Source organism: Ursus maritimus, unplaced genomic scaffold, assembly GCF_017311325.1.
Source record: "Ursus maritimus isolate PB19 unplaced genomic scaffold, ASM1731132v1 scaffold_13, whole genome shotgun sequence".
Taxonomy (NCBI): Eukaryota; Metazoa; Chordata; class Mammalia; order Carnivora; family Ursidae; genus Ursus; species Ursus maritimus.
This window is the reverse complement of record NW_024423675.1, coordinates 14,928,856-15,000,944: the sequence shown is the minus strand read 5'-3', so window position 1 is coordinate 15,000,944 and position 72,089 is coordinate 14,928,856.

Here is a 72,089-nt window from a genome sequence, read left to right as displayed (position 1 = left end):
CTGGAGAGTGACCAAAGAATTCAGGTGAAAACTTTAATGAACTGCCAAAGACTAAATAAGAAAATATGGATTTGTTGGAAGACCCAGACACAAAGGGCTGTTAGCACCCACTCACAGACTTTTTTCCATGGACCTAATGTGTACTCATATAAAAATTGGGGCAAGTGAGAGCCCTGAGAAACATCCCTGGTCGTCCAGTCCTGAGGACAGGGGACAACAGCCACAGCACGAAAGTCAAGGAGCCCTGCCTGCATCCTTTTTCCTGTTTCTCTAACAGAATTAAAACCTTAAATCACTAGGAAAAGGCAACAAAGCCCTTGGACACTTGTGAAAACACAGCATCGCAGGGAGAAAGAATAGAAAAATTCCTCTATTTTTAGGAATGGAGAAGGAATATGTCCTAGGTATGGACCTCCAGCCAAGGATAGGGCAGAATGGCTGGGGAGATCCCTAAGACACAGAGACTGAGAGTGAGGCTTAATTAAAACAACAGAAAAAAGGAGAAAAAATAAAACAAATAAAGCAAAACATTCAAGAACTGTGAGATAATACACAAGGGTTTTTTAAAAGTTTGTATTTAAATTAGTTAACATAGAGTGTAATATTAGTTTCAGATATACAATATAGTGATTCGACACTTCCATACAATACCCGATGCTCATCACAAGTGCGCTCCTGATTCCCCATCACCTGTTTAACTCATTCCCCCCCCACCCCTGTGTAATTTAGAATGCCAAAATGAGAAGAGACAGAGAACGGGGTAGAGAAATATTTGATGAAATAATGGCCATATTTTTTCTCAAAATTAGTGACAAACCCTTATGGATTTAAGAAACTCAAAGAATGGGATGCCTGGTTGGCTCAGTTGGTTAAGTGTATGTCTTTGGCTCAGGTCATGATCCCAGGACCCTGGATCAAGTCCCACATTGGACTCCTTGCTCAGTGGGGAGTCTGCTTCTTCATCTGCCTGCCACACCCCCTGCTTGTGTGCTCTCTCTTTGACATATAAATAAAGAAAATCTTAAAAAAAAAAAGAATCTCGAAGAATAACAAATAGGATAAATATCAAACATACACACATACAGAATCATATTATATTAAAACTACTTTAAAGGAAAGACTAAGAGAAAGACTTCATTGCAGCCAAAACAAACAAAACTCATTTTGTAAGGGGAACATAGGGAAGTATTAAAACAGACTTCTTATCAGAAACTATACAAGCCAGAATACAATGGAATGACATTTTTTACGTGCTTAAAGAATAAACAAAACCAAACTTTGAAAACAGTATTCTAAACCCAACGCAAATATATGTCAAAACTGAAAGGACAAATACTTTTTCACATAACCAAATATTGGGAGAATTGATTGATAGTGTACCTGTAGTTCAATAAATGTTAACAAGAGCCTTTAGGCAGAAGGAATGTGATACTAGAGAAAGACAAGAATCTATTTCTTTCTATACAAAAAAAAAAAAAAAAAGCAAACAAAAAACAGTGCTAGAAATGAAATGAAGGTATAGGTCAAATTCATTTTTTTCTGCTCTTTAGTAACACTAAGTGGCAACTGTCTAAAGCAGAGATAGCAGCAATATATTTTGTGTTTAAACATATGTAAATATTAGATGTATGACAAAGAAATGGAAAGAGGAAATGGGAGTCGGCTGCTGTAAGCTCCCTAGCCAACAGAAAAGCACAAGAATTAATAATTGAGATTGGTAAGGGTGTAGAATAAAAATCAATATGTAAAAATCAATTTGATATCTATGCATTAGCAATGAAAAATTGGGTATTGAATTTTTTAAAATACCACTTACAATAGCACTAAAAAGGAGTGGGAGGTGTGGAGGGTTCTCGTATTGATTTTGTCTCCGTACAATTCCGAAAATGCAGGTACAGTCAAGCCCAACTTGCTCCTGGGAATATGTTTATTTTGCTTTTAACATCAGGTAAGGAATGGCTTTTTCCGAGCTTTTGCTTAAGGATGTAGAAAATTAAATTTTAACTGCTGAAAATAGAATAATCACACATTAGGGAATTAGGGATGTAAGTGTTTCGGGTGTTTCAGGAAAGCCTTAATCTGAAGTTTCACATACTTATTTGTATAGCACACAAGTTCTGAGACTTCTGAGGTTCACTTATTCTGCACACTGAACTCTAAAAGCAGCATGTGCATTTCTTGAGATATCAAATGTATAATCTTGGAACGGTATTTGAAGTACAAAATGCATTTAATGAACTAAAATGATTCAAGAAGAACATATTGCACTTACAACACATACTCTATACTATGGGCTTCTAAGAGAGGTGGGTATGATGCTGTGAAGAAAAGCAATTGCATTCTCAGTAGGTTATCACAGTGTATTTTCAGAAGTTTCTAATTGAAGGCATGCTTCATTTGCCTTGGCTATAAAAAAACCTACATTTGCTCATGATTATGTCTGTAAATGCCCTCGTAAAATGTACTCTAGCAAACACACCCGCACACTTGCATATGTGCACACGCATGCACATAGACACAAACATTTCACAATTTACCAAGAAATCTTTTCATGCAGATTACTTGTTCCTTTTATGATTTTTCTGAGATCTTTAAACATATAGAAAAGTTAGGGGTGCCTGGGTGGCTCAGTCTTTGGACGTCTGCCTTCGGCTGGGGTCATGATCCCAGCGTTCTGGGATGGAGCCCCCCATCGGGCTCCCTGCTCAGCGGGAAGCCTGCTTCTCCCTCTCCCACTCTCCCTGCTTGTGTTCCCTTTCTCGCTGCCTCTCGCTCTGTCAAATAAATAATTAAATAAAATCTTTTAAAAAAAGAATATAGAAAAGTTAGATATTAATATAAATTAATTTAAATGTATTAAAACATATTAAATAGCCCTGCATTTGATTTATTAAATTAATTTTTCATTTTTTTAAAGATTTTATTTTATTTATTTGACAGAGACAGCCAGCGAGAGAGGGAACACAAGCAGGGGGAGTGGGAGAGGAAGAAGCAGGCTCATAGTGGAGGAGCCTGATGTGGGGCTCGATCCCAGAACGCCGGGATCACGCCCTGAGCCGAAGGCAGACGCTTAACGCCTGCGCCACGCAGGTGCCCCCTAATTTTTCATTTTTTAAAGATTTATTCATTTTAGAGAGAGAGAGAAAGAGCAGAGTGCACAAGCAAGGTGGGGGCAGAAGGAGAGGGAGAGAAGCAGCTCCCCACTGAGTGCAGAGCCCAACCCAAGATTGGATCCCAGTACCCTGAAATCATGACCCACGCTATGACCCAAGGTGACCCAAGAGTTAAATGCTTTAACCGATTGAACCACCCAGGCACCCCATTTCAATTTAAAATGGGAAAATGTCAGGAAGGGTTTCCTAAATTAGGTATCCATACCTTGATCTTTTTTTAACCAATAATTTAATGTTTTCCTTTAAAGCATTTTGTTTTGTTTAAATTTCCTTTAAAACATTAATACACAGACACACATGTATACAGAAACAGATAATATATGTGTACTATCAGTATTTCGCTTTGTCTTGTCACTTCTAGTTCCTTGTTCAGTTCTTACTGAGGAAATGCGATGCTTCACAATATGCTCACCATATAGTTTCAAGATAGCTACATGGGATTATAATTATTATTATAGAAAAATAAGGACTGAATTGGGAATTGAATATTAGTAGTGCCTTCTGGAAGAAAGCTCATGTCAATCACTGATAGTATTTAGGTTCGTCTCTCCTGCTCTCTAGCCAGAAGAGATTAGAGATCACTGGACACCAAAATAATCTCCATTCTGAATCTTACTGTGATTTACATGATAGGTTATTTTAATTCCTGAGAATCTCTACCTAACAAATTCTACTTTTAGAAATCCTACCCACTTTAAGACGTGACAACTTATTTCAGAATTTAGAAAGTATCTCAGGCTTACTGACAAGGAGACATATGCCAAAACCTTGGATCTGCCACTTAAAAAGCTTGTGACTTTGAACAAATTACCTAATCTGGGAGATTCTGATCCTTCAGAGGTAAAACTATAAAGCCTGATTCATAAACTGAAAGGGACTAGCAAAACACTAAAAGTAGCATTGTTGGTCCATAGTAAGACCTCATCATTGATACATATTGTGATTATTATTAGAGTGGAAATAGTATATTATTGGAAAGAGAGAATGAAAGACCTCTGTCAGAACATAGGTTTTATTTTGTGCTGCAAAAAATTACAGTTTACAGATTATTACTAATATATTCAAAATATGGTGATATACAAAATCAAGTCCAAGAAAGTCTTCAGTCCTTAATAACCACAGGCAATGAGAATAACCACATTCTAGACATTCTATATTATCATAATATGCCTGCCAAGAGAGAGATGGAGCATTCACAACTGCAACACATTCAATTAATAATAGTTATAGAGCTTTAGTGCCAAATACTCATATTTCTCTCACCTGAGCCTAACTTTGCCAATAGAGCTAGATAGGGCGAAGTTCTATCCTCCTCAAGATCATTGAAACCTACCCAGGTTTGAGGAGGAGGAAGATGCACATCATACAGGAAGAAATGCCAAGAGATTTCAAATTGAAATCCAAGACAATGATGGTGTCCATCAACCCCTAAATTAGTCACTTATTTACTTCTTTATTCAATAACTAATTATTGAATATGTACCTTGTTACAGGCATCGTGCTTGACAGACTTCAGGGATACTGTGCTGAGCAAGACAGAAGCCTCTGCTTTTATGAAATAAGCCATCTATTGGCAGAAATAAATTACTTTGTTGAAATTATTTATTTAGTGACTACTGCTCTAAGCTATAAAGAGCTAAACATAATTTCAGAAGATTACAAAGGTTATGAAGAAAATGAAGCAGGGAGATATCTTGGGTGATCAAGATCAACTTTGGTCTGGATAGTTGGGGAAGCCCTCTGTGAAGAGGAGACACTGGATCTAAGAACTTCATGGGGCAGAGTTGAACTTTCAATGATTTAAAGAAATAACCCTGAAGCTAGGATGCTTTCCCTTATTCTGAACCCCACGTTTATTCTATTAGAAATTCTAAAGATCATGGTGGGTTCAGGAGAGACCCTTGCAGATCAGCAATATCTCAGATCAGGTCCTAACCTACAGAGAATATCTGAACATGGTATAGGAAGCTAAAACTGGCTTAAAGAAATGAGATTACGAAAGATGCTGAAATGAACTAAAGGAAAGGGGGATCATAAACAAAAGAGACCCAACCAGATACTGAATATAAAGATCAGGGGAAAGTAGAATAGAAATCCCTGGATTTCTAAATCCAGCATCATTCTAAGTCTCATTTCCTTGAACCAATTGTAGCTTCCTATATCATGTTCAGATACAAAGATGCAGACATAGTGAAAAGAAGGGGCACATGAACTCCAATGTTCATAGCAGCAATGTCCACAATAGCCAAGCTGTGGAAGGAGCTGAAATGTCGTCAACAGATATATGGATAAAGAAGATGTAGTTCATGTATGCAATAGAATATTACTCAGAAAGGATGGATACTCAACATTTGTATCACTATGGATGGAACTGGAGGGGATTATGCTAAGTGAAATAAGCCAAGCAGAGAAAGACATTTATTATATGGTTTCATATATTACACTCATAGGTGTAATATAAGGAATAGTGCAGAGAATCATAAGGGAAGGGAGGGGAAAGTGAATGGGAAGAAATTAGAGAGGGAGACAAACCATGAGAGATTCTGGACTCTGGGAAACAAACTGAGGGTTACAGAAGGGAGGGGGTAGGGAGATGGTGTAACCGGGTGATGGGTGTTAAGGAGGGCACATGCTGTGATGAGCACTGGGTGTTATACATAACTAATGAATCATTGAACACTATATCATATATGTTGGCTAATTGAACATAATAAAAAAAGGAAGATACAAGAAAGAAAGAAAGAAAGAAAGAAAGAAAGAAAGAAAGAAAGAAAGAAAGAAAAAGAAAGAAAGAAAGAAATCCCAATACCTGAAGCCTGTGGATCATGTATTAATACATGTATTCATTCATGTATGAATATTTTCCTTCCTTCATTTAATTAGCATGTGGGCATTTGTGGCAATAGCAAATCAAGAAAAAGAAGACAAAACTCTCTATATAGCTTTAGACCTGCACAATCCAATAAAGTAGTTACTAGCAACATGTGACCACTAAAATCAAAATTAAATAAAATTTAAAATTCTGGGGACCCCCGGGTGGCTCAGTTGGTTAAGCATCTGCCTTTGGCTCAGGTCATGATCCCAGGGTCCTGGGATCGAGTTCCGCGTCAGGCTTCTTGCTCAGCAGGGAGCCTGCTTCTCCCTCTGCCTCCTGCTCCCCCTGCTGGTGCTCTCTCACTCTCTTTCTCTCTCTCTCTGACAAGTAAATAAATAAAATCTTCTTAATTCTGTTTCTCAGTGTTACTAGCCACATTTTAAGTGCTCAATGTCCAGTGTGGCTAGTGGGTGCCATCCTGAACAACACAAACACAGAATGTTCCTGTCTCCACAGCAAATACTACAGACAGTGCTGCTTCATAGCTTTAAGTGTCAACAAGATTTTCCAGTGATAATTTCTTTAACTGTTCTAAAACTTAGAAGACAGGTTATGACTACTGATGAATTAATGTAAAATAATAATTATGATAAAATACATAGGGGCGCCTGGGTGGTGCAGTCATTAAGCATCTGCCTTTGGCTCAGGGTGTGATCCCGGCGTTCTGGGATCGAGCCCCACATCAGGCTCCTCCGGTAGGAGCCTGCTTCTTCCTCTCCCAGTCCCCCTGCTTGTGTTCCCTCTCTCGCTGCCTGTCTCTCTCTGTCAAATTAATAAATAAAAAAAATCTTTAAAAAAAAGACCCATAAAAAGAGAGTATTGAACATAAGGCAGGCAAGTTAAGAACAAACTCTACAGATTATTCAATGCAGTAGGACAAGCCAGAAATCCCTATGGAGATAGGAAAAAGCAGATAAGAGAAACATTGAAATCATCTTTTGTCATAGAAAGCAAAGGGGAAAAATAGTTTCCTAAAGGATTAGGTAATCTAAAAAAAAAAACAAACAAACCAACAACTAAAAAAAAAAACAAAACACAAACCGTAACAGTTATTGAAGACTCTTCAAGTCTTTAAGAAAAGATGACTAAATATGTGAATGAATAGCTCTAATATATTTATGTGTGCATTTGTAATATTTTTCTTAAATTAGAAGAGCTGGAGATGAGAAGAGCTTGGAGGGGACTCAAGTATGGATTTTAATAACATATTTTAAATTATTTTGGTTCACAGTTTGTAATGGGAAATGAAATAGTTTTGACATACATGATGGAGTATGGTTCACATAATATATCTAGTGGGAGATTAAAATATCATGCCAAAGCAGAGGTTAATTGTAACTTTAATATACCTATATATATCATACACAAATACACACACACACACACACACACACACACACACACACGTTTGAAGTGTAAATGGGGAACTTAGATGTCTTAGAGCCCCTAATGCTGCTCTAGGATATGAGTAAGGAATAATAAAATGTCACCATATATAGTCTTAAAGTACCTTTGTTCAAGATGCATTATGCAAAAGGAAGTTCACCATCAGTACAAAGACCGTATCGTATAAAACAGCAGGGAAAATGCCAGTTTTGAGATTATTTAGAAATTCTTGGGACGGGGGGCACCTGGCTGGCTCAGTAGGCTGAGCGTGCAACTCATGATCTCAGGGTTATGGGTTTGGGCCTCATGTTGACTGTAGAGATGACTTAAAATAGTAAAATCTTTAAAAAAAATTATTGGGAAGGGATAATTATTATTTAAGCTATAATTTAGCAAGAACGTGGTGCTGCTACAGCAACTAACAAACAAGACTTTCCCCCAAGGATTATCACCATTTATCGCAGAGTGGCTATGCCCAGACTACGTGGCTGTGTCATCATAGAGGTTTGTGACTGAAGGAACCAATCATGATTAGTAGGCAAGGTTGGCGTAAATACTGTAAAATTAGTTGAATAAAACCTGGCTTGACAGGACTATTTTTTCTAACCTTCTCACTAAACTCCCTTAGATTACACTAAGGGACTAAGCGAGTTTACCTTACCCTCTCCTCTTGTCACTGATAGTGTTAGTGATGGTCTTCTAACAATGACCCCTGGAGAAAAGGAAGAGGAACATGTTATCTTCAGCGCCATTATTCTAGTGCTCATAAAGACAGTCTGTTCCTAGAAGATCCTGTCTTACTAGCCTCTATCAGACCGTACCAATATAACTATGATTATGAGGATGCTTGATGTTCTTTGGCTGGAAGACTGTGTAGATCTCAAATGTGTAGTACCATGTGAGAGGAAGAGAGATCGTAACTTCCTTTAGAGAACACCTTGTATCATGTAAAGCAGACATCACTAGATTACAAGCATCTGGTTGAAGATGGAAGGAGCTCTCTGGAAGCCAACTACCTCTTAAGATGTCTCGGCTTTGTCCAGAACTTCAGCTTTTCTTTCCTTCTGCCCATGCTCCATTCTTAATATTTTCAGTCAGCTGCATTCACTTCTATCCTCTAGATACTATATTTCTCCAGAATGAAAATATATATTTTGTCTCTTGGTTCTTTTAGCATCATGACCTGGAACGGAACTTTAACCTTAAGTTAATGAGGTTTGCCTTGGTTCCAACTGGCAGACTTCATCAGGGGAAGGTAGGGTCCAGTCCAATGAAGGTGCAAATGGATGGTTCAACTTTAGTTCAATCTACCCTCCAGAGACATCATGCCTGTTTTCTTTGTAAGTCACATTAAAAAAGCAAACAAAACACAGTTCTCCAAGACAAGTTTTTTCCCCCTTGTCATTGTAGTAAGCCTTTTCCTAAATGTTAAGAGATACTGACACAGTTTTCATTTTCTTTCTTATAAGAAAAAAGAAAACTTTTTAACTACAAGTGCCTTTTTCTTTGGTATCCAAGGTGATACCAGTGCCATAGATTATTTAAAATATCCTTTCCCTCTAACACAAACAACATTGTTTGCTTGTAGCAACATTGGTGATAGAGCTTATGTAAAATTTGATATTAAACATAAGCAAATACCCATGGCACACTGCATGGATAACCAATAAAAGACATCGGAGTGGGGCGCCTGGGTGGCTCAGTTGGTTAAGTGTCTGCCTTCAGCTTGGGTGATGATGCCGGAGTCCTGAGATCAAGCCCCATATTGGGCTCTGTGCTCAGCAGGGAGTCTGCTTCTGCCTCTGCCCCTCACCCAGATCTCGTGCCCTCTCTCATTCTTTCTCTCTCTCTCAAATAAATAAATAAAAATCTAAAAAAAAGACATCAAAATGTTGAATAATCACATAACAAATTTATATATATATATAAACCATTGTGTGTGTGTGTGTGTATATATATATATATATATATATATATATGACTACTTACTTCACAAAGCCATGTGAGGGTTCAATATAATATAAAATAAAAATCTATTAATATTGTGCCAGGCATCAAGATCTTATTTAAATCTGTCAATGATGATGATGATGATGATGATGATGATAATGATGGAAATGCTGAGTAAACAGGATAATTCTACATTTGAAATGTATCACACATGCTTAAAGTCATATATTAATCTATTTATATATTTACTCCATGTTAACTTCAAAACAAAATAAAAAATGGGTACCTCGGTCCTGTGTGCCAAAATGTCTCTAAAGGTAAGTCCTATACTAAGGAAAATTCTGGGAGAAGTGACGGGTTGTACAATAAATTATAAGCTAGCCTCAGTGAGATGAGTGCTTCCGAGAAATTATTTTTACTACACATTCCTGCACAACCCCATATTAAAATCTAGTGTGTCAGGACAATTCTAGTATGTTGGTATAATTTAGAAAAACCAGGGGTGCCTCGGTGGCTCAGTTGGTTGGGCGTCTGCCTTCGGCTCAGGTCATGATCCTAGGATCCCTGGACTGAGTCCTACATCAGGCTTCCTGCTCAGCAGGGAGTCTGAATCTCCCTCTCCCTCTGCCCCTCCCCCTGCTCATGTTCTCTCTCTCTCTCAAATAAATCAATAAAATCTTTAAAAAAAAAAAAGAAAAAACAGGCTTTGTAGATTTTTCCCCCTAGAATTTGACTGTACACATAGGAAATTGTTTGTAAGAAATAACCTATTACCTGGAACTTATATAACAACTGGCATGTACACATGATCCATTTCTATATTTTATAATAAAACTAATTATATATATAATTAATAATATATATAAAGCTAGTTTTATATATATATATATAACTAATTGATTTGAAAACAGTTTACTACATTAGTAATATCTGGAGATTTATTTCATATTTGACTCTAAGGAAAATTAAGTTTGTCAGGTCATGGAGTTTATGAGCACTTTGACTAATCCCAGGCAATCATGGCTACCAACAGTACAACATATGCAACGTAATGATGCAATTTGCCAAAAATGACAAAAAATGGAATCCCTGCTGAACACTTTTAAGTGGGGTACCTATCTTCAGATGCTTTTAGTTTGCATAATGGCTTCTCAGATGAAATAACATAGCAAGAAGCAGAAAAGACTCACTAGTGATGCTTGACTTACTCCAATTGCTTGTGAATTAAAAGCAGCTGTGGACAGTAGGAGGTTGGTCTCTCCTTAAATACCATGTTAGTAACATGGATAAAGAGAATATCTTTTGCTTTGACACAGAATGTTAAGAATCATGAAAAAAAGAGCAAAAGGCTTATAAATGTTATCAAACGTTTTCAGTGAGGTAGTTATATTTTAGAGATATTTAAAATATTTTTAATCATTTATTTTCATCCTATTTATTAGTAACATTTTTCAAACCACTTTTACATCATTGCAAATTGGAGCTTTTTTTTTCACTTTCAAAAGATTTGAACTGTGATAAAATAGATGACATTATATAATTGTGTAACAATAGGGGACATTTGTACTACTCATCTTATAAGGTCAATATTTTCAGAAGTCAGATCTTAAAAAATATGTTTTATCATTTCAAAAAGTAATACATAACACAATTGTCTGTATTATGATTGTATTCATTACTAACATTTTGAATATCTGTTTCTTTTTTGGCAGGTGTGTGCATACAGATATTATAAATAACATTCACAGTTCAAGGAAACTGTAACATTGCTTACAAATCAAATGTTGCTCTGTTTCTGGAATAACACAGAAATAGAGGATAGCATTTTGCAAACTGAAACAAAAGAATATTTTTAAGGGATTAATAGTAGTAGCAAGTTTTATGATTTAATAATGTGTGTTCATAAACAAAAAGTGCCATTTCGGGTCTGTTACATTTTTTTCCTCCTGAGTTGTTAAACATACTCATGAAAAATGTAACTTATCTCCTAGAACTTTTTTTTCTGATGTAGAATATATGTGCTATGAAAATTTAGTACTCCTGGAAAGGAAAGGTAACAGTGTAATCAATAAAGAGCCTTGTGGCTGTTCACTGCCTTTAGGTTCAGTTTAGAAGAGGAAGAATCGTAGGGACTGAATTAAACTAGAGTTAGATACCTTAGCTATGGTTAATTACGTGTTACTAACCAGATTACAGACGTTGGAAAATCTCTTTAAAATTCCATTTCCTCAATGAAAGTTTGACATCAGAACCTGGAATTTAAGAATTTTAAGAGTCTATAATCTAACTTCAATTCTTCAAAACATCTACTTTAAAAAAAAGATTACCCATCAGAAAGCTATATCAACAACTAAAACAAAGAATCTTTGCATTTGGTGAGGGGTGGATTATGTCAATTCATCTTAGCATTTCTGTAGTTATTTAAAGTTTAATTGACAATATATGTATACACCTACAGACACACATATACATATGTGTGTATGTGTATGCATGCATATATACTATGATATTGTGAATATATGTATGTATATACTAAATACTAAGCATAAAAAATACAATATTTTTGTATTTTTATGCATCATAATGTCACTACCTGGAATTCATGGGTCAGAAAATGGAAGGCAGGGGCACCTGGGGTGGCTCAGTCATTAAGCATCTGCCTTCGACTCAGGGTGTGATCCCAGGGTCCTGGGATTGAGCCCCGCATCAGGTTCCCTGCTCCACTGGGAGCCTGCTTCTTCCTCTCCCACTCCCCCTGCTTGTGTTCCCTCTCTCGCTGGCTGTCTCGCTCTCTGTCAAATAAATAAACAAAATCTTGAAAGGAAGAAAGAAAGAAAGAAAGAAAGAAAGAAAGAAAGAAAGAAAGAAAGAAAGAAAGAAAGAAAAAGAAAATGGAAGGCAGAGAAGAGATTTTTTTTTCAGATTTATGAAGGCCCTGAGAGCCAGAGAGCCCAGAAATTTAGTAACTACTACGTAATTGTCCCCATATTGATTGATACTCACTCTGCTTGGAAAGATTGGCTCCTCGGTCTAAGAACTGCAGAGAAAACTCTGAAAGGACTTCACAATTGAAAGTGAGATTCACAGTTTGAGGGTGACTGACAGGCGACCCCAGCGAGAGGTGAACTGGGCCATTTGACCAACCGAGAGCAACTTTTCCAGGACAAAGACTCACATCAATGAGAAACTGCTGAGAACAGGATTTAGTCGGTCAAGGAAAGAGAACATTCAGATATAAAGTGGGGAGAGCTACAGAAAAAGTAAACCTCAGAAAATATAAAGTCAGATTTTTTAACACTTCCTGATAACAAGAGGGAGTCCTAATTCTCTGTCTGAGCTAAATAACACTACTCTTGAAAATGAAACATGCCAGAAAGACAAGCCTACATAAAGCAGGTGAACACCTTTGCCTCACAGTTCCATATGAAATAAAATGAAATTAGGAAAATGATAGAACCATGAAAGAACAGAATAAGAGTTACTGAACTGTGGTCTCTCAGCTTCACAGCCACCCTCCTGCATTCTGCTTTAGGATGCTAGAGCAGGGAGTCTACCTGTTTTCTTTTACAATCTCCTCCTTGTTATGTTGGATCAATAGAAAGTTCTGTCCTACCAGGGTTCTGGGAGGCTGGAGGAGAGAGAGGAGGTATGTGTCTTGATGTTTAGCCCGCATTCCCAATTTTTCTTCCAGCCTCTGTCAGTATGACTCTACTAAAGTTTTCACCTTGACAGCTGAAGTTCATTCTAGTAGCAGCTGTTGATTCTAGTTTGCAGATTTTTCAGCCCTCGCAAAACGAGGTTTACTGCACCCCCTTAGAGATTTTAGCACCAGCCCATTGGTGCTCTTTTCTCAGAGGTCTGTGCCGCAGTCCCATGGGGTCCCTCATCTGAGCTCAGAGAAACTGACAGCAGCCAAATAGTGCAGCCCCCTCAGAGATCCGAGTTTCAGCTCTGCAGGGACCCTTCTTCAATCTTGAAATCTTCCGTAATTCCAATCTCTCCCTTCTGTTACCTGAGAGCTAGGGTTGTAACTGCTTTCTGCAATTGCTATCTCTATTATAATTCCACACTTTCTTTAAAAATATTAATTCTTGAATATCTAGTTAGTATGTTTGTATTAAATCGTTTTGTAGCAATAACTAGTGTGTTTCTATCTCCTACTGGACCCAGACAGATGCAAATTGAAGAAATCAGAATTAGAAACTCAAAAATTAAGACGATAAAATGAACAGAAGATGTGAATGAAATGCTGAGACAACTGAGAGAATTAGCAATAACGGAAAAAAAAATTCAAGACAAAACTAAAAGAAAAATACCAGCTAATTAAAATCATGGAAATGCCTTAATAAAAACAATGTGGATAGGAGGAAATTTGGGAAAAAAATACACAAGAAAGATGAGCTGGACTAGAAAGATGGAAAACTGAACATAAGTGGAACAGGAGTCTCTAAAAAATAAAATCCAAACAACAGAAGACATGAATATGCAAAATTATTAAACAAAAAATTTCTGAATATAAAAGAAAACTTGAAATTGCATGCTGAACGGGACACTATATTTTTGAAAAATTTGATAGACTGGCAATATAAAGGCATAATCTAGTAAAATTATTGAGGTTTATGAAAGGTAAACATTTCTATGATATGCAGAAAAATATAAATAATTTATTTAAAAAAAACAATCAGATTGACATAAGATGTTCAGCAAAGCCATATGTAGAATACAATGTAAAATTGTATTTTAAATACTAAACAAAAGACAACATGAGGCCAGGATTTTGTATCAAACCAAACTGACCCTCAAATTTAATTCTGGGGGAAAGTTCTTTCATCTGCAAGAATGTAAAGAATATTGTCCCCTTGAGCCCTTCCTGAGAAAACAAGTAGAATATGGGCTTCAGATAGACAAAAATCCTAGAATAGTCTGAACATATTTACTGGTAGTGCACAGTGAATACATATCTATATTTACCTGTAGAACTAATTATAAATGGTAGATGAAGGGGATTATAGATTATGTAATGCTTACAGACTCTGACAGTGTAATTATGAAAAATAATTTAAAATTTCAATAAAAAGGGAAAAGCAAATGAAAACAATAAGATCCTAGATTTTTTGCATAAATATTTTCTGAAAGTAGAAAAAGTATTACTTCAATTAGATGCTGATGGGAGCAAAGGGAAGAACAAGAAGGGGTTACTAACATTATTGTTTACAGTAGGGAATTAATAGCAAATACTAAAGCTAGACACACACACACACACACACACACACACACATGCTCTATACAAAGAGATTAAGAAAGGGAACAAACTATATATAAAATTACATATATTTAAATAAAATATAAAACAATATCTGAACTAAGTCCAAATTACTGTTCATATCAATAAAGGTAAGCTAGCTTTAATCGTATGAAATGCAGTGCTTAAATTAGTTAACAAAACAGAAGCCAAAGCTAGGCTTCAAGCAAGATAAAAACTTAAAGATATTCACAAAGTTTCAAAATAAAAGATGGAGACTTCCTATTTAAGCTCAGATATGTAAAGGTCTGGAAAGTTGCCACTCTTGTCCTTACAGCAAAAAGAAAATGGGTAAACTAAGAATCAAAACCTTTTCTCTGGACCTATCATAAAATGGTCATAGGACAAACTATCACCTTCAAATCTGGAGAGACAAGTAAATTCAGAGTCTCAGCCAAGATCTACTTACCTAGAACAGAAACCACTAGACCCCATAAATTGATAGGTACAATTAAATGGTAATTTTCATGAATGGCTAGAGGCTGAATTTAGACTAGTATGAGAGTGAATCACTGCTGGTAGCTGTAGGATTAGGGGACTTCCATCACTTTTGTGTACTTTTCATTATTATGGTGAAACCAAATAAATTATTATGGTGAGGACCTGAGAAAGATTTCCTCACAGCCTTGGCAGGGGTAGCCATCATAAAACCCACCCAAACTCTTGTTGCTAACAAAGATTCAGTATCTAGGGAAAAAGACACGACCAGAAAGTAATTCTGAGACATTATCCCAGTTAGGGAAGATCATTCCTACCATTGCAGCCCACACCTGCCTTCCAGTCTCACCCTAAGTAGGAAAAATACATAGTTAACAAGAAACAAGGCTTGGAAAAAAATAAATTGAAAATGCAATTGTCAGGGAAAGAAGTAGAGGGCAGAGCAAAGGAGAGAAGCCCTGGAAAAGGAAAGTAAGGGATTGTGAAGGCCACACCCTGAAAGAAAGTCTCCCTAGTGGATTAAGAATTATCAGACTTTAGAAGGATGCACCTCCCATACAACGTGTCAGCACTGCAGCGATAATACTACACGGTAAAAGTGGACTAAAGCCTGTGAGAGTTGCAAGACACAGACCATCTCTAAGACTACAAAAGGGACCCCAAAGCCAAGTAAGGAGACAAAAGCAAGGACACTAAAGGAATCTGAATTCTCTGGCACCTACAACTACAAGCAGCATTAAATATAGTCCTGCTCCTAGCCAGGTTAATACATATCTTTTAGTAAAGTCCTGTTTAGTTTAATATTAATTATCTGATACAACATGTCCAAAAGCTACAAGATAGCCCAAGAAGCAGGAAAAAAATAAAGAATTTCTCAGAAAACAAAAGGGGAATTCATTGCTAGCAGATATATTCTACAAAAAAAGTGGAAAAAGTTCTTCAGGTAAAAGGAAAGTGATATAGTCAAAAATTTAGATCTGCATAAAGGAAGGAAGAGTGTCAGAGAAAGAATAAATGAAACCAAAATAAAATCTTTTTGTTGTTGTTCTTAATTGATCTAAAAGATGCATGTTTATTTAAAGCAACAATGGTATGGGTGAATAGATATAGGCATAGACATATTTGTTTAGCTAAAATGATTGCCAGCAAAGTCACAAGGAACAAGAAAAAGGAAATGGGAATACTCTATCCTGTTCCTGTTCTACACATAAAGTGCTATGTTGTTAAAGTGGACTGAGATTATTTTAAAATGTATATTGTAAACCCTAGAGCACCAACAAAAAAGGAAAACGACATCATTAAAAGTTAAATTAAAAACAGAGAAGAGGAGTTCCTGGGTGGCTCAGTCAGTTAAGCATCCGACTCTTGATTTCTGCTCAGGTCTGATCTCAGTGTTGTGAGACTGAACCCCCCCTTGGGCTCCATGCTGGGTGGGGAGCCTGCTTAAGATTCTCTTGCTCCCTCTCTCTCTCTGCCCCTCCCCACCAGCCCATCTCTCACATGCTCTCTCTCTCTCTAAAAATAAATGAAAGCAGAGAAGTCATAAAGATGGGGGCAGGGGCATAGGGAAAGAATCAAAGAATAAATGCACAATGAAACCAGTTACAAAGAGGAGATTTTAACCCAGTATGTCAATGAGCACTTTGCTGTGAATGATCTAAACCAACTTCTTGCAAGACATAGAATGTCAGATTAAATTTAAAAGCAAGAACTCTAATTATATGATGTCTGCAGAACCAACTTTATAAAGACTCAAATAAATTAAAGGTAGAGGAATGGAGAAAGATATGTCATTAATAAAAAGGGGGCTCCGGTGTATATTAATTTCAGGCAAAGCAGAACTTCAGATAAGGAAAATTATCAGTGATAAAGAGGGATATTACCTAATTAAACAAAAGTCAATTTTCCAAAATCCATAACAATTTTAAATTTGCATCTAACAAGATGTGACTAGTGACAAAATACATGAAGCAAAAACTGACAGAACTGAAGAGAAATAAGCAAATCCACTACTACAGTTGGAGACTATAATATCCCTCTATCCATAATTGATAGATCAGATTGGTAGAAAATCAGTAAGAATGTGGTTGAACTGAACATCACAATCAGCTTTTCTGACTGATATGTATAGAATACTCCATCTAACAGTGGCAACATTCAGTTCTTCAGACGGGCACAGCAAACATTTGCGATGATAAATCATATCCTCAACCATGAAACAGACCTTATTTGAATTTACGGTTTCAGAAATCATACAAACTATTGTCCCAAATGCAGCAGGATTAAGCTAGAAACCAATAAATTGAAGGTAACTGAAAAAGTCCTGTATGTGGACATTCAACAACACATTATTAAATAACCCATCACTCAAGGAAGAGACCTCAAGAGAAACTGATTGCATTAAATACATGGATTAGAAAGAAAAAGATCTCAAATCAATAACCTAAGCCCCTACCTTAGAAAGCTAGAGAAAGAAGAGCTAAATAAGAAAAAGAACACATGTAGCATATAAATAGATATTCGACTATCACAAATTAAGCCAAAAATTTTAAGAAACATCATCATATGTGTAGGTGAAGATGTGAAGTGAGAGGAACTCACATATACTACTAGTTGTACAGTCAGCTGGTGCAACCATATTTGAAAAGCTAACATGCATATACTCTACAAGACAGAAATGATACTATGAACTTAACCTACAGAGATTCTTGTGCTTTATACCAGGAGGCATGTGTAAGGCTACTCACAGATTTGCTCATAAATCTTTTTAAAAAATGAAAAAAAAGTGTAAATGTTCTACGACCATAGAGTGGATAAATAGAAATTAATTGTAATAATACAAATGAGTGTTATTTGCTTTGAAAATTATTGAACTACAACTAGACTTATCAAAATGGATGAGGTTCAAAGCAAATATCGAGCAAAAAATGGCACAGAAATGTAAAAATTGTCTTTTAAAGATATTTAAAACATGGAAAAATAAATATTGGTACTTACGCCTACATATATATATGCATATGGCAAATCTATTAAAAGAACGTAAGGAATATTTCACACAATGGGGAAGGAAGTGGTTGAATCAACACTTGGGTGCTGATAACACTGTTAATGTTTTCTTTTAAGTTAGAAAGCATGCATACAAGCTTTGTTTTATTTCTCTTTAAACTGCATATCTCCATTATATGCAGCATTTAAGCATTTGTTATAGTTCTCAATAAAAATGATTTAAAAACTGTTTTTAGCTAAGATTTCTGTAATCAAGCACATCTAAGGTGTTATTAATTTGACAACCTAATGGATAAGCCAGAGTGGGAAGTTGGAGAGTCTGTAGCTTCCAGAATAGATAGAAAAACAGTGAGCAAGAATTAAGTCTGTAGATTACCCATTTAGGTTTATAAATAACATTATCAAAATGGCTTTTCCTTTTCTTTCACATTCCTTGATACGGTTTAGTTTTACCCTTTCATTTGATTGGGAAATAAAAATGCCTGGCAGACGATTAATTGGAAAGTTCAACTCTTATTCCGTTGAGTCCAAATTCTTTTAGTATTTATGTATTTTAATGCATTTCCTGTAATTTTATAAATGTCTGAAGAACTTTATAAAGCTCAATTAGTGTCATAGTTATAAAATCATTGTTAACTACTAAAACCATTATTTGATGTGTTCTTTGATAAATTTTCTTCAAAGTTATATCCATTTAAACTTTCAGCTAATCATATGTAAATGAAGTGAAGCTTAGCCTTAACTGGGAATGCTGTGTAAAATTAGAGTTTGAAAAAGAAATTGCTCTTTTATTACTTTTTACAATGCATTGTCAGTGTTGTGAGAGAAGTTACTGAAAGTGCTGTATAATTCAGACCAGAGATGTTTCTTCTTGGTTTGTTCAATTTTTAAAAAACCCTTAATTCAGATTAGCTTTATATGTATAGGAGTTTGAAGATTCTAACATATAAATAGGACACATTCTGAAACCTCACCAAAATATTTCCAGAAATTCAAGTATTTTGCCCTTAGTAAAAATTCTCTGGAAAGGGCCATATAGTGAGTAGTTTATGTTTTACATGTCTCTTGGTCTTTGTCTCAACCACTCAACGCTGCCCTTGTATCAAAAGCAGACTTAGACAACAGATAAACCAAGGCCTGTGGCTGCTTTCCAATAAAACTTTATTTACAAGAACAAGTGGCCAACTTGCAGGCTTTAGTTTGCCAAACTCTACTCTAGACTTTAATTAGCAGATTCAGACTTTCACAAAATTATAAAGAGGATAAAGTTTACTTATGTGTTCTCAATAGCCCTTCTTTCCTTCACTCATATTTTCAGATTTCTCCCTCAAAATCATTTTCCCCCTTTTCCATAAACTCTTCCACTTTAGGTCATATTAAGTCTCACCTTGATTTCTTACCCCATTAACTTCAATTCACTGTCCCTGATTTCAGGTCTATGCCTCTTCTATTCATTCTCCTTATTTCAGTTAGAGAAATATTCTCAAAACACAAGGTTCATTATGTCTTTCTATACTTTAATTTACTTTAATGGTATCCCATTGCTTTTATAACAATGTCTTATGTTTAAAATAATAATTATTATTATCAAATGCAATACTCATGTCATACCTTAATATTAATATAAAACTTAATTATTTTAATTTTCTTCGTAAGAGATTTAAAATAAAGACCTACTGAATTATAAACACTTAATGAATAAAATTTTAATATCTAATAATTAAATTACATATTACATAAACTATTTCATTTGTTAGCAAAGTAGCTATCTTTTTTCCATAAAACAAACACAGCAGTCTTGTCTCTAAAATATTCCCTCTATTAACTCTGTCCTCGGCATAATACATATTTTGGGATCACTCCATGTTCCTAGCATTGATGACTTATGATATCATAAGAATATGATAATTAACTCAAGATATTTTTAGGGAGAGTAGAGATTAAAGAGAATTTTTAACTATCCCTATTCCATAATTTTCATATAGTTCTTTCATCCTATTAGAATGAGGAAATAAACGGTGACATATCACAAATAAATAATAATTCTACCACTCTTCCCCTGTCTTTTTCCGTCATGTCTGGGAAATAGGAGCTTTATGAATGAAACACAACAGAAAATGTCCAAGAGTTACATATTAATGTAAAGCTTATAATGAAAATATAATTTGTTTTTCATGTAGGGAGTAAAAAGTTTTCACCACTTCAGATATTTCGGTGTACTCACAAGATTCCACAGGGCATATTCATGCAAGGCTTTTACTTAAAAGCAAAGACACAGTGAAGCAAGAGAAACAGAGTGCAGGCGAGTAGTCAGTGTCCGAGAGATTATTCACACATGGCCTCCCTTATTTCCAAATTGAATCACTAAGGTCTAGTGAGGAATCTTGCTTCAGGAGAGTTCAAGGCAGAATTTCCCAGCGAGTGTGTTTTTGGCCCTAGGAATCATCAGGAGAGGTTTGGAATTTAAAGTATACACCATAAATTCCATCGCTCTTATCTTACCCAGTCAAAGAGGGTTCCAAGAGCTAACAATAGAGTTTTGTCAGTATGGCTGTCTATGAACTATATCCTACACTGTGATATAAAATTCACATAAACATTTTATTATTTTATTTCATTATTTGGTTATTAAGATCTGTGTCGGCTTCCCTACTAATGAATAATTTATTAAAAGCAAGGTTCCCTAACACCAGTGGAGACTGAGTTTTGCAAAAAAGATTTTGCAAAAAAGATGGTGGTTTTTTGTTTTTTGGGGTTTTTTTTTTTTTTTGGTTTGATTTGGTTTGGTTAGGTTTGGTTTGGTTTCCTTTGGTTTGGTTTGGTTTTTATCTCCAAAATAAGAGTGCCTCGGTTTTAACTGATTAGCATGATATAAAGTCACTTTAGTGACTTGGCCCCTGCTTATCTTTACTTTTTCCCTTCTTTTCTCCAAGCTTCCAGTGTCTAATCCATCATATGCAAACTCCTCCAATCCTTTTACTGATTTATCCTGTACCTGCAGCACTTGACTTTCACTTCGATGGTCAACTAATCCTGCTTTCCCAGGACTTGCCCAGTTTTAGCTCCGAAAATTCTATGGTCTGGGAATCCCATCTACTCTGGAAAACTCCACTCTATCATCCTTCCTTTCACTGCATATTTCTTACACTTTCAATTCTTGAGTGAAACCTGTACTCCTCCTCAAGCACTGTAAGGGCTAATTCCAACCTAAGCTAGCTACCTGGGCAGGAACAATATCCTCCTTTCACACAGAAGACAGACCCAGCTCATTACATGTTTTTCCTCTTGCCAATAACCTTGCTCCTTTGTGGTTCTTGCTATTCGTTTGTACCAACTACCTGCATTCAACAACCCAGGCATTTCCAAATATTTTATTTAGTTTATAAAGTGAACATAAGTCTTAATTTGCTAGGAAAAACTATTATTTATATCAGTTAACTTCAAATAATTGTTATTTTCATTCTCAAAAGTATTGAGTAATTTTATTGAAGACTTTGGCATGTTTCAGGTTTTATTTCTTTTTACTATTTTTGCCTAGCTCCTGCATTTATTCTGTATTTTGTTAATTTGCATGCAGACTACCCATTAACCACTTCAGAATATCACTTTTCTTCTCATTTTAATGGATGTGTGCCTTCACTTTACTTTAGTCACTCTTTTCCACTGTCATACAGAAAATTATGTCTTACTATGTGACCACAATTTCATATCCTTTTAAAGCATTTACTCATCATAACCCTAATTGTGGTTTAATCTTAACAGCTTTGATCTTTAAAAAAAAAAATTGCTTGTCATCCGTGTCACTTCTTTATTTCCTTTTCAAGGTGGTTTATAAAATAGTTTTTAAATTCACCGCCCTCCTGCCAATATCTCAGGTTTTGTAGCTCCATTGTATTTCTTCATTATACAGTTAGGGCACTATGACTAGGAGTACTCCTGTTTCCCTCACTAGAATACGAACACCAGTGCATCTCTAGTATATTCCCATGCATGCATAACGTGCCTGGAACATACCAATCACATGATAAATAGTTCCTGAGTGATAGAATGAAGTATTTCTATATGTGATCTTTAGACCCTTTCTAATTAAATGTTATTCTTTTCATTGCATTTAAAGATGGGTGCTATTTCTATGTCTACAAAATCAGCTGAATTTATTGCTTTTCCAGGTAACCAAACTCTTCAGAAAAAAGAATCTTCCTTAGTAGTTCTTCAAAATTGCCTTCAGAATTTGCAATCTTTTTCTCTGTAAAAAAGAATATGACAAAAACTTTTTCTATCAAATATGTAATAATGTGATTGTTTAGTAATTGTTATATGCTTTCCTTTGATTATTATTCCAGTATTACTGCATATTACCTGATTATGTATATTCATGAATTATACAAAAGCATTTGTGATTATTTCTAAAGATGTATGGATGAAAATTGTGCTTCCAAATTTTGTTTTATGAATACATGATTGAATATGTATAGTGTGTATGCGTTTTGTAATTTGCCACAGTCTCAATATGTAAAGAAGAACAAATAAATAATATAAGTCAAAACATGATTTTTTTCCTTTAGGTGCCAGTAAGACAGCAAAGTCTCGATGGGGTGGGGACTTCCAAAGCACCTTCATTTATTCCATTGCCATTCAGGTAGAATCTGAGTCATTGCAAAGGGAATCGATATGCTCGCATATCATGAATATTTTGAAATAGACCCTATCAAAATACTTTATAAAGTTCTTATTTTTATGGAGAAAAATAGAATTCATCTCCTATAACCAATTAAAAAATTATTCCTAGAAAGGTCACATGATTTTCTTTAGAATTTGTAAATAAATACCCATCCAGAAATAGATACCCAGTTGAAGCACTTATCAAAATACTATGTTTTCCTTTCCAATTTTATCCTCATATTTAAGAAGATGTGGTATATACATACAGTTGAATATTCAATCTTTAACAAGAAGGAAGTCCTGCCATTTGCAGCAGCATGGGTGAACCTGAAGAACATTATACTAAGTGAAATAAGTCAGATGCGAATGACAATTCTACATGATACCACTTACCTGAGGAATCGAAAATAGTCAAAGTCATAGAGGCAGAGAGTAGAATGGTGGTTTTGGGGGGCAGGGGAGTGAGAAATGGAGGAGTATTAGTCGATGTATACAAAGTTATGGTGATCCAAGATGACTAAGTCCTAGAGGTCTACTATACAGCATAGTACCTGTAGTTAAACAATATTGTGTTGTATATTTAACATTTTGCTAAACAGGCAGATCATATATTAAGTGTTCCTAAGACACACAAAGATAATAATTAAAACGTGGAAGGAAACTTTTGGAGGGGATGAATATGTTTATGGCATAGATTGTAGTGATGGTTTCACAGGTGTATATTCATTAGGTTCTATACATTAAATATGCACAGCTTTTTATATGTCAATTATACCCCAGTAAAGGGTTTTTAAAAATGTAAAATATGTTTTGTTTCAAACTGAAGGATTTTAATTATTGATCAATGATGCATACAAGACAGATATTTATATTTTAAAAATAAGGAGAAGGAGAGGAGGAGGAAGAGGAAGGAAAAGAGAAAGAGGAAGAAGAGGACAAGAAGAAGGAGGAGAAGAAGAAAAAGAGAAAGAAGAGAAAGACTTGACCTTCACTTGATGAAAATATGTCAGGGGTCGTTTAATTTTAGAACAAATTGAGTTTGCCAGAGAAAAATATATTGCTTCATGTGACAAACTGAAGTTTAACTCTGATGATCCCACAAGTAATTTTGAAATGATCTTGTCACAATATTGCATTAATTTGAAAGTGTAATGTACGTTGGATGCTAGAGACTGCTTAGAAAGCAGAGCAATGTGTTGCTAGTTAATAAGATATGGATTCCATTTTTTTATTGAAAGAGTATTTGGTCTGAGTATCATTTTTAGAATCTCTATTGAGAAATGCAATAATATTCTACCACTAACCATTATATCAAGGATATAACTGTAAGGTACTCCACTTAGATTTTTCCCCAAAAAATCTTTTATAAGTTCAACTTGGGGTGAATACTGTAAAGATTTTGTTTATTTATTTGAGACAGAGAGAGAGTATACAAGCAGGGGGAATGGCAGGCAGAGGGAGAGGGAGAAGCAGGCACCCTGTGGAGCAGGGAGCCCCATGTGGGGCTCCATCCCAGGACCCTGCATCATGACCTGAGCTGAAGGCAGATGCTTAACCGACTGAGCCACCCAGGTGCCCCAAGGGGGTGAAGACTTTAGAGCCAAATTGAGGAATGTAAAATATATAGAAATGTCCTTTATAGTCACAATAAATATTCACAATGAATATTTTGATAATACTCTTTACACATTTCTTTAACTTTTTGAAGACTTTATTAATTTTAATTTATAGATCTATTTCTACTAAATCTATAATACTAAATTAAATTGGGAAAAATAATTATTCACTATTTTATAACTAGTAGTTAATATCTATTTTCTATAGATAACAAGGTAAGCTAATTCACTTTATTTATAATTATGTTAATAAATATTTTATTTAATTTGTATATCTATGCACACACATATATATGCAGATCATGAGTTTAATGATTTATGAATTAGCACAAAGTGAACATCACTATTTTACCAGCAATAACCTCAAGATAAATCCTTTCCAACAATCCTAATCCCCTGTGCATGTCCCTTTCCAAGTTACTACCAACCTCTTTCTCCTAAATAAAACTACTGTTTTACCTTTTATGACATAGATTTGCTTTTTGTGTGTTTTTAAATTTGATATAAATGTAACATATAGTATATGTTCTTTGGTGACTGGCTACTTTTGTATAGTGTTATATTTGTTACACTCATGTTCCTCGGGAGTCTGATCATCTTGATTGCTATATATTAATCTATTATTAAAATATACCAAAGTTTATTAACCAACATTACTATTGCTGGAGATGAAGTTTTCTCCACATTGGGGCTTTTACAATTATAGTTGCCAAAATATCTTAGTGCATGTTTTTAATGTTTATATATGGCGATATCTATTGGAAAAATGCACAATAGTGAAATTATTAAGAGCAGAATATACATATCCTCTGCTTATTATTGAAAAAGTTCCCCCAGTAATTGTACCAACTGCCTCAGAAGAGCGTGAGCATCTGGGAGCTCCACATACTTGCCAATACTTGGTACTGTCAGTCTTTCCACCTCTGAGCATGTGGTTGTATGTCACGATGCTTTCAATTGGTACTTCTCTGATGAATAATGAAGCTTGAGTATCTTTCTCAGTGTCTATTGAGCATTTCAATATTTTTGCTGTGGTATGCTAGTTCAAGTCTTTGGATCATTTTCTATTAGTATGAATTTTTTAATGCTTTTTGAGAATCCTTTATATTTTCAGGACACAGCCATTATATGTATTGCATATATCTCTCCCATTCAACGGCTTACCTTTTAATATCTTGAGGGTGTTTTTGGATAAAGAAAGCTTTTGATGTTTAATGTAGTCAACTTTATCAGTATTTTTCAATTATTTCTATTATTTAAATTATGTTAGATATCCTCACTTGTTATAAAGAAAATCAGTATAGTCGATTTCACTTTATTACATTTCTTCTTTTTTTAAAATACAAAGTACACATTTCTGAATTTTTTAAGACATAATATTATTACTGAAAGATACAGAAGAAACAAATTTATGACTATTTGGGATCTATAGATTAGATACTTTGAAGATATTTACACAAATTTTAAACTTGGGTTTTTACTTTTTTACATATGTGATTTTTAAATGACCATATCTTTTATAACAAGTCTTTAAAAATACACCAAAATTGAAGTGAGCTTCAGTAGCTCAAATTACTATGAGATAACTATGATTTGATGTCAAATTTGTGAACAATTTGTTGAAATTGCTTTGAAGAATTCTAAGTAATAAATTCTTAGTATTGATTTGGTTTTGTTATTTCAAGCATTTACTGTGTCTCTAAAGCCTAATGGAAGTCCTAAAGTGCCCTTATGTTACACTAATCAGGTCTTAAAAAAAATCTAAATTTTGAATAACATATAAAAAGTATAGAGTGGAGAATAATTGAGCTAGTAAATATCTTTCCAGAGAAATATATTTAAGCAGTCCTTTCCTCCTTTCATTCCTGGAAATGACTATAACATTGTTTATTACCTTTATTGTCTTGAATTGATCAATTCCAATGAATACCTGAAGGCCTAACTATAGTTTGGTTATTATTACTTGCTTTTTGACATTTTCATTTACATTCAATAATAAGGAATTTGAAGTTCTATTTATTTGTTTTCTATTTCTGCGTATTGGAGAGTTGCCTATCCAGAAAGAGGGAAACATGTTTACATTGGAAAATAAATTGTTCCTTTGACATAACTAGTATTTAGAGGATTTGAGTGTACTCTTCAGAAGAGGATCTTAGTCCACTCTTGTTCCTCAAAGTAGGAATAATAGTTTGTAGCAGTAAGCACTCTCTGAATTCTCATGGAATTAAATAAATTGAATATATCTGAATCCTTTTCTTCAGGTGAGTCTGTATTATATTCTTACATTGTAAAGGATATTACAATACGAAAATCTCTGGAGAAATTCATCCAGTTCTTATTTTTTTCAGAAAGAAGTGATGCTTCTTTCAGGTAAATTAAGATGAGTAGTTGCTCCTGGGAAATAATTTAATGCAGCTGTGCCGTGGGTTACAGTATGAAAATAAAAATGCTTTTACTCTCATTAAATGGAAACTCATTAACTGAGTTTCACGTAAGAGATATACAATACTAGAAAATATTATTGCATCTAATCGAACAACTACTTATCACGTGTTTCTTATGTGTTAGAATATTAGAAAAGCAGTATAGGGGCACCTGGGTGGTTCAGTCGGTGAAGCATCTGTCTTCGGCTCAGGTCGAGTCCTGCATCAGGCTCCCTGCTCAGCGGGGAGCCTGCTTCTCCCTCTCCTCCCCTCTCTCTCTCTCTAATAAATAAATAAAATATTAAAAAAAAAAAGAAAAGAAAAGAAAGGCAGTATATTTGAGGTTACTATTACATACACATATCTTTTAACCAACCACTTACATTGATAGTATTTGTGTTATAATCATTAAAATATATAATGCATTGTCTCTGCCCTAAAGAAGTAGTGATTTATTAATTTGTATTTAGAATATTTAGGCTTTTACATATTAAAAAGGCCCCTGTATTAAGCAACCACTACATACAACTACCAAAACTAATATACACACACACACACACACACACACACACACATACACATACGTACACACATATACACATACATATATATACATATATACACACACACTAATTCCTGATCCACAGAATAGACATAAGAGCTGAAACAAACAGTGCATATTGAGAAGAGGATATGAGACCTGGGATGAATCCATGGTTAAAGAGCTTAGAAAAAAAATATGTGAGGTATGTTTCAAAAAGAGGAAGACTCTGGTAGCAGGAGAGACAGATGTTTTACTTAAGATACAACACGAAGTAATGGTGTTAGATTCAAGTTGGTACTTCAGATCCTTCTGTACTTTTGAAACACATTCCTTCTCTCTGTTTTTGTTGTTGTTGTTAATGATTTCTCCCAGAAGAGTGAAATTATCTTAACCTAATTTGACATCTTTTTACAATTATCTGTTTTAATTACATGCAAAATGCATTCTTTGCAAGACACAATGGAATCTGTTTATTTCTGTTTTCTGAAGTTATAAACAATCAGCAAAGCTAAATGACTCAATTATTATTTTAATTTTAATTATTATTTAGCCTATTTTAAGAATCCAAAATAGTCAGTCCCATGTGCATTTCTTCTACATAAATATAAAAGAGCAATGCTCTGCAAGTGCCAGGTAGCTGTAGAGCAGGTCTGTCTAAACAGCACTCTTCAGAGGCACAGAGGCTTTAATGATGGCGAGGAGGAAGCTAATGATAAATGATGAAACAAGGGAACACCGATAACAGCCTTTTCTTTCTTTCATTTTTTAATAGCCCTGTTTTTAAAGATTTTTTAAAAATGTATTCATTTGAGAGAGAAAGAGCATGAGTGAGACGAGAGCATGAGGGACAGGGAGAAGCAGACCCCCTTCTGAGCAGGGAGCCTGGCCTCAATGTGGGGCTTGATATGGGGCTCAATCCCAGCATGATCCTCTGGGATCATGACCTGAGCCCAAGGCAGATGCTTAACCAACAGAGTCATCCAGACGCCCCTTTAATAGCCGTTTCTTTGGAGTTTTGCTCTCTTGCATAAATTTCTCTCAAGTAATCTAGTGCTCTTGATGAATTTTTCCATTTTATTTATTTATTATTTTTTTGTTTGTTTGTTATGGTAAAAACACTTAATTTGAAATCTACCCTTTTAATGAATTTTTAAGTGCACAATGCAGTCTAATTAACAGGTACTATGTTGTATAGCAGATCTTTAAAATTTACTCATTTTGCATTAACTGAAACTTTATATCCATTGAACAGCAACCCCCCTCAAAAGCAACGTTGTCAAGGAAATTGTGGTACCTGGTGCTATTGCAGGATTAATAGTGCAAAATTTATTCAGATCAAAAGTAAATAATTTACCTTCAAATTTCTGTTCAGTAAAATTTTACTTCTGTCCAATATATCATCTATACTATAAAATAAATATGTTTCTAAATCATCTATCCTGTCATGCTGGCTCTGAAAAACAGTTTGAATTTACCCGTGCTTCTCATTTGAATTTGTTAAAGATTTGCAGATACTAAAAATTTGAGGCTGCTTTAATGATATAGTATTGTAGATAAAATGGATTGTTACACATGCAATCACTACAAAAGAGTTAAAGATTTTTTTCAATGAAAATATCTTTTAAAAAAACTGAATTAAGTAACTAACATAAGATAAATATTTGACTCCATTATATGAATACATATTAACCACATAAGAAAACATCTCAAATTATATAAAAATCAGATACTTCTAAGTAAATCTGATATGTATTGAGGTCTTATAATCTGAAACATATTATCTATTGTTTTTTAAATGTACCTACAACATAATATCAAAATAATTACATTTTATAGAGTTTGTCTTAGTCAGCTAGGGCTGCTATAACAAAAAACCCTGAACTGGGTGACTTAAACAATAAACATTTATTTCTTCAAACTTCTGGAGGCTGGAAGTCAGAGACCAAGATGCCTGCAGGTTTGGTTTCAGGTGAAGACCCAATTCCTCATTTGCAGAAAGCTGCTCTCTTGCTGTCTCCTCACATGGCAGAGAGACAGTGAGCTCTGGTGTCCTCCTCATCTTCTGAGGTCACTAATTTGATGGTTATGAGGGCTACACTTACATATGTCCCAAAGCCCTCATTTCCTAATACCATTACACTGGGAGTTAGAGTTCCGATATATAAAATTGGGGGGTACAGGAACATGTTTTTTTTCCTCTATGAAGATCATTTTCTTGAGGATTACTATTTATATTCTAAGTAGATAAGTAAAAAATACCACAGTCTGGCAGGTGGGCGAAATGGAGAAATGCTACTCAAAGAGTACAAACACCCAGTAATGAAGGATGAACAAGTTCTGGAAGTCAACTATCAAGCAGGGTGACTATAGTTAATAATACTCTATTGTATACTTCAAATTTGGTAAGACAGTTGATCTTCAAAGTTCTTACCTCAAAAAAAGCATATAACTATGTAAGGTAATGGATAATGTATATCAGTTTGATTTTGTAATCATTTTACAATGTATTACTTGTATCAAAACAATACATTGTACACCTTAAATATATGCAATTTTTATTTTATATAATTAAGCTGAAAAAATTCATAAATCCATAAATAAATAAATAAATAAATAAATAAATAAATAAATATTATAGACTCTTCTGTTTTAGGCCAACCTGTAACAAACCAAATTTTACGATGACAGATAAGCTGGATTTCTTAGTCTTTCCTATTGGCAGGTACTTGTAATTCAGAGCATATCAATCTCAAAGAGATGATGTACAAAATATATGCAGTTACATATGAAGTTAAATATATGAAGTTATTATAAATGAGGATTTCTACCCAAAACCCAAAAACTTACATGCAAAAATAAATCTTATTTCAAGAAAAAAACTATCCTTTTTAAATTTTTTCCTCTTCAGGCTCTCCTTTAAAATTCTCAGGAATAAACTGCTATCTACAATTTCTTTGAAACAAAAATTTCTTGAAAGGAGAATGTGTAAAGGAAATCAGCCTATTTTGTAGAGTAAAAAAACATGCTAATAGCTAATAATATTTTCTACTTGCACATGTGCAGTTATTCTTTTTGTAAGTATTTTAAACCATTATGGGAGAGCTGAACAGAAAATATGTTTTCTAACTCAGATTTCATATTTTTTAAATCTATTTACCTCACATGTTTATCACTTAATTTGTACACATTTGAGTTAGCTTGCAATGCTTCTGTTTTCTCATAGCACCTATATTATCAAATAGATTTGTTTATTATAAGCCCAGAATTTTTTTATGTTAATATATTGAAACAAAAGCAATGCCACATCTCCAAGAAGGGGAAACCATCTCTCTCAGTGCATCCCAGGGGATCCTCAGATCGCACCATCTGCCCGGCCCTGGGGTAACTGCCTACCTTCTCCACAGAAGCACTGCAGCGCCCTCAGGGCTGCACAGCAACCGCATTGTGGATGTCTAAAACTCCAGTCTTTGAGCCCCACTGGTATAAACACTCACAAAAATCAGCCCCTCTACTTTTCCAAATCAGTGGTTTTGGGGAAGTGTTTTCCTTGTGTACTTCTCTCTCTCTCTCTCTCTCACTCACCTCTCTCCCTGTCTCTGTCTCTCATCTCTCCATGACCATGGCTCACTCCCCTCTGTAGCAGCCGCAATCCGTTTCTCCCACAAACTATGTCTCCACATCTCCCACCTTCTATGTTGTGGCCTCTTCTCTCCCTGATTGTGCAGTTTGTTCTGTCAGTGCTCAGACTGATTTCTTGGGTATTCAGAATGATTTGATATTTATCTAGCTGTGTTCCAGGGATGAGGCAAACCTAGGGTCTTCTCCGTACTCCACCATCTTAGTTCCATATCTGGAGAGATCTTAAATTCATAGTCTGTTATATGAATGTTTAACAAAAGGAATTATGTGTTTTTGCAATAAAATCTATGAAGCAAATAAAATATATACATAGCTATATTTATATGTTTGTATGTCAAACCATACTATAAAAATAGGAGTTATCATTCATTACGTTTGGAAAGAGAATAATGAGACCCAGGGGAAATATTCAAAGTTTGGGTATGGACAGAGTCAGTAGCAGCAGCCAATAAGGCATCCTAAAAGAGTTATGCAATATAAAATTCCATGAGCTGTAAACTCCAGAAAAAAAAATCCAAAATGAATATTATCTTGAAAATCAGACTATAATATGTTATTAAAGATAAGGCTATAGATGAGATTGCCCATGAAGTCTGTTTAGATTAATGATTAAATTCTAGGGCAGATTCTTGGAAAATGCATAATTATAAGGAACATGTATAGAAAGGAAATTTTCAAGAGAGCCTGGAAGTGGTATCCTAAAGTTGAGAGACGATCTATATTCAAGAATAAAAATGTGTTCAATGGTATCAAATAGACCTGAGAGTTTAAATAGCATAGAAATACCCGTTTGATTTAGTCAAAAGGAAGACAGTGGTAATCTCGATGAGATATATTCCTCTGGAAAGTGTTCAAATGACAGAGGGTTGAGGTGAGAACATGGACAAGAATTATGGACATCAAGGATTGAAAGTTAAGTCTTTCAGAAAGTAATGGAGACAATGTACTTTCAGAAAGTTATCTGTGCATGTAGGAAGGAAGTAATGGAGGCAATGTGCTGCTAGCAGAGGCCAGATGGTCAAGTGAAAATTTCTTTGTTAGTGAGAGAGATTTAAATTTGTATAAATGATCAGAACCAGTGAATAGACAGAGTTTAAAAATAAGTGGAATGCGATGATCACTTAATCGTGGTGCCTTACTATAACAAGACAGGCTGAGGAAGGAATGAACTCACAGTCAACATTTTTAGCTTTAGTATCAAGGCATTGAGTAACGCATCTGATCTATGTGCTGTATGTAAGGAAGAAACGCAATCTTTTCAAAACAAAGGGAAATTGGTATGAATAGGATTGAGACGAATGGAGAAGTTTGAAATAGCCATTGTGTAAGATAGAGGGCTGATGTAGGAAAACAGAAGAATGGCTGCTTTGAGACCTGAATGTCAAGATATGAGATAATGTTATTTTCTCTAATAATGTTTTGCAACCAGAGTGCAAGTACAGAGAAGGAAGAGGATATGAGCTGATTTTTGATTGGATTGTAGTAGTTGTGCGTGACTGAATTACGGTCTTTTTTCCTTTTTAAATTACATTGTTATAAACACTTTTTTGGGGGGATGCATATATTCGAAGGTACCAGCAGTGTTTTCTGTACTCAGTTCAGTTCTATGAGATATTGCTGCATTCGCACTTGTTGAAGGACAAGCCCTAACTGATTCCTTAAAGATTTCTCTTGGGTGCAACTTTACTAAGAACAGTTAATCTATAATAGTGGAGTAGATGTTTATATTGTATAGAGGAAAACTTTGTCTAAACAGGCTAATGGGCTTAGCTGTGCCAATCATATTCTTTCTCCCCTGAAAATCTGAACTGGTGATGTGTTATAAAGATGGTTATTTTGTTCACAGTAGTAGCAGAACAATGTATATTCAAGGACAGGGGTAAGCCAAATTTATATATTCTTTTCTTTTCTAATAAGCAAGGAAATGGACTGAACAGAAACAAAAAGATTTAGCCAATAGAATATGAGTTTGGGGGCAGGTAGTTATAGGACAGGTAAAAACAGACACAGTTGGAAGTGGAATCAGGTAATGTTGCCTGATCAATAAATTCTTGCTGCTAGGATTCCAAAAAGAAAAACCTCTCCCTAAAGTCACTTGAAATCATTCGCAATCTCCTGTGACCAATATCTATGAGATGCTTTCTTTCTGTGAGGCCTGATTTTATATTCTGAATTTTGGCCTGAGATGCTTGAGATCTCTATTCACTTTATTCCCAGGTCTTTATAATAAAATCCTTTACTAGGGCAAACTGAATGAGACTCTGTTTTTTCAAACTAAAAAAACAAGCAGCTTTCCTTCCCTTTTTCCTCAACTAATTGAATGCAAAAGCCAACAGAGTACTTCCTATTTCTACTAGGGGTGGGCCTGGGGTATGGATTTTAAAGAAAAATGCTCCCAATATTACAAGAAAAGTCAGACAAATAGTAATTTCATGATGTTTCTTGTTCCCATCTGGATATTGAGGTCATAGGACCACTGGCCAAAAGCCTATGAAAAGCAATTGCCTGTAAGGAATGACAAGCCATGAGCCCTGGGTTTGTTGGGGAAATAAAAGTAAAATCTTCTCCAAACCCAGAAAATTTCTCCACAAAGGTAGAAAGAAAGAAAACAATTTTATCACTGCATAGACTTTAAACCAGAATGTGATGTGCATAACAGGCAATCCACTAAGATTTGCAAAAACAGAGAGAAATCTCTGTTTTATAAAGCCAGGCAGACACGCATAACCCATTATATAGATGTGCTCAAGATAAACAATAACTGACCTGTCCTCAAATAAGAGGACGTGAAGCACTATTTGTTATACATAGTTCATCCTAAATTTATCTGGTAGTTGGGGTGACCATCTGTCCTATCCAAAGGAAAAATAAACTCCTACCTTTATGATACAAAGTAGTTTTGAACCTTAGATGAGGCACCCTCTGAGGTTAGGATCCAACACTCCCACAGAAACTGGGGGATAGGCGTGCTGTCTTCCTTGATGGTAACATTACCAAAAGAGTGTTCTCAAGTCCTTGATAAAGACATTTCTGGGTCTCAAAGGTGGAAAGAGTCTTATTTAGCTTTTAAAAAGATTTGTATGCATTTCAAAGAGATAAAGAACTTGAAAGTTCCTAAGAAAAAGGAATGGGATCATTTTCCTTCTTTGCAACAGGCAGAATTAAACTCTTGTTTTAAATTTGTTTTGCTTTTACACCTTCCTGGTCAAGACACAGCTGGATTTAGCTACAGTTGGTGGTGAACCTGTAGAGGTCAAGTATTCATTGGCAAGAGAAGATAAACATCTGCGTTTTTCAAATATAGGGGATGTCTTCATCTTCATCCAGGCTCTTCTTTCTTGAACCTCACTGGTCACTCACAGATAAGTTCAATGAGTTTTGACGATGCCTCTGTCATGGTGAAGTCCAGGAGGAAAGAGAGAGCTACTATAGGATGGGTACAAAACTTCCCTGGGATCTCCTCCCCTTTGGAACAAAACCCTCAATCTGTGGGCAGAATGACAACAGACACTGTTGGCCTCCTATTGGGATGATGCTTAAAGCGCATTACAGCTAGGGAAAGGAACAGAAAAATAAAAGAAAACCCTCTCCTCATGGGGAAGAAGCCAAAAGTCAAAGGCTCAGAATTTCAGCTGAGAGGGATAGGAAAATTAAGAAGGCCACAATCAAGATCCGAGAACATGGTACATGCTTAAAACTTAGATTTAATTAGAATAAGAGAGTGTCCACCCTTACAGTGGTACTAAAAGTCTCCAAGTAATGTGAAATGCTAGAGTGAGATCCCTTCATGTCTTAACACAAAGGGAAGATCTAAAGCTGAGGACAGAGTAGACAATGGGAAAAAAGAAAAAAAAAATTTTTTTTAATCAGCCTCTACCTTAAACAGAAGGAATCACTGCAAGAATTTAAGCCTAAAATATGCTGAAGATAACTATAGCAATATCGTATCTCAAACTCAATCCAACTACTAACTAGGTTAACTCAAGTCCTGCAGTTAAATCCTCCCTAAAAGAAAGACATGTATTTTGAGGCATAAAATATATTTACCACGATCTCTACTGCCCTACACAACATGCCTGACTTTCAATTAAAAAAAAAAAAAAAAGCAGTCATATATAAAGGACCAGTAAAAGGACACATTCCTAAAAGACAGCTAAATCATCAAAACTAACTCAGATATGAAACAGATACTGGTATTATCAGATAGGAAATTTAAAACAGCTATTATTTATATGTTAGAGCCTCTAATAGGAAAGGTGACCACATGCAAAATCAATTAGGTGATTTCAGGAGAGTTATGGAAAGTATAATAATGAGTCTAAAGGAAATGATAGGAAAGAAAAGCTCAGTAACAGAGAGAAAACTAATGCCTTCAAGGACTCATCAGTAGAATGACACAGCTGAGGAAGAATCAGTGAACATGAAATGATAGGTCAACACAAATTACCCAGACTGAAAAACAGAGAGATGAAACCGTAAGTAAGTAAAACAGACTATCCGAAAGCAGTGGGACAGTGAAGAAATATTTGTAGAAGCAACAACTGAAAATGTCTCCAAATTCATGACAGACAGCAGACCCAGGAAGTTCAGACAATATCGAGCAGGGCAAATACCAAAAAATAAACAAACAAACAAACTGGTAGCTGGCTAGATAACATCCATACCTACGTACATCATATTCAAAAAGCTAAAGAGACAAACTATGGGATTATTACCAATTTTTTTCTCTTGATCTTTCCTTTGCTCTTTAAACTTATACTTCCTTTTAGAGATGATGGAAGTATGAATGCTAAATACTGTGAAGAAAGTTAGCTACTGATGTTCTTTCCTGAAAATAATTATGCTAATTTTGGAAATGCTTACTGAAGTATTTTTAACAGAATCTCAAATCACGTACTTCATATTTAGTTTTGAATAATCTGAGGGTAAAAGAGGTTAAATGGCAGTACAATAGGAATCTATATAGAACTTTGGGAAAAACTATGACGAGACAAGACTAGTCAGCAGTTCTGAGCTCAATTCTGGTTTCCTGTCTAAGGGTGACTCCTAGATTGGCAGTTCTCTTCTCCATGCAATGGAATAAACAGAGGAAGCAATCAGCAATCTAGTGAGGGAAAATATTAATTGGTGAGTTGTAATTAGCAACAGAAATAGTTGCCATTTTGATCATCTTTTGACTAGATTTGATGGGATTAAGTAATAGTTACTCTTTTTTTACTACTTATTTATAATGTAAGCCAAACTGTATTTGGAGGCTAAATTATATCCAAAAGTCTTAATTAAATATTAGAAACTTATATACAATCTATATTCTTTTTTGAAACCACCGTTAAAATGTTCCCTTGAGGAAATCCTTAGGCTCTCATGAACAAATATGGAAGATTTGTATCTGTTAAAAAATCCATTATTATAAATATCAGATACCTAAGTTGTTCTTTGTGGCATGTGCTCTATAACCATGCACTAATAAAATACAAATATTTGTCATGCTGTTGTTACTGGTTGAGGAATTGTTTGTTCTGTAAAAGAGGAGAATCTAAGCTAAAGATACATTTTACGCTTAAATAGCAACAATTGCTCATCTACTTATCGTTCTTTCCTCATTGAAATTTAAAATTCAATTTCAAATTGATTGAAAGAAACCACTGATCATCTATTTCAATTCTTTCATTATACAGAACAGGAAACAGAGCTGGAGGGAATAAATAACTGGTCTATGGACAGGCTGGTAGTCAACAACTAGCAATAACGGCTGTGTGTGTGTGTGTGTGTGTGTGCGTGTGTGTGCGTGTGTGCGTGTGTGTGCGCGTGTGTGCGTGCATGCGTGTGTGTGTGTGTGCACACACACCCACATGCACAAAACAAACCTGTGGTTAAAAAAATAAATAAATAAAAACTGAGTCCATATTTATTGTTTCTGTGTCCTGGTAATGTGACTTAAACTTTTTGATCTTTGTTTATTTTTATTTAGCTATAAAATATAGGGTATTAGTAACAGTAGAGGTAGAAATAAAGACAGAGTATAAAGCAAAAACACTACTTGTATATTTTCAGCCTGATGTACATGGCGCTAAACCTTCAAACATGCCACACACAAAAGCAAAATAATGACTTTAAGTTCCTACCTTACTTGGAAAAAACCCAGTCTATCATTTCACAAATAGGTCAGTTAGGCCATTTGTCTTCAAAGTAGAGGATATATAGATGATAGATCGATAGATCAATTGATAGATAGATATAGACAGACGAAATAAATTTCAGGATTATAAAGGGCAGAAGTGAAAAGGTTATTTTTCTATGTGTGTATCACAGCATTATAATACGTAGTACTAAATCCGTTTTGAAATAAAATTTATAATCCAGGATAATTCATTTTTTTAATATATGGATTTGTATATGGATTGCCTTGGGCTTACATTCCATACTTGTAAACATCTTGACAGCAACATAGTTACAATTCATAGACCAAAGATGCAATCATGTCATTTGCTCAACTCCACTCTGACTTGCTCTAGGTATGGTCAGTGCCATCTCCAGGAATCTGTCCCCCTTTCAGTGCACCATTTTTTGATAATTGAGACTTCTTTTTTTTTTTTTTTAAAGATTTTAAAGATTTAAAGATTTTAAAGCCAGCGAGAGAGGGAACACAAGCAGGGGGAGTGGGAGAGGAAGAAGCAGGCTCCTACCGGAGGAGCCTGATGTGGGGCTCGATCCCATAACGCTGGGATCACGCCCTGAGCGGAAGTCAGACGCTTAATGACTGCGCCACCCAGGCGCCCCTTAGAGACTTCTAAGAAAGAAAAAAGTAACTGAAGCATTTTAGTTAAGTTAGTTAAACTGCTTTGCCTTTGATTTCTATAAGTTTTGGTGCCTCCTTATTCTTAAAATTCCTAAACTATTATTTTGAGATTGTCTGATTACATTAGGTTTTTTGAAGTTTCTTTTTTAACCGTCAATTGTTATCTAACGGACTTAGATAAAATAACCAACGTTTAAGAAATCTTCTTAATTACTAGCCCTCAAGGCTAGCCATGTTTTAAAATACATCACAGTCTATCTTTTGCAAAATCAAAGTATTTGGCATAATGCCACAAGACGATGTCACAGATAATTATTTCTTTCCTTTTTAAAAATTGTATTGAACAAAACAAAAGTAATATTTACCATTTAGTATAGGAAAACAGTATATTTTAGCTGTGTCATATGTTTTGTTTTTTATGTATTTAAATAGCTCGTATTTTTCTGACTGAAGAGTAACATGTGCTTATTATAAATGTTTCAAAATTACACAAGCTTTTACATTTTAACTGTCCTTTCAACTCCAAATTCAAATTACAAGAAAAATGTAAATATCCATAAATCAACATCCAGAAATGATTTTATGAACATTTTTGTGCATTTCTTCCCAATAATTGTGTACATTCATGCATATGTATATATATATACATATGTATTGTTTGTTAATTATGATATAGTATTCTATCATGGAAATAAAATATACTTTTTTTTGGCTAGTTGCACTATTTTGAGATATTTTTCTTATTGGGAAAATGTTTCTAAAATGTATAAAAACTCATACATTAAGAAGATTAGTATATACTATATCATATTATTTACATGTGTTTCATTTGCATCTTGGTTATATTAATGCTATTTCATATCCATACAACATTTAGTATTTTCATGTATTAAATATCCAGTACTCAGACATGCTATTTACTATGATTCAAAATCTTTCTTACTTCATATCAACGTCTCTCCTTCATGTGAATGATTAGGAATTTGGGGAGATTCTCTTTTATAGAACAGGTGTTGTTCCTTCCACTGAAGTCAGGAGCTGGGATCTTCTGTAATTAGCACACAAAAGCATTATCTACTTTATGCATCAGGATCTAAACAAAGAGAATGCATGATTCTTTAAACCCTGGAGTTCTTAGTCCCATAAAATCTGCCTTGTGCTTAGTAGTCTTCTTCGGCAGCATCCATGGGACGAAGCATCAGCCTCACTAAGAATTGTTTAAAGTTTCCCTTACTATACAAGAAATCTATTCTTCCATGATAAAAGTACAAGCTACCTCTGAAAAGCTATGGTGTTTTGCAATATGCTTAATTACATTTTCTTATTAAGCCATTAATTCTCAAATCCTACTTATCACCCTCTAGGCAAAAACTTGGTATGAAAAAAGACCACTGCTTGCAAGGCAGGAGACCACAGAGAGACAATCTGTGTAGTGGAAAAAGGAAGTTAAAATAGGACTATTTATTTGAAATGCTTGCTATTGCTTACCTTAATTACCTCAGTAATTTGTGGAGTTATTTGTGTCAATCTGGGGAAGAGATTATCCCTTATAACTCCCATGTCATGATTGATATAGTCCTTATTTCTCTCATGGTCCCTTTGAACATGAACTTGTATTTGTCTAATAGCACACTCCATGTGCTTTTTGTTTCAAGACACCGGAATGCTTCTTAAAGAGTGTAGCTTGGCACTTGAAAACCTGGAGCCAAGTCCTGACACATTTATATGTGTGAGGAGATTTATTCCAAGTTATTAGACCTCTCTGAGGCATAGGATCTTTGACTGTAACAAGTTTCTCAGCAATGATTATCCCTAGACATGGCACGAAATTGTTGGGAGTCTCGAGTTTAATAACATGGAGGTGTCCTGTAAACAACACATTGCTATACAGAAATAACATGTTATTACTACATGTGACCCTGGCTTAAACTTGTTACACATTGAACGAGTTTTATTTCACCAGTGCCTGACTTTTCGGCTGGGGAAAAAAAAAAAGGAGGTTTAGACTAAAGAATCCTTAATCCCTAAGGATCTGTCCAATGCCATATTTTAAAATATTGCCATTCATTCCAAAGACAATCAAAAGAGTAAGTGCCTATCATGTTTAGCACCCAACTCAATCGTATGTAAACCTTCTGGACTTACGCACATAGACTGAACTTTTTCTTCAAGTGGATCTGTACAATAATGTTTAGCTTAATTTATTTGTAAGCTCTTATTTTAACATTATGATGCATCTATGTTGAACAGTCTGTATTCTAAAAGAATACGTTTGCTTAGGCAGCCTATTTACAGCTACCTGTTGGCTTGCAACCTTGGGAGTCTCCCCTGGTGAAATCTGAAACTGGTCCCCATACGGAGGTCAAGGAGAGACTGAAGAAAGAGGCAGGCCACTCCTGATTGGTAGGTAGCAGGTTTAATAACAAGCGAACCTACACAGAAGGTTTGTCTTGGTGGCCACAAGATGAGAAGATCTCTGTACTCACCTACCAGTATCTTAAAAAGCCATTATATAATTGCCTTAACTAGATACTGTCACTATCGTCCAGATGGTTTCAACAACACATTATTCTCTGAAAGCTGGGTCCTTGAAAAGGGCTCCCTCTGTGGGAAGGTTGGGCAGAGCCTACATTTCAAGGACAGGGAGGGGATGCAGAGCCTTCCATTGCTGGGGTCTAGCTCTGGAATCAACCCGGGATCATGTCCTCCTGATGACCTCCTCTAGCACTATGATACACTGGTCAATATTTTCTGCAACTGCTAATATTTTATATATTATCAAATAGAATTTTATTCAATGGACATAGAAACTTGTAAAAATTTATATAGACGTGGAAGCTACATAGTTATTCGTTAGTTTGTAGAGGTCATGATGGATTTCTTCTATGTATGTGACTGTTTGGATGAACCTTTTGAAAAACATTTTATTAAAATGCAAGTGTCCTTTGGGGAACATACATAAATTAATGAGGAGTAGAAATATCTTTGAGGAAGTTTTAATAAACTTTAACAGCTGCTAACAGCAAAAAGTATCTTTCATATTCATTAAATATCCCCAGGAATAAGTTAATTTTCTCTTTATTCTCATGTATTCATCTTTGCATATCTATAAAATGGAGATCTTACTGAGATGCTGTGTGATCTGCAATGCTTGGATAGAGATGAACCAATATTCATGTCTGTTCTGAAATTACATTTTTAAAATGTTGCATTTTAATTCGAGTTTAGTTATACTCTACTTTGTGCAAAAGTTTTAAGTATACCCTGATTCCTTACTTATACTGCCCAAAATATACTTAAATACCCTAATTCAAGTTACTTATTTTAAAAGAACTATGGAAATAACCCTAAGAGTATAAGAAGAAATGTTTAAAGATAACAGCATGAAAAAAGTTTGTGTGCGTTTCCTGTTTTATGAAATAAGTTAACAGGTCACTCAACTAACAAAATACAAAATCATTGTGAAGTGTTACTAATTTTAAATCTTAATGGTTTTCAAGATAGTATTACCTATTAAATATTCCACATCTGTTTATATTATGTGATTTCTGATTTTTAATAGAAATATTAAATTTTAGGGCGGCTGGGTGGCTCAGTCAGTTAAATGTCTGCCTTCAGCTCGGGTCATGATCCCAGGGTCCTGGGGTGGAGCCCATCCTCCAGCAGAGGGCTCAGCAAACTTTTACACACCTCTTTGTTGTTACTGTTAGTTTGGCCCACAAGCTAAGCACATTTTTTACATTTCTAAAGGATTGTAAAAATAAATAAACAGAAGAAGAAAAAGGAAGAAGAGGAGCACAAAGAGAAAGAAGAGAAATGGAGGAAGTGGTGGAGGAGGAGGAGAAAGACCAGGCAGAGGACGAGCAACATTATTTGGCCCACAAAGCCTAAAATATTATCTGATGCTTACAGAAAAAGTTTGCTGAACTTGCTGTAGTTGATTTCTCAGAAAGAACATTCGTGTACAGTATTCATAAACATTCAAAAAGTTATTTCTAATGTTGTTACTTGAAGGACAATGTGGATAGACATAATATCCTTGGTTCACATTTTCTAAACATGATGAGTCATTTTCGCCTTGTTTTATTATTTATTTATTTATTTATTTATTTGAGAAAATGGATGTTAACCTAATTCTCTTGCTTTTGTAAGTATTTCATCTTTCTGCTGTGGGCTCTCAAGATTTCTTTTTTCTTATGCTTAAAATCTGATGATTTTTATAGTATATGTGTCAGTATTGATTGTTCTGGGTCAATTATTCCCGCTAGATGGTGAGCCTTTCAGTGTGGAAATCAAGCATCTTTTTTCCAGAACAGTTTCTTGGATATCAAAATCTTTCTCTCTAATCCTTTCTACTTGTTGCTCTATCTCACTGTTTTCACCATGATTGTTTTCCTGCTCTTTCTCAATATCTTTTTTTTTTTAAAGATTTTATTTTTTCTTAAGAGACAGAGAGAGAGAGAAGGAGGTAGAGACAGAGGGAGAAGCAGACTCCCCGCTGAGCAGGGAGCCCAATGCTGGACTGGATCCCAGGACTGTGGAATCGCTACCTGAGCCAAAGGCAGACTCTTAACCGACTGAGCCAATATCTTTTATTACGTTTTTATTTTAGTCTATTCTACATTGGTCATGTTGTAATTTAATCTTAATTTCTGATGCAGTTTTTTTTCACTTCAACTTCTTTTCTGATTTTCACTAATTCTTGTTTTAGTTCTTTTTAAATTTATATTTGTTCTTACTTTCTGCATTTGACTCAAAGTTTTTACTTTTCCTTTTTGTCCCTAGAATGTTGTGTTACAGGTTTCTTCAGCTTCACATTTATTTGATGAGAATACATCTGAAATGTACTTCCTGTTTTTGTAGTTTTGTATGAATGTGATCTGCTTTTTTCTATTTGTACTCATTTTTGGTATGGGGCTCCTGGTTTGAAAATTCCCTCTTCTGTCAGTCTGTCATTTTATGCAAATTTGTTTTGTTTTGTTTTGTTTGCATTTTAGTGTGTCAGTTATTGGAGGGAGAAGAGGATTGAGATGTCTTTCTCTTTTGTTTCTCCAGCATCCTTGATGTTCCTCTACTGCATTTTCCAGTGTTCAATGCCACTTTCATAAAAGAAATTCCCCCTATGTAGTCAGAAACAGTGCTGCTCTGAGGACTCAGCTTCCCGTCTCACTGGCTCCAAGCTCATTGCTATAGCCTGAGCTGTGGTTGATCAAATTCCATCAGTGTTTTGGCAAATCTCATTGCATTTTCTTTCCGGGAGTCATTTTTGACTGTGCTTTGTCCAAGCCTCCATGGCTTCCAAGCTCCATCATGGTTTCTTCAGCTTCCCTTCTCCTGCTCTCCCCATCCTGCTTAAAATGAGCAGGACTGGGAACTTGAATTAAAAACTCAATGGCAATTCAGGTTAGACTCAAATACACCTTTATCTTCAACCAATGAATTAAAAACTACTCTTATCAAGATCGCAAGTGATCTATTTGTTCATAAAATCAACAGACAAATTTCAACCCCATCTATTTGTCTTCTCTATCATTGTGGGTCTTCCCTCTTTCTTTAAAAGCTGTATTTCCTAAAGTTCTACTAATTCATGTTCTCCCCGTTTTTTCCCCTATATCTCAGGCAGCTACTCTCTGGTCTCCTGAATATGTTTGTTTTCAACTAAAAATAATTTAAATGTACATGTTCCCAGTGTTCTCTTGGGTTTTCTTCTCCTATTTCTCTTCTCGTTATTACAGGCAGACCTCATTTATTTTCATGGATTCAAAAGTCTGATTAATCCATGATTGGCAAATCCCTATCACTAGAAGATCTCTTTATGCTGAGCATCAGATTGGCTAATAAAACAATCCACTAGATACTATCAAGGCTAAACTCAACATCTCCCCTAATCTAACCAATCCTGTTTGTTTCTTGAATATCACCTTCATCATTCATCCTTCCACTTGCTCAACATAGAGGCCCGAGAAACCAGTATTACACCTTCCTCCTTCCCTAAAATGCAATTAAATCACCCTATCTCATAGATTTGATCTTCTATGTATTTATCATGTTTAACAATTTCTCCATTTTGCCAAACTCTCAAATCCTGCTCAGTTAGATGTGCTGGGTCCTACATGTGAAACATCCCCAGAACCCCAAGCTACAGAGTCCAGGATCCTGGGTTATATATGATAACGGGATATGTATCTGAGCAAGTGTGGGAATAAGACAGTATAAGAGAGTATAAATGACGGGAGATCAATGCTACTGGATGCCATTAGAAGCCTCTGAATTGGCTCACGTCTAACTCCCGGCCAGTCTCGCTATGTGACTCTAAACTATCCAGACGACACGGTATCATAAACATCTGGAAATTTACTTCCATTTAGTCAGAAAAAGGAAAGCCTGCTGGTCCCCCAAAAGAATGCAAAGATACAGCTGGAATAGCAAGGACCCCAGTCTTGTTTCCACCTGTATTGCCATAAACCTCTCTGATGTGCTAATCTAAAGTATCTTAGTTTTCTGAAGTTTCAAGCCTATTCCACCCCTGTTTTGCTTTGTCATGTTTCAATACTAATTTATTTATTCAACAAATGTGGAGGAACTGTTTTAGGAGCTGGGGGTACAGTAGGAAATAGAGGAAATGCCTACAATTATGGAGCTGATCCCTAGTGGGGAAGACAGAGAAAAAAAATAATAAATAATTAAAATATCTACCTTGTTAAAGGAGAATAAATGACAGGAAATAACATAAACCAAGAAAGGAAAATGTAAAAAGGGAGGGTGGAGATTTTAGATTGTCAGAAAAAACCCAATGAAAATGTGAACTTTCAGATAAAAATGTGAATAAGGTGAGGGGAATGACCATGTGGATATCTAAAAGATTAACATTCTAGGTAGATGGTACACCAGCAGTAAAAGAACATGAAGTGAGAACATGTGTGGCATTTTTAAGCATTAGCTGACTAATGCTGGAGGAAAGATAATCAGGGGTGAGTAGTATGGATGATGTCAGAGGAGTCATGGGGAACCAGATAAAAATGGGACCAGATAAAGTACCATTAATAATTTTTATTTTACTTCAAATAACATGGGAACCTATCGAGAAATTTTGAAGAAAGGGGAAAGCATGCTCTTACTTTTGGTTTAACAGGATCCCTCTGTCTGCTATGCTGATAGTAAACTGTAGGGGACAAGGGCAAAAACAGAGAGATGGGCTGGAAAGCTAGTGCAATTACGTGAGAGAAGACAGGAGCTTGGACTGGAGTTTCAGCCATGGAAATGATGTAAAAAGGTCAAATTCCGGAATAAACAACCCACATTTTTTTTTTTTTAAGAATTGGCTTTAATTTATGAGGTAAGAATGAAGTCAAGCTCAACACCACGATTATGAACACACAGGATGAATGGGGTTTCCAATAACTTACAAGAGAAAGAGCATAGCATAAGGTGTGGGAGAAGAGGATCAAGGGTTCAGTGTCGGACATGTTCCCCTGAGACGCCTACAATACTTCCAGTGTAGCTTTCAGACAGGAAGTTGGGAAAATAGCTCTGGAGTCTGGGTCAGAATTTCAGTGTGAAAATATAAGCATGGTAATTAAAGCCATGAAACAAGATGAGAAAACCCAGGCTGAGTGTAGACAGAAGACAGGAAGTCCAAAGTCAGAACTTTGTAGCACTGGGTCACATTTCAAAGCCAAATGTTGAGGAGTCCCAGCCAAAGAGGGTGTGAAGAAGTAGCCAAAAATATTAGAGTAAAACCAAGACAAGAAAAGCAGAAGCAAATGGAGGATCCAAAGAGTCTCTTTAGGAAGTTCCTGGCCAGGGTAATGGATTTGTTTCTCCTGTGGCTGCTTTTACACAGGCATGATAAAAAGGGGGTAGGATAACAAAAATTAATGTAAGTGTTCCTTTACTTACACATCTGATTAAAGGCTTTGCCTGTCTCTCTCTCTCTCTCTCTCTCTATATATATATATATTTATTATTTATTCGACAGAGATAGAGACAGCCAGCGAGACAGGGAACACAAGCAGGGGGAATGGGAGAGGAAGAAGCAGGCTCATAGCAGAGGAGCCTGATGTGGGCCTCGATCCCATAACGCCGGGATCACGCCCTGAGCCGAAGGCAGACGCTTAACCGCTGTGCCACCCAGGTGCCCCCTGCCTGTCTCTATTTTTGAGCTAAAATCTTTACTGCTTCAGGACTTTGGAGTTTTAATCCCTGTAATGGAGAATTTATTTCATACTGGTACTTTGCCGTTCTCTCTCAGCTCCATACTTAACCTTCCCCAACCTGTATGGCGAGGGATGGTGGTCTGCACACGCGTCTAGATTCTTTGCTCATGACTGTGGTATTAATTCTGCCTTTCAGAGGTACTTCAAAAATCAGAAGAGGTTGAGGCAGTTCAGAGATGTTGGCAGCTGCTGGCTCCTTCTGATATGGCAGCAGGAATGACTGTAGATCGCAGCAACCCGGGCGGAACTCTCAGAAGTTTCAATAACAGAAAAGTCGGCCTCTGCTCAGAAGTTCCCACATCGACTTTGACAGCAGAGAGGCAGGTAAGGCTCACGGGCCTCATCCCAGAGACATTACGAGCTTCTGATCTCTGAGTATATATCACACTATCTCAGGTGGTGTTTTTTAGCCCATCCACCAAATGTGTAGCCCAGGTACTAGTTGTATTTCCTCAGTGATTTTCTTAGGAACTCTGGGACTCAGTTCTTGGCTCCATTCTTGAATGTTGGGACTTAACTACTCTATTCTTTATTGTTATTTCCTATCGGTGTGTTCTCATTTTATCTGTAAGGTCAATTAGGGCAGAGAATGCACATGTCAGATTTACATGTGTTGTAAGCCCTTAATGCAGAGCCTGGTCTATGTTCATTAAACAAATGTTCAAAAGATACATATGTGAATTAGTATTGCAATGTAAAAATATACATTACCTTAAAATGTTGTATATTAGATGTTATCTTAATATGCACACATGCACATACACCCTACTTTATTTTCCAGGTGATGGTACTTTCTAAACCAATTCAGAGATGTGTTACATAAGGACTAGTCAGTTGAAGACTTTTCATTTTAATGAACCCCATAGACAAGTGAGGTTTATACACTAACCCTTTGAATCTGGACAGGCTTGTGACTGCATCAACCAATGGGAAAAAAGAAACAGAAATAATGCTGTTAAACTCCTGAGCTAGGTCATAAAAAAACCCATGCGGCTTCCTTCTTGCTTCCTGCAACACCATAGAGTTCTGAGCCGTAATGAAAGAAATCTGACTAACCTGAGATTGCCATGCTGTGAGGAAGCCCAAGTCACATGGAAAATGGAAGTCAAGTGTTTGCTTCCTTCCAGTCCAGACACCAGATATGTGACAGAAGGTCACATCTAGATGGTTCAAGCCCTAAGTTGTTTGAGTCCGTCTCAGTCATTTACATTTTCTCAGGTTCCCAGTTTTAGAGTCACTTTTCTGTTTCTTTTGGAACTTCTGATCTACAACACATGGAAGCATTGTAAAATGTTGTTTGTTTTGTTTAATGCCACTAATCTTTATAATAGTTTTTATATAGCTTTGCAAAACTGGAACAAAAGTTATTTCACTTTTGGAAAAAACCTCATTTTGAGAAAATGTGGTCAGATCTCGACATGAGATCTACGCTGTCAACAATGTTTTAAGTGTATAATATAGTAGTAACTATAGGCATTATGCTATACAGCAGATCTCTAGGACTTAGTCATCTTGAATAACTGAAACTTTATAACCATTGACTAGCAACTTCCCATTTCCCCCTCCCTTAGTCCGGAGAAACCACTATTCTACTTTCTGTTTATATGCAATGCCATATTTGTCCTTCTATAACTGGTTTATTTCACTTAGCATATTGTCCTCAAGTTCACCCATGTTGTTGCAGATAGCAGAATTTTCTTCTTTTTTAAGACTGATTAAAATTCATTGTCTGTATATACCACATTTCCTTATCCATCGAACGGTTAATGGGCACTGAGGTTGTTTCTATAACGCGGCTATTGTAAATAATGCTGAAGTGAACACAAGTGTGTACATCTCTCTTCAAGATCTAGATTTCAATTATTTTAGATATATAACCAGAAATGGGATTGCTGGATCATAAGGTAATTCTATTTTTAATTGTCAAGAACCCTCCATACTATTTTCCATAGCAATTGCATCATTTTGCATTCCCACCAACAATGTAGCAGTGTGCCCATTTTTCCAACCCTTGCCAACATCTTTTTTTTGTTGTTGTTGATAGCTATCTTAACAGGTGTAAGATGATATCTCACTGTAGTTTTGATTTGCATTTTTTTGATGATTAGTGATATTGAATATATTTTTATATACTTGTGGGACATCTATAGGTCTTCTCTGGAAAAAGTATCTAACCAAATCCTTTGACCAGTTTTTAATTGGACTATTCCTTTTTTTGCTATTATGTTTTAGTTCCTCATATATTTTAGATATTAAACCCTTATCAGATATATGGTTTGAAAATATTTTCTCCCATTCAGTAGATTGCTTCTCACTCTGTATCCTTTGCTGTGAAGAACCTTTTTAGTTTGATGTAGTCCCACTTACTTACTTTTGCTTCTGTTACTGGTGCTTTTGATATTATAGCACAGAAATAATTTCCTAGACCAATGTCATGAAGCTTTCCCCTTAGGTTGTCCTCTAAGGAGTTTTACAGTTTCGGATCTTTTTAAAAAAAAAAAAGATTTTATTTATTTGAGAGAGAGAAATAGCGAGAGAGAGAGAGAGAGAGAGAGAAGGAGAGAACAAGCATGGGGGAGGGGTAGCGGAAGAGGTACAAGCAGAATCCCCTCTGAGCACCCCAATGAGGGGATCCCAGGACCCTGAGATCATGACCCGAGCCAAAGGCAGATGCTTAACCAACTGACCCACCCAGGTGCCCCCAGATCTTATTTTTTAATCTTTAATCCATTTTGACTTAATTTTTGTGTATGGTGTAAAGTAAGAGTCCAACTTCATTCTTTTGCTTGAGGATAATCAGTCACATATAAGATGCTTCACCCAAATCAGCAGAATACACATTTAACTCAAGCATACACTGAACATCATCCAGGGTAGATCACATGTTATGTCACAAAACAGTTTAACACATTTAAGAAGATTAAAACCATACCAAATATCTTTCCAACTACACTGGAATGAAACTGGAAATCAATAACTCAAAACTAGAAAATAAACAATTCATTTTTAAATGATCAAATACACACTAAAATACACACCATAAGAAGTATTAATTAGACATTATATTTTTAAGGAGACAAGATTTTTCCATCAAACATTTTTCTAAAGAAATATTTGCAGGTGATGGGTATTAAGGAGGGTACATATTGCATGGAGCACTGGGTGTTATATGCAAATAATGAATCATGGAACACTACATCAAAAACTAATGATGTACTGTATGGAGACCAACATATCATAATAAAAAATTATTATTAAAAAAAAGAAATATTTAAAATTTCTCTTTTCCCTCTTCTTTCTCTTTAAATCTCTGTAAAATTAGCGTTGTGGAAACTAAACCAACCTCACCCAGAAAATCCAGTACCTGGGATTTCCTAAAAGTCTCCTTTAGATATAAACTTATGTGTCTGTTCTGCTCTCCTGGTTTTACTCCTATCTTACTTGTGATTTATTCATAACTCTTTGGATTGATATTCTCTCATCTTCCTCATAACTAAATACTAGAGTGGCTCGCAGAGCAGACCTTGAGCTTTTCTATTTTTTTTTTAAAGATTTTATTTATTTATTCGACAGAGATAGAGACAGCCAGCGAGACAGGGAACACAAGCAGGGGGAATGGGAGAGGAAGAAGCAGGCTCATAGCAGAGGAGCCTGATGTGGGCCTCGATCCCATAACGCCGGGATCACGCCCTGAGCCGAAGGCAGACGCTTAACCGCTGTGCCACCCAGGCGCCCCGAGCTTTTCTATTTTTTAATTCCGATTTGAGTACAAGAAAACCATGAGCCCCCACAAATTGTAAAATTAGTGAAGAATATATTGCCTAAAGAAGAATGCATCTTGCAATGAATGTCACGTATGAGCCATCTTCCATTAATCACCAAACACTACCAAGTCTCCTCCTTTTCTTTTGGCAAGTACAACAAGGTTTTATTATATTAAGTTTTATGAAAAAAACTGGATATATTTACTTTCAAATTGTTCTTTACATTATTCAATAGACATAATTTTCTATATGTGAAAACTGCTTGCCTATCTTGCTTTGTTGAGTTGGAGAATAATTTTTTCATTAAAATTAATGAAAAAATATAAACCATTTTTTCATTAATAACTTTTTATTTGGCATCAAGGTTTTCAGAAACAAATTAAAGTAGTTGAGGAGTAAGTGCTTCATGCCAAGTATGTATAAGCATTAAGTGCATAGATATTCATGGAAAGTTGAAAGCTTGAGCCAAAATGTATAGGTGGTAAAATACAAGATCTATTTGGTCTTAGTAACTGCACTAACATAGCTATAGCACAGAAGTCCTGTAATATAATGATGAATGTAAGATAATATAACTGCTACAATTTGGACCTGTCAGAATCCTAAAGGCCAAGATAAGAAATGTGAATTTTATGTTGTAATCAATTGTTATCATAAGGTTGGAACATAGAAAAACGTTTTTAAAAGCTTACAATGCTATCAAAATTTAGCAGATATTGTGTATGAGTTAGAATTAGCCATATATTATTACTTTTAGTTCAGAAAAATTTTTCCATAGTGTATTTTCTTTTTTCCTGTTTTTATACTATTTATTGACTGTTTTTTTTACAAATTATCTAATATGTATAAATATATATATTGTTGGTTATGTTTTAGAGACATTTTAGAGACGTTTATTTATCCTGCTGCAGTCCTCAATTTGGTCTTCTAAATAAAATAGTAAATCTGAAACTTCAGTGGAAGAACTTTTTCTCTCTTCTTCTCAAATGTAATTAAATAGTTTTCTTTTCAGCAGGGGCTCAAGTTAAATGTTCTTCCACACAATTGACAAAGCAAGTATGGTGCCTACTTCTCATTCCTTCAAAGAATCTGCTAAATTACCCTTAGCATCTCTTTGTTTAACTACATTCCCATGTATCCTATAGAGTTTATTTTCAGGGAACATTTGACAAGAACTATTCTTTAATGTTTTGCTTGCTGCTCTTTTAGTAGTGTCAATCTTTAACTCCCACTGCCCTACAAATTGTATTTCTTCAGGCAAAATGACTTTTTAAACTAATTCTCTCTTGCAATAAAATAATTCAGGTAAGCAAAGACAGCATATAGAATGATACACTAGGTCATTAGTATGCAGTGATTAATCAACTATAAATTTGTATGTATTTTAGAAAAATGTATGAATAGATAAGAACAAAAGTGTATTTGGAGATATTTGGCGACTAAGACATGACATTGAGGCTAAATTCCTAAACAAATATATATTAAAACTGATGAATTGCATCTTTATTTTTTCTGGCATATTTAGAAACTTTGCAATTTATATGTTGTACCTTTCCAAATATTTAATGTTATTATATTGATAATAATCTTAAAAAGCAGCATTTTAAAAGAATCCCATCATACCACCAAATGGAATGCTTATAAAGATTTTCAGTATACAAAAACAGTAAAGATTAATAGAAAGTCTGATTCAAATGTCGTACATATTACATGCTAAGTCAGAGGACTAGTAAGGTAATTAGTCCCAAATTTAGATTTTTTGTTCTTTATGATTTTTCTGAGTGAAGGCAAGGAACAGATTTCAGTGATTGAACTTTTGTTTCTTTTTATGTTCTTGAGTTCACCAAAAAAACTTCCTTAAATAAATTAGGCACCCTTAAGTTATAGTGTTGAATAATAACTGTTACCATTAAAAATTGATAATAATAACAATAATAGTCTAGTTAGTGACACATCACTGTCTTTTGTCTGATAATATAAGATATGAATATTGAACACTGTAATAGTTGTGGAAATTAATGGTAGCTGATGTAACAAAGAAGTCTCAGAAACAAACAAAATTCATGTTCACATCACAGGCTCTTGCAGTCCAAGAAGTACTCCTAGATGATTCTCTTCTAATAGGGGTTCTGGTTCTTCCCATCAAGTTACTCCAGCATGTAGGAATCTAAGCTTCCAACCGCAAGTGTGGAAGAATGAGCAGACTCTTTTAAGGCTAGCTCTTCAGAGGATGGGTATCATGACCACACTTAAATACAAGGGTGCTAGGAAATAACGTGTTCCTGTATGCACGTGGAAAAAGGAGCGGTTTGGTGAAAGCATTGTCTCTTCTACAAATTATATCCTATTGTTAATGCTCTTCAGGCATTTTGTGGCAGGGAATATCTGAGCTCATTTTATGTTTGTTCACTACACTTTTAATGTTTATTTATTTATACATAAACCCAACTATCTGTTTGTGCAGACTCATATGAGCCAACCAGGTCAGGTTGGTTGGGAATCCCTTCCAGGAATACAGAAAGAAGAGCTCAAGATCAGGCTATGTGATAGAAAAAGTAAGACCTAAGTAAGGAGTGGTTCAAAAGGCAGGACTGGTTTAGGAGCAAAGCTAAAGAGATAGTAATATTCCACAGAAGATGCCAGTAAAGACAGTCTTAACTGAAGGTGCTTCCTGTGGCTCTCCAAAATTGTAAGTCATTTTGAAGAGAAAATTGCAAACTAAAAGAAAAGGGCCTACTATGTAATTAGTCAGAAGGCTATGTAAAAATAGAAAATTATGTGATACCTTATTCTGGAAGAATTGTCCTGTCGGAGAGGAATAATATAAGGGAACATATTTTAAAACCCTAATTATAATAAATAGCATTATAAACAATATCTATGATTTTACAGAAATCTCCAATTATAGTTGTGTATAGTAAATCCAGGAAAAAAAGAGAAATGTATACAAAATACAGAAAACCAAACAAATGAGGCAAGGGACCAATATTGAGCAGTATCACATTCTGAAAATTCGTAGAGACATTTTATATATTGCTTAGTAGAGAATGGTCTTTGGTAGTTGTTAACTTTTTATAAGCAGATAGTTACCTTGATAATTGGTAGAGAAGGATAAGGAGGAAACAGCTTTGATTTATGTAGAAATATTCAATAATGAAACAATTGCCTAGCCACATGCTGGTAGTTTTTGGAAAACTGGGTGGATATACGAATTATTTGGTGAGCTAATATTTTTGATGCTATATCTATGTCTTAATGAAATTCTAAGGAAATAAGGAATTTTGTCTAGGTAGGTATTTTTTTTTAAAGATTTTATTTATTTGAGAGAGAGAGAGAGAGACAGCCAGAAAGAGAGGGAACACAAGCAGGGGGAGTGGGAGAGGAAGAAGCAGGCTCCCAGTGGAGGAGCCTGATGCAGGGCTTGATCCCATAACACCGGGATCACACCCTGAGCTGAAGGCAGACACTTAAGGACTGAGCCACCCGGCACCCCAGGTAGGTGTTTTAAATTCACACTTTAAGGGAGAGTCTACGCTCCAAGTTCATATCAGTAATAGATAAAATATTTAAATAAAAATTAGATTTACACCTACTTAACTAAAGACAAATTAAAAATCCACAAGCCAGACACATGAACAAAACAAAAAAGTTAGAGGCAAGCAGGGCAACTAGAGTACTTATTCTGTGGGAAATGAGGACCAAATGCCTTTATTTAGATGGAAGGTATGTGTCAGTCTTGCTAGCCAAATCCAGGTAATTTATTAGGGCTTGTTTATCCACGAAATGAACTCAGACTAGAGGAAATACAACTTATTTGAAGCTTCCTACTTGAGTAAAAAAATGGAACCAAACACAGGGTTGCAGGAAGGACCTGGACTGAGTGACTGTAATGTGTCCAATCACATAATATGATGCATTCCTAACCCACCAATGGAAGACTTCATGCTGCTTTCGGAACTTGGGTCGTCCAGATGGATGTTACTGTAAAATAAGTCATGATGGTGAGGTGAGTGGAGGAGAAAAAACAGAAAACAGTGAAAATGAATCAATTAGCCAATACTTGAAAGTCTTTGAGGAAATCTGATGCAAACGTTATAGATAGATAGATAGATAGATAGATAGATAGATGATAGATAGATCGGGATGAATTCGGAAAAATAATAATAATAACAGAATAACTTGAAATTTTCAAAGAAATAGAGGATGCCAACTCTGAAATGAATGAAAATTATGAAACAATAACAGGCAGATATAGAATAAGAGGTGAACTGAAAAAGAGCTTATTTGAAACCCAACAAGTAATAAAACATTCATAATCGTGATAAAAATGCTTTGAAAAGCATAAACTGCCGACTTGACATGGCCAAAGACAATTGGGAATTCACCCAAAACTCAACTGAAAGACAACATTGGATGAAAAATACAAAAGCTATGAGGTTGAAAAAACTGATTGCTTACTATGAAGAAATAAATTCTGCTGAAAGTAATCTCAGCAGTACAATAGACCTGAGGACACAATGGGGTAACAGCCACAGATCAAGCAGAAATAATAGTCACCCTAGATTTCTACACCTACCTGCACTCTAAGTCAGTAGTGAGGGTAAATTAAATACATTTTTCAGAAATATACACTAATATGTTATTAATTATTTGTTGAAACTACTACCAAAGCATAAAATTCAGGATTAAAAAAAAGAAGTGAACCTAGTAGAAATGAGGGAAAATCAGGACACGTAATAATGGGGCAAACTATACAAGTATGTGCAACTCAAAGGTGATAATAAAAATTATTTTCTTTAGAAATATTCTGGAATTAAACTTCTAAAAATATGCAAAGTATTTTGGGAGAATGGAGCAGATATTTATTGGGTATTATATGGTAAACTCTCTTTTTTGTTGTTTGGACAGAGGATTGAGATGCTGAATAACTTATAGCTGCTAGAAAAAATATAAACATGTCCATTAATAATATGAGTGCATTTTATACCAAGTAAAAATCAATACATTTCAAATTAACACATAAAAATAAGAATATGAAAATAACAGAGCAAATAAAAATATTTTTCTGTGGATACTACACACTGAAGAATCAGGGTATCTACTCTGATTGAATGATAAATATAAGGAGCTATCTACCCTAAAGCTCCCCACTGCTTTCTCAGGAAGGCTCTATAAATGATAATTCCTAGTTAGAGCACCTAGAATACTGGAAAAGAAAGAGGTCAGTGAGATAAAGGAAACAGTAATTTCCTGGTTGCCTCCTGAGACTAAGTGCATAGAAGCTAAAAATATAATGGGTGAGAGGAAATGGACATTCTGAACCAGCCCCTACAATCTGGATGCATTTAGGATGAGCAAGTTAGACTTTTCCAGTCTCAAAGGTAAAATCTTAATTGATTTGAAATATATTTTCTTTTCTAATATATAAGATTTGAATGCTTTAAATTTCCTCCAAAGCACTGCTTTGTTCTTTCATTCTTTCGGGACTCCAATACACATATGACACTTTGATAATGTCCCATAGCTTTTTTTTTCCTCCCTCATTTTTAAAAATTATGGTAAATACATGTAATATGAAATTTACCATGTTAAGTATTTTTGAACATACAGTTCAGTAGTATTAAATACATTCATCATGTTAGGCAACCATCACCACCACCCAACTCCATAAATCTTTTAATCTTATTTACTGAAACTTTATAACCATTTACAATAACTCCCATTCCCTCCCAGCCTAGCCGCCAAAACTACCACTCTAATTTCTCTTTGATTTTGACACTGTAACTACCAAACAAATCATACAGTATTTTGTTTTTTTTGTGACTCATTTATTTCATTCAGGATAATGTCCTCAAGTTTCATCCATGTTATAGCATATGTCAGAATTTTCTTCCTTTTTAAGGCTGAATATTATTCCATTGCATGTATATGTTATATTTTACTTATCCTTTCATCATTAATGAACACCTGAGTTGATTCCACATTGGTAAAATGTATTGTGAATAAGGCTACTATGAACATGAGTGTACAAATAACCTCAAGACTCTATTTTCAATTATTTTATACCCTGAAGTGGAATTGCTGGATCACATGGTAATTTCTATTTTTCAAATTTTTCAAGGAATGACCATAATGTTTCCCATAGCTACTATACCATTTTACATTCTTCCCAACAGTGCACAAGGGTTCCAATTTCTCTACATCCACCAACACTTGTTATTTTCTGATTTTAGTAACTTGAGTCTTCTCTCTTTTTTTCTCAGTCCATGTAGCTAAAAGTTTGTCATTTTAAAAAATCTTTTCAAAGAATCAACTTTTGGTTTAATTACTTTATTGCTTATCTATTTTCTATTTCAGTTGTCTCTGCTCTAATCTTTATTGTTTACTTTCTTCTGCTGGTTTTAGCTTTAGTGTTTTTCTTTTTTTGCACATTAGGTGTCTTTCTTGTCTTCTTAATATAAGCATCTGCGACCATAAATGTCCCCCTTAACACCACTTTTGTTGCACTGTATACATTTTTGGTATGTTCTGTTTTTTGGTTTTCATTCATTTCTCAATATTTTCTAATTTCCCATGTGATTTCTTTGATCCATTGGATGCTTGAGAGTGTGCTGTTTAATTTACAGCATTTGTGGGTTTTCCAGTTTTACTTCTGTCACTGATTTCTAACCTCACCCTGTTGTGCTCAGTAAATGTACTTTGTATGATATTTACCTTTTCAAGTCTATGGAGACTAGTGTGTAGCCTTAACATATGTCCTATCCTGGAAAATATTCCACGTGCCCTTGAGAAGAATGTATATGCTATTGTCTGGGGAGTAAAGTGCTCTATATGTGTCTGCTAGATAATTTATTGTGTTATTTAAGTTCTCTACTCCCTCATCTTTTGTCTAGTTATTCTGTCTATTTTTGAAAAGGATACTGAAATCTCCAACTGTTATTTTAAAACTTTTTTTAAAAAATATTTTATTTATTTATTTGACAGAGAGAGAGACAGCCAGCGAGAGAGGGAACACAAGCAGGGGGAGTGGGAGAGGAAGAAGCAGGCTCATAGCGGAGGAGCCTGATGCGGGGCTCGAATCCAGAACGCCGGGATCACGCCCTGAGCCGAAGGCAGACGCTTAACGACTGCGCCACCCAGGCGCCCCATGTTATTTTAAAACTTTCTATCTGTCCCTGCAATTCTCTCAGTTTTTGCTTCATATATTTTGATCACTTGGTATTAGGTACATACATGTTTATAATGGTTGCTGTATGGAAAGATTTTCCTGTGCCTCCCCAGTGGCAGCAGAGCTAGGCTTTCTTTTGGGGCAGAAACCCAGGCTCAAGAATATTTCATGTCTCTCCAAAAGTGGCTGATGGCTGTTGCTTCTACTCCTTTCTCCAGTAGCAGCGTATCTTTGTCTGGATCCTGAGGAGCGGAGAGTTTAATACTCCACTTTTTGATTCAAATATAATTTTTAAAAAATATTCCTACCCTGACCCTAATCTTTCTCTTAAAAGTACCTGATGGAGGGGTGCCTGGGTGACTCAGTCAGTTAAGCAGCCAACTCTTGGTCTCAGCTAAGGTCTTGATCTCAGGGTCATACATTCAAGCCCCACATTGGGCTCCCCACTGGGCACGGATCCTACTTAAAAAAAAAAAAAAAAAAAAAAAGTACCTGAAGGAGACCTATTGGAAAAAGCTTGAAATTGAGTGCACATTCTTCTTGTGTGTGGGGACTCCAGTTATTCAAAACTGACATACTTATCCATAGTCAGTCCTTAAGAATTCATCAAAAATTTAGCTTATTTAGTCTTACACGTTTATATGGTGGCTATTCTGTCCTCTCAAGCCGTACCCAAAGTAAAAGTTTATGTGTCCTGTCTCTCCTTGAAGGAGCTTGTCATTTTTGAGAAATTATGGTTGCTTCATAACCTGAGTGCTGCAATGGGCTCAAGAGACAGTTTGATTTTTTTTAGATCATCAGGCTCTTACCTGTTTGATTGGGAGCAAGGTTCTTATGTGGCTTTCTACACTGTAAGAAAAAGCAAAGCCACTCATTTGTTTTTCTAATTAAGTGAATAACAAAGATAGTTGACTATTTGGAAAAAAGACTTAAACTGTAAGATGAATAGTTACGAATGAGAAGGAACTGGAAGTTATAATGTGTTATCCCACACTGGCTGCTTTAGGGTCAACGGACACTCAGTGCAAAATAGACATGACTTTCTTTATACTCTTCTGTTTCTTTTTTAACGACACTGAAGATACACTCAGGAAGCAAAGACAAAAAGGACTTTCTCCTCCCACAGCTTCAGGGAGAATCAATTTCAATAAGGGATGGGAAAATGTAGCATTTGATTTGATTTAAAGCAGAGCCTGAGGGGCTAACTTCAAGCCTAGTTTGAAGCCTCAAGTGATAAAGATTTATAGGGGAACCAGGAAGGTTACGAATACGCATCCATGCTATGAGAAAGTGAGCAGATTATTTCAAAGTTTTCAGCCAGTGTCATGCTGATATTGGACCAATACTCTATAGAAGCACAGCAGGAAATTAGATAGTACATATGCATGAGACATAGCCTAAATTTGAAAAGGATCAAGCTTTTATTAATTTGCTTTGGAAGATAATCCAAAAGTTGCTTTAATTTAATGGGATTAATAAAATGGGCCAGTGCTTAGAGGTAGGGTTAGAAATATGTCAAGTATTTCTGCCTAGCATTTCTGCTACTATAAGACGTGTTATAGTATATATATATATATATATATATATATATATATATGTAAAAGTTTATATATATATGTAAAATAATGGTATTGATTTAGAAACACATTTAATAAATTAGCAACTTCTGTAAAGAGAATAGTTTCCATAGAAGTGATTGTCTAGCTTCCACATATACTCAATATGCATGCCAGAACAGGAAACAATGACCACAAGACTTGAGTACACTACATCTCTTACCCTAGTTAATGTTATAAAATGCTGATGGAACTTTCAGGGTAAACAGGGTTGGGTCTACCCAACATCCTCTACGTGAGTCATGCAAAATGTTAGGATGGAAAGGAGGACAGTTAGAGTAGCTCCTCTGCTGACCTGGTGGTGGCAAGTCAGTGAAGAACAGTCACCAAAGTGACAATAGTGCACTGAACCCTGGACTAGTGGGAGGGCTTAGAATCATTCTTTTACAGCCTGTAGTGGAGCTTTCAGGAGCCTTTCCAAGGCAGCTGGATATTAGTGGGGCCAAACCCTCCTAGACTTCATGGTAGGTTTTACTATGGGTTGGTGTCTATGGCATGATAGGATCTCATCACATCCTGGTTCACCTCCGTGCACAGGAATTCTTTTGGTTGTACTATATAGCAGTTTTAGTAGGGCTTGGGGACTTCAAACCTTAGATTTTAAAAAATATCTTTCAGAACCCTTTAGAAACACCATTATACTTCATCTTTAAAAAATGACTAAGATAATTATGGAGATGGAAATGAGAAATCAGTAAGTAGAGATAATAAAATAATTAGGTTGAAAGAATTCTGGGAAAGTTGGAAACCAGCTGTGTCCTAAATGTAGTGACTTCTGTACAGGCTTAGAGACTTGTGTGCCATATACATGTTTCTGATGGGGTGAAAAAATTTATCTTGTTTTTGTTGTTATGATACCTGAAGCAGACCAAAAAAAAAAAAAAGTCATAAAGAGCCGAAATCAGTAGCAGAGACAGTAAATTTGTCATCTCAATCAAAACCACCTTCTCCCACAAGAACATATATAAGTATTCAACAAGTAAGTTGTTAGTGTGAGTTAAGAAGGTGTTCCAATTCCTGAGTAAACAGTGTGAAAGAATGGATGGTAATATACCAGCAAAAGGAAGTTGAGGAACTGATTAATATTAACATCAAGATTCTCAAAAATAAGAAAATAAAGTGGAAATAGAGATTTTAGATAGGATGCTTTAGAGTTTTAAAAGTAATACATGTGACAATGCATCAAGATAGTAACAGAAAAAACTCCCTCGAAGAAACAAGAAGGTGATTTTTTTTTCCCCAAGATAACACACAATTTGAAAAAAATAATGCCACTGGGTTCAAATGAAGAAAGTAAAATCATGTTGGAACAGAATAACTAAATGCCTTGCAGTCCCTTTAGACTATCTATGATATTACTGCCTTGACTCCAGCCACATACATGCTGAAGATAGGGAATTTATTGGCAAACTGCACCCATATGCCAGTGACAATGTAAAACATCACAGCTTGTGTTCTGGAAGAAGTACGTAAGACACAGTTTACCAAGCATTCACCAGTGATAGGATATAGGTAAAGAAAGCATTCAGCAAAGTTTATTAAAACAACTAGAGTATCTGAATTGATGTTCCAAAGAAAGAGTCATCTTCAACTACACTGAGAAGTAGTTCATATTGATGCAACAAACATCATGTCTTTGTATCTGGTGTTTTCAAGACTTAGATTCTTTACCTCTTGGTAAGAACTTCAAAAAGAACTTCAAATTTGGATTCCCATCAATTCTTTGGACAGGATAAAGGTGCTGGGGCTGCCACAAAGCTGGTGAAAGTGGGAACTAGAATACTATGTCCACTACCATAGTATTCTAGTTCCCACTTCCATGCATTACACGGAAGCCAGAGTTGATTGCATTTGGCATGGTTTCTAGGATTGTGGGGCATTGCTCTCAGTGGTACCATTGCATGGCCTGAGTGTGAAAACTCTTGAATGCGTTCTAGCTGCGGCCTTATTCAGGATGGATGAGTATGAAATAAATGTTAATGAGGATGCTTAGACGTTCACAGCCACTTGGAGCTAGACAGAAAAGTAGATCCAAGAGACCTTTGGTCCACAGGTAAAAACTGTTACTAGGAAAAAAAAGTGTGAATTCTCTAATACTGAAGGCATAGAGGTTGTCGGAAAACGTAGGGTGGGTGAAAGGACCAGGCATCTGCAAAACTCCTCCGAAGGAGAGTATCACTCTTGAGTTCAAGGAAGTAAGTTAGCAATCAGTTACTTCAAACAGACACTGTCAGACTTCCAATTGTATATATGGTTTTTCCTTCTGTGAAAATCATATTATCTCTACAATATAACATTAAAGATATTGGCTCTTCCTTGAACCACAAACATGGTCAGAAGCCATGGATTAGAATCAAGCTTATTCGTCTAATCATGGATTAGACTGTGCATATTACTTTAACATCATATGGATATGCGTAGATGATATCATGCGGGCATTAATGTACACTGTCCAAATATAAAATGTACATTATTTTGTTTCAATTCTCTTAAGCTTTCTATTTTGAAATTGTTTTAGAATTTTAAAGCTAGGTCTTAATAAGATTCTTAGAATTGTTTTAAGCAACGAGGATATTGCAAGTATCCAGAAATTTTACTATTATGTTACTTTTCATCTGAGAAACTTATTTTATGATAAAAGAACTATCAAGATAATGTACATTTAGTTAAAAAGCATTTCCCAACGCCATGTGCAATGGTTCTCATATGTACAATAAACTTGTCTTAGTTTTAGAAATAACATGTTTTCTTCCTTGAAATTCGGTCTTTTCCTTACATACCCTTTTTTTAAGAACAAGAAAATATTAAACTAAGAATCTATGCATGTATATATGTATGTATATATTTATTCATATGAATGTGATTTATCCAAATAACTCCATAACCTTAGATTTTTCTTTGCATTTAGTTATACCATTGGCCTGAAAATGGGAACAGGTCCATAGATAGAGGTACCGAAAACAATTGTGTTCTACTTAGTTTTATAGGGTATTGGGAAAAGATAAGCTCTTGCTACTATTGCTCTTCTTCTTCTTTTTTTTTCTTTTAAAGATTTTATTTACTTGTTAGGGAGAGAGAGTGTGTGTGAGCACCACCCAGGGGAGCAGCAGGCAGAGGGAGAAGCAGGCTCCCTGCCAAGCAAAGAGCCCAATGTGAGACTTGATCCCAGGACCCTGGGATCATGACCTGAACCTAAAGCAGCTGCTTAACTGACTGAGCCCCCCAGGTGTCCCCACTATTGCTTTTCTGAAGGCAGAGAGTTTAGTACACTAAACTAAAGCATCTGGTGCAACACTATGCATCCAGTCATTGTGGTTAAATACTGACTGGATTATACGGAAAAAAATATGAATTTTTCATACCTGTATTCTTGTTTTCTCCTACTTTTCCCTACATATTCANTTCTGCAAGAACTCAGAGAACTTGCTCAAAACCTCAATCGATTTTATTAAATTTTATACATGACAACAATGTACACTACAATCTATCACTAGTTTTCCAGTATTTGGAGCCGTTGCTGACACAACCGCAATAGTTTGAGGTTGTTCTGGAAAGAGGTGACACACTGACTATACGGCACAATTACATTTTTTAAAAAGGATGTATGAGCTGACAAACTTGCGCTAAATTTGTTTTCTGCACTATAATTAAATATATTTTACACATCAGGTACATTTTACATAGGATTTGGAGGTTAATTTACTTAAATAGGTTTATTTCTAAAACACAGTAGCATTTTAAAATGTCAAATGTGATATGAAAAACAGCTTAGCAGTTTTGAGTGCAACATTTGCAATTTTTCTCTGAAGGAGTTATAGGTCATTAAACAGGCTTTCAGGGCCAACAGTTATTATCACTGAAAAAAAGGCATAAAATACACAGTGGTAGTGCATCTCACGGTGTTAGAAATGAGGGTAATGCTACATTACTTGAGTAGATGTATTTAAACAAACGTCCATCTCCATAAAACCTTACGTTTAAAGCTTCACTGGGAAAAGTCTTAAGGAACAAAACATAACTTTTAGCATTTTACCTGTTTCTGTAGTGTTAGTGATTTGATTAGGATTAAAAGTCATGTGAAAGAAAAAATAAATGGATTTTTTCTTCAGAGACACCTAAAGACAGCTAGTATATGTGTGGCTCGTACATGAGAGGGGCCCTAAAATTTAGGCTTTATTAGTCATAAATCTGCCATTAGCTGTCTTCACGCCTCACCCAAATTCTCTATATCAGTCCATGGAAGTGAACAGCTTTCATCCAGCTGACTAGCCATCGACTTCTACCAAAACCATTGTTAATATCTTTGGCCTCTGCTCTACCCTTCAAACTCCCGCAATAGAGTTCACTGCTCCCTGATTTAAATACTGTTTTAACATCACTTTTGAGGTCTCACACTTTCAGGGTGATTTTTTATTCCAACCTCAATGATTAGTCTTTGTCGTCCACTTTGGAGGATTTCTTCTCTTTCTGAACTCCAAGTATGGGTTCCCGGGGATTTATTTGGTACCATGCTTCCTTCTCTCTTATATTTTCTCCCTTAACGATCCAGGCCAGTCACATGCATAAACAAAATTTACATGAGGATGACAGCTGAACTTTTATCTTCAGTCTTGAACCTTTCTCTAAACTCCAGATTGATACATCTGTGTACTACCTGATGTCCCTAATAGTCATCTCAAACGTATTTTGTCGCAGGGTGACTTCTTGATAGCATTCACTCAAATATTCTTTTTCATTAGTTTTCCTCTCTCATTAAATGTTACAAACATTCACCCAAATGCGCAAGCTAAATATCTAAGAGTCATCTTTGATTTTCTCTGTCTTCTTCCTATAACCAATTCATTAATAATTCCCGTTTTGCCCCTTCCAAAATATTTTCTAATACTGTGCACTTCTCTCCACCTTTACTGCCATCCTCCCTCCTTACAAATTCATCTTTCTTTCTTTCCATAGGACTATTGTAATAAGTGTTCGAGTTGAGACCCCTGTTTCATTCTTGCCTGTCCTCTCCAGTCCACAACCTATTGAATTCTCAACTGAATAGGTCGTCTTAAAATGCTCTATCAAGTGAACAAATTAACTGCGTAAAATTCATGTTTGGCAAACTACACAGATGTCAGCTATCCCAGGAAAGACAGTTCAGTACATCCAGCAGGTGAGAAACTCTAACTGGCAGAGCTGGCTGAGAACCAAGGGGAAGTGGAATGGTTGGTGAAAGATGCAGCGTTATCTGTCAATTATGGCTTTAGGAATGGTTGCAGAAACTAGGGCTATGATATCTACCTATACGTCTAGATTGCTGGGTCACATTCAATTAGATGTTTTAACTAGCTTAAAAAAAAATCTTAATCCTTTACGTTCGAGAGAGTTTATTAATATTGGTAAATTAACTATTTGATACATTATCATATAATGACCTGAGACTTTAATAAAATAGGAAGAGACAGTATAATAAAAATCCTGTATTAAAGCTAGATACAATAATGTATTAGACTTCACATTATTTTCCTTTGGTCAGAGGGAAGCATCTTTTTGGAATAACATACAATTCCTGTATTGGTCTGCTAGCAGGAAACAGCATGCACACTCTGTTCCAGCAGTGCTTTAAAAAAGGGATTATTTGTCAAAGAAGTGACAAAATGTAGGGAAACCACAAGGGATAGTACAGTGAGTACTTTGGGACTATGCCGCCACTAGACCCAAAGGGAAGAAAAAAAGACAGCAATTACTGGAACCCAGAAGGAAAAGACTGACTTCAATTAGAGTTTCAAATGCAAAGAGTCACCTTTCAAAGGAGAGCTGGAGCCATCCTGGGGCCACCCTCAGGAGAGGGAGAAAACACACCCACTACCTCCCTCTCCTTCCCTCTGGCATCCTGCCAGGACTCCCAGTTAAACCAAAGCTGAAATCAGACAAGGGAGAAGTGTGGTCTCTGCAGGTCAGCCCCTTGGATCAGAGGGCAGGATGGAGAGAAGTGGAGAGTTGAGTTGAAGATCTCTGGAACAGTGATATCATGTGAGCCAGGGGCATTTTGTGTTGTTTGGAAGTTAAATATTAAAGAATGTGGGGGTTGATATGGGTCAGTGAGGATGTTGGATCATATGCTTCTTTGTGATGTGTGTGGACATGAGCAACTCTTTAACGTCATTTCTGTTTAGGAGGAAATGCTTTGCACTGAGTCCTGTCTGGCCAAGACAGAAGGAACAAACCCGCTTTCTCATCCTCACGTACCACTGCGGCAGTTACGTGAACTAAGCATTGCTAGACCGATTACCCCATGGTAGACGTGGACTTTAACAAAAATGGAAAAAGCTGCGCCATGTAGAAGCAATTTTCTGTCAAACTCTCTTGGCAAAGACACCTGGCTTTCAGGGTTAGCAGAGTTAGCATCAGCGTTGGCAGGCTGAGCTGCTGCGTTTGTGCCCCTGGTCACAGCACTGAGGTCCCTCCCTCAGTAGTTGCATCGACCACTTTGCATTGCTGCTGGCTGCGTAGCTTCCTATCCTGACTTTTCTGCTCTGCTTGATGTGCTGGATCTATCGCTCTCATTAAACTATTTACCATATTACCGTGCTTATTATTATTTGCAGTTAAAATCCAGACTGATACATCATGCTGTTCTTTAAACAGATGCACATGATTGACACTAATTTAAAAACAAGTGTCTGTTGATGGTCAGTCTCTCTCTCTCTCACATAAATAGATAAAAAAATAAATAAATAAATAAAATCTTAAAGACCTGAGAATAGGACTACTTTGGTTGATTTCGTATGTCAATTTGATTGGGCCACAAGATGCCCAGATATCTGGTCAAATATTATTCTTGGGTAAGTCTGTGAGGGCATTTCTGGATGAGATTAGTATTTGAATCTGTAGGCTGAGTAAATCAGATTGTTCTAATGTGGGTGGGCTTTATTCAAGCAATTAAAGATTGAATTAAAAAAAAGGCTAAGAGGACTCCTATTGTTGGAGCCCAAAACAGCTCTTTTCTTGCCTTCAGATTCCAGCTGAGTAACATCAACTCTTCTGGGGTCTTGAGCCTGCTCACTTTAGGACTGGAATTACACTATTGATTCTACTGGTTCTCAGTCCTCCAGATCCAGAACGGAACTCTGCCTGCAGCTTACTGACTGCAAATCTTGGGATTTCCCAGCCTCCATAATTGCTTAGGCCATTCCATGAAAGAAGGAAAGAAAGAAAGAAAGAAAGAAAGAAAGAAAGAAAGAAAGAGAGAGAGAGAGAGAGAGAGAGAGAGAGAAAGAAAGAAAGAAAGAAAGAAAGAAAGAAAGAAAGAAAGAAAGAAAGGCCTATGGATACCCATTTCGTTCTATTTCTCTGAAGAACCATAATTAATATAACATCCTTTTCATTTTGAAGTCAGTGATATTAAATAAGAACAATAATGACAAGGTAATAAGCTAAAAATAAAAGTATTTTTAAAATTTATTAGAACCTCTGTTTTATGGTTTTTTCTTTAATGATACTTTGCCAGGGATGGCCAGCAATCCCTGTACTGACCGATGAAAGATTACTCCAAACTTTGCTGTGAAAGAGAGGAGAAAGCAAGGGGTTCAACGCTCAGAGGCAAAGACACTTCACTCTTCTTTGCTCCCGCTTTTATTGGTCCTGCAGCATAATCACAAATCCTTATCACTGTTTCTCAAGCACGTGATGTGTGACAAGGGGTCCTACTGAAACTGGGAGGATCTGTTTAAGGGGAAAGATACGATATGCTAATTTGCGTGTTCTACGAGTTCTGCTGAACGTAGCCTAAGGGACAATGCCTACCTCTCTTAGATCACAGGGCGGCTGTCTGGGCTAGGAAAGTTTCGGAACGGCAACTCCCCGCAGCGTTCCAACTGCACAGTGGTCACTCAGGCCTCAGCATTCCAAAGGCCTATGACCTTCTCTGAAACCTTCCCTCACCCCCGCGGCCTCTGTGTTAACATTTTAGCGAGCCAGGTGTTATGGCTGATTTCATGCTCTACATTAACCCCAAGAATACTTTACTTTAAAATTCAGTTGATATTTTATTAAAGATGTAAAATTTTACATACTACATTGAGATCCACTATTTTTTCTAACCTCTCCACTACTAGTCTTCTTTCTGCTATCATGAATTTGTGGCCCTTTCAGAGCCCTTCCAGGCCATATTTCTGTAATGTTATTCTGCATTATACATCAGAGTTTAACATGGATTTCAACCCATATCATTGATATATTTTCTGTACTACAAAACTCTCTTTTATACATATTGTAATTTTAAAATGAAATATATGATTTTAAATATAAATCAAGTTGTTTCATTTTAGTTGCTACTTTCTATTTCTATCATATGAATATACGTTTTTCTGGAGACGGTAGTTTGGCTTAATTTTCAGGTATATCCAAAGGATAATTGCTTGATCAGAAGTTATTCTATTTAGCTTCCCATTTCGATTCTTATAGAAGTGCTTATACCAATTTATACCTTTCCCATCTGTGCATGAGAGTTACTATTTCTACACAATTCCCACTAACTGATAGTTTCAAATCTTATTTTTAGCTAATATCTAAAGAAGTGGAATACTATTTCTTTTTATTTAAAATTTTTATTTTACCAATTATAAAAATATTGAGTGTTATTTTGAAATTCTTATTAGCTATTTGAGATTACACTTCTGAGAATTGTTCATTCGTATTTATAGAAGATGCCGCTTGTATAGGTCACATCCCCTTGACTCATCTCTGATCTCAGCACTGGCAAGTTTAGTGGACAGTTCTATGCAAACTCACACACCCAGCAGCTAGTCTCAAGAGTGCAATAATGGACTTTATGTATTCTACCTCAGGGCTTTCTAAAGGGCAGACAGAGTTTGCTCTGACTGTTCTCAAGCACTGCTCTGAAATACTAGAGTTAATCCTTGGGGCCAATATTCACACAGTGGAATTTAGGCACCACTGCTAGGACTAGGATCCTCCAGCTTCCTGTCCTTTTGATAGAAAAATTTGGTAGACATTTTGTTTGCTTCTCAGAGGTCCCAGCAGTAGTGAGTCTTTCCCCATAGCATCAAGCTTCATTACAGACCCTCCATTGGCCTCTCTTCCTTTCCTGTATCCCTTTCCATGTTCCCCCACTCCTGTTTAGTGAGACTATCTCCCAACACAGTGCCTGTACCAAAGTTCTTGGTCTTTGCTTTCAAGGGAAAACAAAGAAACTACCTTCATGTAATGTATTTTTTACAGATTTATTGAGATATTATTAATATACAAAAAACTGTACATATTTAATGCATGCAATTAGATGAAGTTGGACATAAGCATGCACCTGTGCTACCATCACCATTATTAAGTTAACAAATATCTCCAAAAGTGTCTTTGTGTCTTTTACTTTTTGTTTTCTTTTTTTCTTAATTAATGTTGTAAGTTTTGAAAATATATTAGAGTAATAAATACTTTGTCACATATGTGGCAAAAATTTTAGTCAGCCGCTGAGATAAAAATTGTTATTAGTGATAATTCTATTCTTATAAAGTTATATATGTGTATTTTAAAGTAATTATGTATTAGATACATAAATATGAATATAAATATGTATGTACATATATTATAGTCAAGTGTGTCAGTCTTTAGTTGAATGAATAGGTTGTATTTATGTCCTTTCCACCCCCCCAGTTTTATTGAAGTATAATTGATTAAATAGATAAAATTATGTATATTTAAATTGTACACCATGATTTGATACATGGGTACATGGTGAAGTGGTTCCCACAATCAAGTTAATTAACACATCCGTCACCGTGCATGCATTTTTTTCTGTTACATTTTTGTGTGTATATGTGGTGAAATGCTTAAGATCTACTCTCCTAGCAAATTTCAAGTATACTATACAGTACTGTTGGCTAGAGTCACCATGCTGTACGTTAGATAAAAATTGATTTATTTTTAAGTCAAAGTTTGTACCTTTGACCAACATCTGCCCATTTCCTCCACTCTGCCTCATTCCCTAGCAACCACTATTCTACTTTGTTTCTATCAAACTTTTTCTTTCTTTTTTGTTTTGTTTTGTTTTTGTTTTTAGATTCCACAAATAAGTGAGATCATACAACATTTATTTTTCTCTACCTGGCTTATTTAACTTAGCATATGTCCTCCAGTTTCATCTATGTTATCACAGACGGCAAGATTTTTTTCTTTTTTATGGCTCAATAATATTCTATTATCTATATCTTTATAAGTTCAATTCTTGTTGATCACATTTCTGGAGATAAGAGCTTTCTTTCTTTCTTTCTTTCTTTCTTTCTTTCTTTCTTTCTTTCTTTTAATTCATTTAAATCAAATTTTCTTGGAATTTACATCTTGACTAATGAATTTCCTGAGATTTTGACTCTAGGATACTGATGATCCAACCCTCTTCTCAGACACACTACTCTCCTTCACTGTAATTGAACTTCTTTTTTTTTTTTTAAAGATTTTATTTATTTATTTGATAGAGAGAGACAGCCAGCGAGAGAGGGAATACAAGCATGGAGAGTGGGAGAGGAAGAGGCAGGCTCCCAGCGGAGGAGCCCGATGTGGGGCTCGATCCCAGAACACTGGGATCATGCCCTGAGCTGAAGGCAGACGCTTAACGACTAAGCCACCCAGGCGCCCCTGTAATTGAACTTCTGACTATATCTGCCCTTACTATCATGGTGAGCAGCAGGGCACGATGCTTCAACATTAAAGACAAGTTATGCTAAAGAACAAATAGCCTTGAGGATCTAGGATCCAAGTATTTTTCCAGCCAAGTAGAGACTAATTAACGTCATAATTCTGGCCAGAAAATTTGAGGTGGGAAAATGTCATTTTGAGTAGCACAGAAAAATCAAGCAGGATTTGCTATCCAGAACACTGAAGCTATCTCCTATTTCATTCTGCCTTCTTTTATTTCACCTTTAGCCCTTCCTTCATAATGCTACCAATACTCCCAAATCATGTTATCCTTCTCAAGACTTCATGCCAGTGTGCAGATACTCATCCGCCTATTAAACCACAGGTCTTGAAGATTCAGCCCAAGCTTACTGTCTCATTAATGTCATCCTTGAATATATTAAAGGACTTCTACTATGTATTCTTTATCCTCTTTCATACCATTTATCAAATGGCAGTGATTCATAGATTCCATCATTCTCATTTTTCTTTTTTTATTAAAGATTTTATTTATTTGACAGAGAAAGACACAGTGAGAGGGGGAACACAAGCAGAAGGAGAGAGAGAGGCAGGCTTCTCATTGAGCAGGGAGCCCAATGTGGGGCTCGATCCCAGGATCCTGGGATCATGACCTGAGCCGAAGGCAGATGCTTAACAACTGAGCCACCCAGGTACCCCATTATTCTCATTTTTCTCTAAGAATTTGAGCTCTCACTCTTTAATAGCAGAGGCTGTTAAAAACTTTAAATCATATCTATTAAATATGTTTATTGAATGAATAAATAAATAGCAGTAAATAAGCAAAACCTAAAATTTGGGAAGTGAGAGTGTTGAAAAATGGGCACTGGTAAGGAAAACTGAAGTAAAATCTGAGACTAAGAGAGAAATTATTGTTTTTTTAATTTTTTAAATTAAGTTTTTAATTTTAATTCCAGTATATTAACCTACAGTGTTATATTAGTTTCAGGTGTGCAATACAGTGATTCAACACTTCCATACAACACCTGGTGCTCATCACAAGTGTGTGCCTAAACCATTACTCAATGCTTATCATGATATGTTTAAGTACTCTTAATTCCCTTCACCTGTTTCACCCATTCCCCTACCCACCACCAGAAGTTATTTGGTTTTGTATGAAAATATCTCTGGGGGCGCCTGGGTGGCGCAGTCATTAAGCGTCTGCCTTTGGCTCAGGGCGTGATCCCAGCGTTCTGGGATTGAGCCCCACATCAGGCTCCTCTGCTAGGAGCCTGCTTCTTCCTCTCCCACTCCCCCTGCTTGTGTTCCCTCTCTCGCTGGCTGTCTCTGTCAAATAAATAAAAGAAAATCTTTAAAAAAAATATCTCTGGCAATTTTGATTTTTTTTTAAGAGAGAGAGGGCACACACGTGGGGAGCAGGAGGGGTAGAAGGAATCGGAGAGAGAAAGAATCATAAGCAGGCTCCATGCCCAGTGTGGAGCCCAACATAGAGCTTGATCTCACGACCCTGAGATCAGGACCTAAGCCAGAAATCAAGAGTTGGATGCTTAACCAACTGAGCCACCCAGGTGCCCCTCTGGCGATTCTGAATTAGTGAGATAACTTACATGTATTAAATAGCAAAATCTCCAAATCATATTTTTATATTTTAATTAAAGTCAATTATCTTAAAATGTAACAAAATGCATGTTGATTCTCTTAAATCTATATAGCAATCTTTATTACACACAGCACATCTTAACGTATTGTAATGTCTGATTTTTAACTTTATTCAATATTTGTGCCCAAAGGTACACATGAAACTATTTAGAACTTACTTTGAAAAAAAAACAAAAAACAAAAACCCCAACCCTAAGACATGTATAAATTATTCTCATGTTGCAAATCCTATGGTCAGCTTGCCTTTAATATCTTTGGGATATATTTAAAGGTGTGACACGGATTGAATTATATCCCTCAAAATATATATGTTAAAGCCCTAACTCTCATATGACTGCATGAAGATTCTGACCCTAAAACAAAAAAAATAAGGTTACATAAAGATATAAATATGGGGCTTCCATGTAGTTGAAAATAAATGTAAAATTTGACTCCCCAAAACTTAACTAATAGACTACTATTGACTACAACCCTTACAGACAACATACTTGATTAACACATATTTTATGTTATATGTGTTATATACTGTATTCTTATAATAAAGTGAGCTAGAGAAGAGAAAATACTTTTATAGTATGTACTATATTACCAAAGAAATCCACATATAAGCATATCCATACACTTCAACCTGTATTGATCAAGGGTAAATTGTATTCCTCAGAAATATGTCAGGCTTAGTATAGCATGATAAAATAATTTATTACTGAACTAGCAAAACAATACTAATTGTATGGTCTTAATTCTATTAAAATCTGCAAACTTAAATACCTAAAATAATAGGCTGACACTCAATTTTTTTTTTTATTTTTTACAGATCTCTAATGCCTTGTTTATTGTTTTGCAGTGTTTGGTTTCCTCTGTTTAATTTTGAATAATTTCTACAATTATATCAAATTCAAATTTACTCTTCTTTCCTTCTGAAGCATCTAAACCTCTGTTAATCCCATCCAGTGGGTTTTCTATTTAATATATTTATTTTCATCTTTAGTTGAGAATTTTGTATTTTGCTCTCTCTCCTCTTTATATCCATGTTGTCCTTACATCTTCTTATAACCTTTTTTCTTTATTTTTTAAAAATAATTTTTATTTTTTTATATTAGTCACTATACAGTACATCCCCAGTTTTTGACGCAATGTTCCATGATCCATTATTTGCATATAACACGCAGTGCACCATGCAATATGTGCCCTCCTTAATACCCA